At 39.0% G+C, this 72,089-nt stretch overlaps 2 protein-coding genes and 1 long non-coding RNA gene across 4 annotated transcripts; all 3 read left to right on the plus strand.

The window, feature by feature from the left end:
- The first annotated feature begins 1,662 nt into the window (after positions 1-1,662).
- Positions 1,663-22,497, plus strand: LOC117294477 (phosphatidylinositol 4-kinase type 2-alpha-like). Its single transcript, XM_033776901.1, has 10 exons — positions 1,663-1,721; positions 2,049-2,086; positions 3,546-3,969; positions 4,611-4,811; positions 5,496-5,627; positions 7,804-7,957; positions 14,608-14,778; positions 19,168-19,301; positions 20,896-20,955; positions 21,478-22,497. The coding sequence occupies exons 3-10, from the start codon at positions 3,562-3,564 to the stop codon at positions 21,652-21,654; spliced, it is 1,437 nt and encodes a 478-aa protein (XP_033632792.1). The 5' UTR covers positions 1,663-1,721; positions 2,049-2,086; positions 3,546-3,561; the 3' UTR covers positions 21,655-22,497.
- A 5,005-nt stretch (positions 22,498-27,502) lies between these two features.
- On the plus strand, positions 27,503-34,143 carry LOC117294308 (ventral anterior homeobox 2-like). Its single transcript, XM_033776668.1, has 3 exons — positions 27,503-27,926; positions 33,205-33,392; positions 33,919-34,143. The coding sequence occupies exons 1-3, from the start codon at positions 27,503-27,505 to the stop codon at positions 34,141-34,143; spliced, it is 837 nt and encodes a 278-aa protein (XP_033632559.1).
- Positions 34,144-35,672: 1,529 nt separating this feature from the next.
- LOC117295005 lies at positions 35,673-46,881 on the plus strand. Of its 2 annotated transcripts, none has more exons than XR_004519611.1 (11): positions 35,673-35,766; positions 37,439-37,542; positions 38,662-38,761; positions 39,343-39,437; positions 40,114-40,184; positions 41,082-41,187; positions 42,076-42,175; positions 43,570-43,672; positions 45,128-45,251; positions 45,905-46,008; positions 46,712-46,881. It is a non-coding gene; the product is annotated as an uncharacterized LOC117295005 (long non-coding RNA). The 2 variants fall into 2 exon arrangements; XR_004519610.1 differs by having other exon boundaries at positions 37,439-37,536.
- The last annotated feature ends 25,208 nt before the right edge of the window (positions 46,882-72,089 follow it).

The raw sequence follows: 72,089 nt of genomic DNA on the forward strand, positions 1-72,089 counted from the left end.
GTATTAAACGTTATTGAATAAGGCTAAAGACAGACCCAAGGGGTCGGGACACATTTTTTTGTGCCGAGTAAACACAGCATAGGCACATACATGATATAGGGCCTAGTTTAAAAAATAATACATTACCACTAGGCATACATACCCCCAATTTCTTCCAGTTCTCTTGGGCATTTTTGTAATTCACTCGCAGTTTACAACGCTTTGAAAACTCACCGAAACTGTCCGCTGTTGTTCATAAATTATTATAAGCCTGCACGCCCAACACTTCACGGTAAGCTTGGTCCAAAGAGAAATGACTGCAAAGGAAGTTTTCTTGAAAATATTGTCCTCCGTAAAGATGAAAAAGAAACCAGCTCCACTTGCAAACGTTTCCCGGTCAATGACTTCATTGGAAAATTTCCCGGAAATATTGTCCTCCGCTGAGATGAAAAAGACAGCAGCTCCACCTGGACACTTTTCCCGGTCAATGTATAAGAATAAAAACGGAAACATGATCTGACAAAAGGAATTTCATGAGAATTTCTTTTACATAAGTTTAGCTTTAGTCAGTTCTGCGTTAAAATTTCACTGCTACTGAAAAAGCGGAGTCACTTTTGCTTTTTTTTTCTTCCAAGGGGCGGTTCACTTGATTTATATCCTTGCGCGGTCACTGAAAATGTCTTCAAAATTCACCTTTTGTTCAATAAAACTTATATAATGCTTGTAAAGTATTCTCAATATGGATTAAGAAAGATACATTTTATGTTTGTTTTAATTTTTATTTTGAAATTAAAAAAAAATAAACCCATTTCCTTTGGTGCGAAGGGATACGAGTAAAGTGGTGAATGTCGTCTTCCAAAATTTAAGGGGAACCGTTTTAGGGCTTGCCATTGGTCAACAGTTGTGAAAAACCTTCTACTGATTGGCTAATTCAGAATGCGTTATGCAAATATCCTCCCGATCGTCACATGCTGAACTATTAATAACTACATCAAAACCATTAGATGTTCTTGGCTGGTTTACTGGTTTCCTGCTAAATTTAAAGTAAGTAGCATGCAAGTCGTTTGGTAACCAGTGCTGGTACAAATAATTGAGCATACAGCTCAGTTTGAGCACACAGTGTGCACTTTCGTTTGTTTGCTTGAAGAATTCTTAGTGTTTTTATTGTTTAATATAGGCCATACTTTGGGGGGGGGGGGCAAACTGATAGCCGCCTAATAATAATGCTTTGAAAATACTAATAGGGTTCATTATACAGCATGTTGGGAAAAGAGTAATCGTTCAAAATTTAATATCTATTCACATAAAAACACCTGTTTTTCAAAGAGTGTCAACTATCACCAGTAGCTTGCCGATCTCTCGGAGATTGTGTACCCCTCCCCCCCCCCCACTCCCGAGAATTGATAATTGTTTTAATGTTTTCAAAAAAAAATAAAGTATTTCATGGAATAATATTTCAAGGGAAGTCTTTCATCATTATCTTTTGTAAACCCTGTCAGTTAATGTAAACCTGTGAACTTTTAATTTTTGTTCTGTTCAGAGTGTCCAATGGCTTTAAATAGCGCCACCATTTGCCATAAAAAAAAAATTGCGGCGTTTCTGTCACAAACCAAGACTTCACGCAGTAATTCGACATCAATTTTGTATCTGCCACCTTTGAGAACCAGTCTAAAGATAAAACATCCTCAATCATCATCACGGGTCGAGATTCTGCGGGTGGGCTTTCGTTTTCTGATTGAGAGGTTTGTCAATAAAGTACACCATAATTAGCTCTAGTTTGCCAATAGCTAGCAAGGTGAATGTAACTTGTTGTAAGTTAGTCATTCATTCGACTGTTAGGATAAAACTTTAAAAGTCCACGTCGAAGATTGCTTGTGTTGTGGAATTTGTGTTCTTTTCGACAGCCCTGCTGCCTGCACATTTTTTTCCATATATTTTTATTATTATAAAATAACAAAAACAAATTCCGAATTTGTTTCTAAGTCAACCATACTACTTCTGACTGAACGGAACAGTAGTACTACCTAATTAACACTCACTCAGTAGCACTACGCTCTCTCTGTACACAGTGGTGAATGGAATCGGCAATTTCGTCTGCATAAAAAAGGTAAGCAGGAAATTAAAAATATTTCACAAGTTGACAACTTGAGTCTTGACAGATGACACGTCAGTGAGTGACTGGTGACTCACACCAGTGGTCATTGGCTTGTGTCATTTTTAGAAAAGAAAATTGCCATACTGGTAACTAATGGTATTCCCTACTTCTAGAAATAGAAACTATAATAAGGCTCCTCCGTCATGACCGTGAGGCGCGAGCCTTTCTTAAAGTTATAGTTATAGTATTCCCTACCTTGGCTTCCAGTTACGTATGCCAACTGATCAAGATTTATTGGATGAATAATTATTGACCAACCAATATTGTCAGCATTTAACATGGGCCATGGGGATGTGGATAAGTTACTTCTAGAAACTATAAGGCTCCTCTAGTATTTTGGGCCTCCGTAACGCTATACGTTTTTCAAATCGGCATTGACAGGTGAAAGTTTTACGACCGTTAGCCAGCCAATATGCTCAACGCTTTATCTTTTGGTCACTCGACCACCAAGCGCCGGAGCCACGACCGAGTTGGACTAAACCAGTTTGTAGAAGGGGTGTTACAAACCCGTGTGGCAGTGCGTGCGCTGTTTGTTCACAATAATACCCGCCGTTCACGCATATAGCCCCCACGCACTGCCGCACAGGTTTGTAACACCCCTCTCACAGAATGGTTTAGTCGGACTCGACCGCTGCTCAGCATTTTGTCGATCTACATGTAGTAGGCTGCATATTGAGAAGTAAAAAACGTGCGATGCGGCAGAAAAACAACAGTGAGTACCGAGCAGGAAATTGCATTTTTTGACCATGTTTTTTATTTTCACTCAACAAAAAGGAAATACAAGCATTATGAATGTATATTGAGTATGTGGGGTAAGTTTTGGTAGTGAAGTACAAAAGAAACTTTAGTTATGGCTGGCTAACAGTCGTAAAGCTTTCACCTATCAACACCGATTTGAAAAAACGTATAGCGTTACGGAGGCCCAAAATACTAGACCCCTATAAGGCTCACAGGGGAGCCTTTTAGTTTCTAGAAGTATGGATAAGTGTAATAAGTCAGTTGCGTTCATTTTTTTTTACAACTTGACTCACCCGCACCGCAGAAACTGGAAGAAGAAGAAAAAGTACTCTTCAATTATATAATGTGCTTTGTTGGACATGTCATGCAATTTTAAAACTTAATTTTCACAATTTTTAGGATTTTCCAGTTGATGTGGCTTATAGTCAACACATACAATGTGGGTTCAAATCTCAATCTCGGCTCCTGTTTCCTGAAGACACAACTATAAAAATTGCTTCTTGGCATTCGCGCCTGATTTATTCATCCTGCCGAGTAACTATATGTAGAAGTAATTCAAGTAAAACTTATCAATAAAATGAATATGTCTTTGTCTTTTAAAAAGGTTTAGTTTTCAAAATTCCTTTTTTAATATAAAACATTGATGAGATATCACTTTCAAATTCTTTTTCAGTGATCAATGCACCCTGATGAGTACCAACACTGTGTCCAACGACAGACCTCATGAGCTACGTCTTCTATGTGAAGCCGGCCATCAAGATCCATCCCAAGAGTCCGCAGCTTCACCAACGTCCCTAGGCCTGGCTTACCGGGCGGAGAACAGCCCCTCTGGTCTTCCGGATGTGATCTTTGCCCCTCATCTTAACCTGGAGACCACTCATTTAAACTCTCCGTCCCAGGAGAGGCAACCACTCCTCAGACCGTCTTCAGGAGGACCCCTGAGGAGTACGGATCAAGATGACTTCAATGTCTTCAATGAGGATGCGGAATATACAGACTTTGTTAAGAGAGCAGAGGATGCTATCTTTCAGGGGATTTACCCGGAAAGAATATCGCAGGGATCGAGCGGAAGCTATTTTGTCAGAGACATGGAGAAGGTGAGAATTAAGTAATGTAATGACCATAGAGTTATATATAAGGACTGAGGCACACTGATAAAACTGCTTGCACAAACGCGACGGGACCGCAAGGAGATACACGCGCCATACTGTACTCGCGTTGAATATGAAGTACACGTTGGAGTGTGTGTTTATTGAACGCTACGCAATGCTGTATTGTCAACTTACAAAATGGCCGCACAAACACAAGCTGTGCGATGCTGTTTTGTCAATTTAAAAAATGGTCAGTGCACCTTCTAGTTCTTATATACCTCTATTCTTATATAACTCTATGCTAATGACAGACAGTAATATAAAATTAATATTTCTGCAAGATGGTACGTGCTTATGATTCTCCGGAGGTACCTAATTAAAGGGGGAGTTTACCTGTGGTAAATTACTCAAAAATTCATGTCAATAAAAAACTTACTTGGTAAGAAGCACTCTTTGCTGTTGAAAAAGTATTTGAGAAACGCTTCACTTTAAAGGAATGTGGTTTTAGAGAAAGGGATTTAACAACATTTCTATCTTCCTAGGACAACATTTCTCAGATTTTGTATTCCAATTATGGAACAATATTATTTGTAACTTAAACTCTTCTGTACTTATTGGTGCTTATAAATTGTTCTTGTTTCCTTCAGAAAACTATTTCCGTATTCAAACCAAAGAGTGAGGAGCCGTACGGACACCTCAACCCCAAATGGATCAAGTGGTTTCAGAAAACCTGTTTTCCCTGCTGTTTTGGGCGAAGTTGTTTGGTTCCAAACCAGGGCTACCTCTCAGAAGCAGGTGCATACCTCGTTGACAAGAAGTTGAACTTGAATATTGTTCCTAAGACTAGAGTGAGTACAATTTTAGTATTTTGTTTCCCCTGGTTTTTGTTTTTAACTGGGATTATTATGTACAATGTTAAAATCAGCAGTGGCTAACATGACTTCAATTATTTCATTGTTGAGAGGGCAAGGCCATTTCCGTTTTGCAGGAGCATTTCCATTGGGAAACCTTAAGTCTATGGGAAACTTTTGATGGGGCACTCAGGCCAAGACTGGGACAACGGAGGACATGGCATTTGTGACCTCCAGTTATTTCCCTTTTAATAATGCAGATCTTTCCTGGTAATAGCAGAAGAATTAGAAGAGTATTGCTTAGCAGAAATAGGCTACCCGCTAAAGTTCCATAAAGTTTGTGTTGTTGTGGCTGGTGCCTGACCAAAGTTTTGCTTAGCAATAACAAAATTTCAAGCAGTATTTTCTGCTTAACAGCTTTATGAAATTGGGGCCAGGGCTTAATTTTCATGGCTCTGCCGTACCGTCAGAATCTGCACTGATGTCTGCACTAGACTCTCTGCTTACTGTGCAAGCGCCAAACACCCATGCAATCAGGTAGAGATTGAAAACCCAATCCAGGTATGCAAGGATTGAGTCCCGAGGTAGGATTCAAACCAAGTCCACAGGTTGACAGGGTTGAAAGGCAGGGGAGGAAACCAGTAATTTAACCCTTTCTTTGACTTGTTTCCAATTATCCAGGTTGTACGCCTTGCTAGTGAGACATTCAATTATTCACCCATTGACAGAGCAAAGGCCAGGACCAAGAAGTTTACATTAGAGAAATTTGAATCAATCGGGAGAAGATTTCACAGAATTGGACTGCCTCCAAAGGTAAAGTTCCTTTTTAAATTTATTCTTGTCTATCAATCATCGAGGGAAAGTGGGCTTGCTCTTGAAATTAGCACATCCCTGGTTACAAAACTACTTGCTCTTACGTGTACAACCGGGACCATTTTCTTCGTAAGCAGGATCATACAGCTGCTTAAAGGAACACGTTGCCTTGGATCGGTAGAGTTGGTTGCTGAAAAGCATTTGAAATACATATGGTTAGAAGGATATTTTGGAAGTATACTATAAAGATCCACATAAACATGCCTCGAAATTGCACGGTTTTACTTAAATGTCGCGACGAAACACGGTTGGCCATTTTGACTCCATCGAATGGCCAACCGTGTTGGCTCGCGACGTATAAAGAAAACCGTGCAGTTTCGAGTGGTACTTGTGTGGATCATTATATTCTACTTTTAAAATATCTTTCTAACCATATGTATTTTCATAACAAACGGTTTCAAATGCTTTTCAAAGACCAACTCGTCCGATCCAAGGCAACGTTTTCTTTCAACAAACGCTTTTGAGCTTACTGCGAGATTAAATAATAAAACTTTTTAAAGCCTGTCAGGTCTTCCACTGTGTTTAGCACCATATATGAAGTTCTTATGAACTACATGCATGACCTGTGGCCTTGTAATTTTGCTTGCAGTAAACCCTGGACATTTTGTGTATAAAATATGTTTAGTGCGTACATACCAGCAGATTTACAACAAGGTTTTAATAAGGCAGCCTTGCTGGGAAAATCCAGGGGTATTTATGTAGAGACCTTTTTTGCAGACTGGTGTCACATCCATTCAGCTACACAAAATACTGGTAAAACAGTCCAAAATTTGGGCTTATTAAGGGCAACCACCTTTGGTGTTCTTAACATGATTTTCCCTACCACTTGCCAGTACACATGAAAACAAGTTTTTTTTTGTAAGGAGCAGGTTTTTTGTCTTGCTTCAGTCTCCACTGTAAAACCTTTTTCTGCTGCTTGAATTTTTTCTATGAACATGGGTCAAATTTGGGAGAAAAATATTCAAGACCACAGGGCTCATACATGTAGCTAAAAATGTATACTGGACAAGAAATTATTTTAGAAGACCAGAAACAACATGAGAAAAAACTGCATGGGTCCTGACACAGGGATGCATGGAACAGATTTCATTTGAAAAGTTAAGCACTAAGACATTTAAGAGAAGATTACCGGCAATATATCTTCTGTCTTTAAGTGTACTTAATTTTATTACCCAACTGAATTAAATGTCATTTTCCGAGCTGAAAGTCAACACTTAAACATTGTTTGTTTCTGTGCATTTTCATTCTCTGTATACAGCTGATTTGAGACCTGTTCTTTTTGCCTGTAGTAGCGTACATGTATCTTTGTTAATTTAGCGCATCTAGGGATCTTTGGTCCATAATGTGCGATACATAATTGCTTTTTTATTATTTCTATTACTATTATTATTATATTGAGAAATAATTTGAAAATATGTGAGGTATTGTTATTCATTTTTTTTAAAGACCGCTGGACTTGTCCAGTCATACATGTATGATTACTGGCCAGACACTAAACTGTTGCCCAGTGTAAAATGTAGCCCTGGTAGGCCTATATGAGGATAAATTGATGTCAAATGATAATAATAATAATAATAATAATAATAATAATAATAATAATAATAATAATAATAATAATAATAATAATAATAATAATAATAATAATAATAATAATAATAATAATAATAATCTAAGCATTTATATAGCGTTCTTACACAAAAAAGGTACCACAACGCTTTACAACAGAATAACAAGCAATTAAATATTTACAATACCATGTACAACGCAATGAGAAATAAATAAATAGACTAAGAAGCGAAATAAGTTTGGAAAAGGTGTGTTTTGAGTGGTATTTTGAAATCCGAAATTGATGTGTGGAGGGATTGATCTTTTAGGCCTATGTTATTTCTGTTTGTTTCTAATGTTTTTTAAATGTCCGTATTATATTTAATACAATGTATGTGTATTTTGTCATCTTTTCTGAAGGATATTTGATGACATAGTATTGTAGGCGTATATTTTAATTTGTTCATGTTTGAGCTTTTGTTTCTGTTGTTATGCGCACTGAGGAATCTGTGATTTATAATGCGCTTTATGAATGCTGTGTATTGTTACTATTTTTATTATTTTCCTTTAGGTCGGTTCGTTTCAACTCTTTGTCAGTGGGTACAAAGATGCAGATTTCTGGCTGAGAAGGTTCGACACAGAAGCTTTGCCAGAGTCCACGTCCAACCAATTCCAGAAGAACTTTGAGCAGCTTGTAGTGCTTGACTACATCATTAGGAACACAGGTCAGTGTATTAATAATATCAAAGTCTTATATAGCGCATGTATCTACCAAACAAGGAACTCAAGGTGATGAGTAATATACAAACTTTCAGAAAGATACGTTGTTTCAGCATTGAATTCTGAGACCCTATAATTTAGTACCTTATAAGGCAAGGGGGTTTACAAGGTGCTACGGCGCATACAGCAGCCACAGCCATTGTTTAGACTACGTCATATTTGTTCACAAGAGATCTGTGTACATTCCATGTCATTTACTGGCAGGCAAAATACTGCATAAGGCATTATATTATGATCAAAAATGAAAAACATGTTTTATTGTAGATTATGCAGACATGATACTCTTTCTACTTTAGTCTGTTCCGATTTCTTTGCCAGTGGAAAAATCATATTTCTGTGACTCAGCGCGAGTAAATGAGACGGATTGCGGCATTGGCGATTTCTCGTTAGGCTCCCCTGAGTGCAAAAAAATGCACATGGGGCAACAAAAATCCTTTTTTTTTTTTTGCAAAAAAACGTACCTTTATTATGTCGATTGTCCTTTCCCACAAAAAAATGGGGGAATTAAACGTTAAATTTCCTATAATAATGATATTTCCTGGGGCATATCATCTTCAGAAACACCCGAAACTTGTCAATTTAAACCATAATATTAGTCGTTTTCTAACGATTCACAGCGAGTCGTAAACACCGTCGAATGACGCCATCTTTGTGTCAGGAATCGGAGAAAAAAAGTAACACTCTGTAAAAGGTCAAAGGGCATTTCTAATCCAATGAAAACAATCGTTATAGCTCCCATAAAAATGTTATCTAGAAACGAGAGTTGACTCCTTCCGTGTTTCAGTAAACCGTACGTGATTGGTTGTTTGTGATCATCTGATAGGGGCTACGTCATTCTGCGATTGCGCAGTCGTAAAAAATTAGACTACGCGTGCGTAATCACATGCACAGTGGGCTTTAAATGACCCATTCCTGCGGGAATGATTACAACTGTCAGATCATGGATCCCCAGGAGAAGTTGATATCTGAGCTTCTAAACAATATTAGGGGTTGCAATTTAATTAATCGCGACGAAATCAGGGAAGATGGGGGGAAGTGGGAAAGTTATATACACGATTACTTTGCAAACGACAAAGATAGCGACAGCGATGATTGGGGGTACCGATGATGGTGATGATGCCGACAGCGAAGGGGAGCTCGACGAGCTAGAGGAAGCGGACGTTCACCATCACGGTGCAGCTCTCGTTCCATTTGACGACGGAAATGGTTTCCACGGAATCGATGCCTTGCACGTCGGGGAGGCAATTGCCGCCGAACAGGCCAGGGACTTAGTGTCTGATCATTATGAGACAGAGAAGGTCAAAGTGGAGGGGTTTAAATGTGCCTGCAAAAACGAGGACTGTCATAAGGCCTTCAACAAACAGGAAATGTTGGACTCGAGGCTTGAACTTCGGGCATTCAATGAAGGTGAGCTTTATTTAATGTTGGTGTCATTTTTTAAAGGTTTATGTTTTGTTTTACAAACCCAACTTTTAAAATCTATCTTGACTTGTTGATGTAAACCCTCTAACCAGATTATTGTGCTGATGATCACCGGTAACGATTTAGTTTTTTTTAATTTTACGTTTGTACTCCAAGAGTCTAATATTTCTTTTTAAGAATTAGAATAACATCTAGTATTAAGAATACATTCACTTCAAAATGAATGAAGATTTTCATGAGATTTCCATGAACAGAAAAGGCAATACTATTTGTTTTCTCTTGTTTTGTTTTCAGCTGAAAAGGATCTTCTTGTGCTTGGGGCAGTCCAGTGCCACACGAACATGTCCAAGATGACGACAGCAAAGAAGCATAAGACCACAGAGCGGAAGCATGCCCACACCGAGTTTTTCTTCAGGGGGAAGAAGGTTTGCAGAGATCGCTTCAGGTTTTTGTTTGCGTAAGTAATTTAAGAACATGAAACAAACTCACTATTAATTGTGACACAAACGGTGGCCTTTTTTTGACAACGTGTGACTTTGACAACGTGTAACTACAAACACTAATTTTTTTTTTAACATAGTAGAGAGGTTTCGCAAGCATGCGGATAAAGATACGGATATGATAACCAAATCCGTTCACGCCAGCAGTGTGTTGGATTTTGTTTCCCAAAATATGTGTACTCGACGCTCGCATTCATCATGAGTGTTTTTCCGACAAGCATGACCGATAGAGACCCAGTGTTTTATGCACTGCATTCTCTCATCGTTTTGCTTGCAAATGACTAACAATTTTCTACTTATATCTACTAGCATGATCCAGTGAAAGCAATTCCTTGGGAAATGTTTTTGATCTGGGACAAAAACACAACTGCAAAGTCTGCAAAACAGTATCCGTTTTTTTACGACGCGTATGAGCTCCTGTATCCATTGCTAATAACATGTGTGCAAAATACGATAGTCGTGGAAACGCGTCACGTCAACACACGAAGTGTCGACGTGTCGGTATCTGTATGTGTATTTGTAGACTTGCGAAACCTCAGTCTCTAATAGCGACGGACAAACAGCCAGTTTTTCACCCTGGTAATAGTATTTTTTATTTATTTCTCCAGTATTAGTCAGAATAAACTATCAGCGGTGCAGACACACTATCAGGCCAATGGAATTGCACCAAGAGAAAAGCAGACAACTAAAGGAAAGAGGAGAAAGACATCATTGTCTTTTGAAGACAACCAACGCATTGTGGTTTTCCTGCAAAATTATGCAACCACGCATGCTGTTATGCTTCCTGGCCGGGTAGCTGGGCACAAGCGGGACGACATTTTGCTGCTCCCCAGCAACAATACCAAGGCTGCTGTACACAGAGTGTACAAGAAAATTGTCAAGACAGCTGGTAAGTACACGTATACATTCTACAAGAAGAGCAATTATTACATTCTCATATGATGTAAATACAAACAAAATCCCAGATTTAAAATAATTTGTTTGACTTTTAGTATCAGACTGAGTAGTTAAAATATAAAAGCTGCTGCTGTATCTGCTAGAATAGTTTTCTATCAAATCATGCTGCTTACCCTTGAAAATAACACTGCGAGAGACTGGAATTTAATCCCCTACTCAACAGACACTAAACAGCAACCCTATTCCAACCAAGTTTCAGGGCACACTCATGGGTGTGCATACAAAATAGAGCTCTTCTCTCCTGACCTGGCATCATATTGAGTGCTGTTCCTAGAAAGGAGCTGATCAACTATTTTATCAAGATCAAGTTTAACTACAACATAATGAAATAACATTTATCTACAGGTTACAGGGTTGTAGGTCTGACTTCTTTCCGAGACATCTGGAGGCAGCTTTGTTCACACATTGTCATCAGCAGGCCCATGACTGACCTGTGCTTCAAATGCCAACAGAACAACAGTGCAATCATCAAGTCTGCCAACCTGGGTGAGGATGAAAAGGGGGAAAATTTGAAGGAGCAGGAACACCATCTGTTGACAGCCAAAAAACAGAGATCCCACTATACAGCACAGGTCAAGGATGCTAAAGATGTTTTGCACAATCAACGCCTGGATGAACCAGCCAAGTCTGCACCTCCTGCTGTTGCACACTATTCCTTTGATTTTGCACAGCAGGTGCACTTTCCCAACAAAGTGTTTCAACCCGGCCCCATCTATTTCATGACTCCTCGCAAGTGTCTCGTGTTTGGAGTGTGTGCTGAAGCTATTCCACAGCAGGTAAGTTACTAACTACATAGATAACTAAGGGCTACATCCAACATTGTCTAGCCCTCATGCCCAAAACTTATTTTTGAACAAATGTATCGTTTTTACACATTGAAAATAAATCTAATACTGGAACCTAATAAAATATTCTTAAGTTCCCTTTTTATTTTTATTTTTATATGAGTTAATTATAGACAAGTGGATGACTGAGGAAATTAATTTTTTTTTTTTTTTTTAATAATTCTTTTCAGATAAACTACTTGGTGGATGAGCACTTCGTCATCGACAAGGGTTCAAATCTGGTGATCAACCTCCTTCACCACTTTTTTGAACAGTACAGTTTGAAGGAACGATCAGTAAATTTACACTGCGATAACTGTACTGGTCAAAACAAGAATAATTACATGTTGTGGTACATGCTGTGGCGAGTGTGCAATGGTCTTCATCATTCCATTACATTGAATTTCCTCTTGACTGGACACACCAAGTTTGCACCGGATTGGTGCTTTGGTCTGTTAAAGAAACAGTACCGTGTTACTGATGTGTCCAGTCTAGAGGAATTGTGTGATGTAGTGCGGGCTAGTTCCGTTACTAAGCTCAATGTACCGCAGTTAGTGGGGAAGGAGGATGGTACCCAGATTGTGCCCCAATACGACTGGCAAAGTTTCCTGAAGCCATTCTTCAAGACCCTTCCACAAATCAAGAAGTACCATCATTTCAGGTAAGACATTGAAAGTTCACAGTGATTCAGTTTTATTGTTGGGTTTTATCAATGAAACCTGTTGAAAACAACCCTAGCATCCTGCAAGCATGATCTAAACGCAAATATGGCAGGCTTCAAGAAAAAGACAACAACACTCATCTGGCCCCTTCCAACACATGCAGCCCCCCCCCCCACACACACGCGAACACACAGCCCCCCTCCATACACACACAGCCCCCCCCCACACACACACAAGTGTGTAACAGCCTGTAATCATGTGGACCTCCTATTGTCCCTCTTTGGTTTATTCTCTTAACTTTTTTCAACAGCTCCGATTGGTTTTGTACACGATTTCCAACCATGGACATTTTGTCCTCTTTTGTTATAGGTCCCCGGTTTGAATGTGTTCACCTACTCACACACATGGAGTCCTTTTATTTCCCCTTTTTCGTTTTGTCTTTGGCCTCCATAAGTGTACCTAAAGAGAGCACACATTCTCTCTCTTTTTGTCTCTCAAAACAACATTTTAATGAACCCACTTTTTTTGTAATTATTACTATAGATTCAGTGCTGATCAGCCTGGTTTGGTGTGGTCTAGAGAGTTCTGCGATTCACAGGAAGTGGAGTTTAGCCTTCTGAAAGGCAAGCACCTGCCCCCACCAGAGCTGCCAACAGAAAGAGAAGTAAATGGGCTGTCGGCAGCACGACAGTGGTATTTACATGATAATATTCGCCAGTTCTGTGACGATGAATCAAAGGATGTAACATGCCCTAGACCAACTATACCGAAACCTGCAAAAACATAGAAAAAGTCAGATTGGGAACAATTAAATGTTCTTAAAGGATATGCAGATGAGGTAAAAATTCAAAAAAAATTAACCAGTAGTGTGACTTAAAATCAGGTTTGATTGCAGGCCATATTTTGTCATGTGTGTGCCTGGTTGCTATGTAAATGCAAGCCAAAAAAAAAAAAAAAAAAAAAATGTCTTTTTTATCTCTTTCCACCCCAAAAATCAATATTTGTTAAGAAAACTGCCAATTTGATTTTATATATGACCTTCCATCAGAATTCAACTCAAAAATATTGATATATGTATTTTTTATTTTTTATTTCTAACAAACAAATCTGCATGTCTAAAAATTCTGACGAATTGGCAAATACTGTCTCTGTTGAGACGAAACATGTATTTCTGTTGATATTTTGCCCAAAAATGTGTTTTTTTAATGTTTATTTTGAGATAAGTTTCTCAAACCAAAGATAATGAATTTCCGTCCAGTAATGTAAATAAAGATCAGTTCTACGTAAACAAAAAATGTTGTGTTAGTATCTTAATTTATATGTCTGGTTGCTATGGTGTTCTGAATTTACATGCAAAATTAGCAATAAAGAAAATGAACCGTTTGTTTAACAGCCTGTTTGTGGTAAACTTGAATTTGAATATTGTCGATGACCTGCGACCTTTGACCGACCATAACTTCACAACCGTAAACACTATAGAGGTCAGTAAGGTGTCATTTTAATCCTGTGACTAAGCTTTACATGATGAAATCAAAATCTCAATTTTCATTTTCACCTCAAAGTGTCTCATTTACTCATGCTGGGTCACAAAGGCCTGAAAAATCTATACCTTTACATTCTACACCATCTGATGTATGTAAAAAGGTCTGCCCTTGTACTGGAAAAAAATGTTTTCCTTTTTTTCCTTGAACCAAATATCATGCCAGATAATGTATTTTGTATCGCTTCACCTCGTCCTAAGTCCAAAGATTGATCCTAAGGTATTAAGACTTTGGTGAAATCGACAGTTGAGTCATTCCTAACGACTGACAACAAACATAATATCTGTCTTTCATGTGTTTGATTGAATCATAAAACAAAGGAGGATTTAAAACAATGATCATCTTGGTCTCCCTCCCCCCATTTATGATTTGGCCAAAAGAAAAGTAAGGGAGCAACAAACTCTGGTCAAGGTTGCATTTTGACCAAAATATTATTGACACACCAGCAAACCTTACAAAATAGTTTATTAATTTAACTTTGTGATTATCTATCCCATACATGATGGAGTGTTGTTTTGCTGGTAATAAAAAACATATTTATGTCTTTGGTTAAAAGCATTGACATATTTATTTTTGTTGTAGTGCCCGTACACATTACATTGTATCTGTTCCAAATTCAAAATGACATCTTGAAACCCCCAGTTAGAAGTTCTCTCAAAATTCTTGTTACTTTTATTCCTTTTTACTAGATCGAGGAAATGACAACTGGCTGATAAAATATGACAAATCAGAGGTGGACGAAAGTGCAGATCTTGAGGAGAGCTCTGATTGGTCACTGGTCAAACCACCTGACGTCAAAATAGCAGCCATTGACAATGGTCTGGCATTCCCCTTTAAGCATCCTGATGAATGGCGAACATGTGAGTATTACAAAAAAAGCATTTTCATTTTCACAGTCAATAAAAGCTGTGTTCCATATGGACTTTTTAGCAGCCCTGATAAGTTAACAGCATGTTAGTTTTACATCACGGTCGCACTTAGTTGACAGAGAGGGCAGTTTACCTTGTGTCCCAATAGACCTTTTCGCAAATACCATTGCGTAAGCACAAACTGTTGAATGAGGTGCATTAGTGTTGGATAGATATGGATCAAATTTGATAAAATTTGATCACCAGCTAAACCACAATGCACCTAATTCCAAGCTTTACACGTGCGCCCCAGTATTTGCGAAAGGGTCTATTGGATTTAATTTTATCATTTTACAAAAAGGTTGCGGTACTTTAAAAAAAAGAGTTCGATGGGAACAAGGCTTTAGTCTACATATCTTTAAAGGGGCTGTATCCTTCATGTCCTTATGATCAAAGCAGGACTGTGGCTGTACAAGGATTTCTGGACTCTCACCCAGTTAAAGACCCTGGACACTGTTGCTAATTGTGAAAGACTAGTCTTCTCACTTGGTGTATCTTAACAAATATGCATAAAATAACAAGCCTGTGAAAATTTTAGCTCAATTGGTCGTCAATGTTGCGAGATATTATAATAATGAAAGAAAAAACACTCTTGTCACACAAAGTTGTGTGCTTTCAGATGCTTTATTTTGAGACCTCAAATTCTAAATCTGAGGTCTCGAAATCAAATTAAGGTTTCATGCTAATAATTATTTCAAGTTATTACCAATAGTGTCCACTGCCTTTAAAGCATGCATGTACCATCCTCCCATATCATATCTATGGAAATCGACGTGCTTCAACTGGGTGAGAGTTCAGAATTCCAAGTACAGCCACAGGCCTGCTTTGATCATGATGACCCAGGCCCTTTAATTACAACTGGACTCTGGACATATTGCACTTTGACAAGATATGTAATAAAGACCCTACAGTCAATATAGAATGGAGATAACAATAGCAACACAACATTTCCATTGCATCAGTGATAAAGAATATCAATTTTTCGTTTTACCCTTTCATCGGGTTCATGCACACACATGTTGCCTACCCTGTAAACCAAGAACTCTTTGTTCTCCAAACTGTTTGGACTTTTTTAGCATTGTCCCTATTGGTTATGTCCTTGGAAATAAAAAAAGCGAGGACATTCTCGCTGTCTGTATTTCAGTACACGTATCCCTATTGTTAAAGCCCTCGTTTTCAACAGGGGACTTTTGGGACGCTTGGTGGCAGCAGTCTTAGTAGGTAAATCTATTGTTCTCCGTAATGTGGGCATGATCAGAACTATGTCAATGATGAAAAATAGTAAAAAGAAATACTTATATAGTGCAATTCAGTACTGCAAGTACTCTCAATGCACTCTACAAAACAAATAAACAAATTTATACAAGAGAAAGCAACAAATAAACTAAACAATATGAGATTACATAAAAGATTGAGTGAACTGTTGGGTGTTGAGATGTAAATTGAAGAGGTCCTGGTAACTTTGCTACCACCTACGTGTGTAGCTTTCCAAAGTCTCCCATTGGTAACCAGCCCTCCCCCCATGTGCACTAAGCTTGGGCGATATCGATTTATTTTATTCACGATATATCGCTGACAATATATCGCGATATTCGATATAATCGCGATTAATGAAATTTGACATCATCAAGCTTCAAACTCCAAGTGCAAGTTGTAGAAGAGACAGTCCTAGCATAAGAGAGGTGTTCTAATGACCTATTCTTCTGGTTTTACTCCAAACCTATGGGGTGCAAGATGTCTCAGCTAGCAAATACATCGCGATATTTAATCGATATATCGATATGTCGCGATTATCCAAATCCATCCGATATCAAAATCGTGTCCAAATTAATATCGCGATATTCGATAATATCGTGATATCGCCCAAGCTTAATGTGCACCAGGGTGTGCTGAGTGACATGTACTACATGTCCATTGTAAGTGCTTTAAGTTTCCTTTGAAAACTAAAACCTAAGTTTAAAGACGATGTGACCTATGTGTGACAAAACATCGTACACGCCATGTTTCGCCGGGCAAAAAGACACGTAGTCATGGTAAGACTACATGTACTTTCTAGCTGGTTGCCAAAACACAAAAGTTTTGCCCAGCAGTATGCGCGCGAATCATGTTATGGTTTTCGAGTGACGTCAGAGGTCACATCGTCTATACATGTACTACACAAGCCATGTGTTGCCAGGTACCAGCTGTACCCAGAGAGCAAGTGGTACCTAAGTGTTAGCTAGAGGGTTTTTGTGTGTCTTTGGACACCCTGTTTAAAATTATGACACTCTTTTTTGTCATTAACCTGTAAATGTGTAAACAACTTGGACACCCAATTTTTTTACCAAATCCTGGCTTCAACCTTGTGTGGTACCTGCGTATTGGAGGTTTTTTATTTTCAAAAATATCTGCATATACTATATGAACATATAGTGTATGGCACTGGGTGTTTCGGGAGAGAGTGCAACTTTCCAAGAAAAAAGTTGCACACAGATCTGCCTGGTTCAGAACAAAGTTGCTCAAACAGCTATGCTCCTTTTCAGATGATGTTCTTATATATTCTTTGTGAATGGTTCGACACTTATGCTAAGTTAATGTATTTTTTATTAAGTGGTGTGGTCTTTTCTGCTTTACTGAACACTACTCACTGTTGTTAGTAGTAAAAAATCTCCCTGTCGAAAAAAAAAAATTAACTGTAACTTTTCGGATGATGTTCATTTATATTCTTTGTGATTGGTTTGACACTAATGCTTAGTTAATATATTTTTTATTATAAATGGTGTGGTCTGCTTTACTGCTTTACTGAACACTACTCACTGTTGTTAGTAGTAAAACAATCTCCCTGTCGAAAAAAGAATTAACTGTAACTTTTCAGGTGATGTTCATTTATATTCTTTGTGACTGTTTCGACACTAATGCTTAGTAAGATATATTCTATTAAGTGGTATTGTCTGCCTTGCTCATTTACTTGCTCATGTCCTAGCACGTAGCGCTAACACTTCTCACTGTTTTAAGTAATTACACACAGAAAAAAAAATGCACTGTAACTTCTGTCCCTCTTTCAGTCTTTCTTTCTCATTCAATGTCCAAGCAGTCATGAGATATCAATTAATTAAATGTAATTCAGCCGCCACCTGCGACCCAGCAGATCCTAGCCTCTCATAAACAACAACTGCTAGCAAAAAAATAAACCGTTATCCCAACAGTTAGGTCAGGAGATTTATAAAAAAACTCTCTTAATCAAATATAATTGACGGAGACAGGGAACAGAAAGGATTAGCGCCCATTTGTGGACACTGCTCATTTGACAGTTCTTGTCAATGCAGATCAATAGAGGCATCTTAAGTCTGAGAAATAGTTATCGACTGTTTTGTTGTGGCCCTGTCCATCAGGACTGGGCGGTTAGACGCTCAAGGACGCACACTCTGCCCAGACTTCACTCCCCCACAAAAGAATATGCCCCACTTGGAGATCACACACCCTTTGAAAATAAGACATTTTAAAGATTTATTGACACGTAAATGAACGTTGCTGTCTCTGTTTGGAAGATGTTTTAGGATGTTTTTTGTAACAAGTTTTTCACCTGCTAATGGTGAGAGGATGTAACTCATTTAAGAAAGTGGAGACTTTTGGTAAATTGTCAAAGACCAGTCTTCCCACTCGCTGTATCTCAACATATGAATGCATAAAATAACAAACCTGTGAACATTTCAGCTCAATCATTTATCGAAGTTGCGAGATAATAATGAAAGAAAAAACACAAAGTTGTGTGCTTTCTAATGCTTGATTTCGTGACCTCAAGTTCTAAATCTGAAGTCTCAAATTCAAATTCATTGAAAATTACTTATGTCTCAAAAACTACATTACTTCAGAGGGAGCCGTTTCTCACAATGTTTTATACTATCAACCTCTCCCCATTACTTGGTACCAAAAAAGTTGTTACGCTAAAACCTATTTTAAGTAATTACCAATAGTATCCACTGCCTTTAAATACAAAACTGATTTCAGTTGCGGTATAAAGATAATTATGGACTCAAACAAATCTGTTGATTTATTTGTCATTTTAGGTTACTCACAAAAAAAGTCAGTGGAATAAAGTTGCTAGGGTATAAAGTCGTTTTAATGCTGTCTGTTTCGAGAAAACTATGATTAAAAACAAACATAATTTCCTGCATGGCATTTTTTGTCAGGTACCATGTGCTATTTATTATTAATATTAAATGTGAGTCATAACTAGCTCTGTTTCCTCATGAATAAGCAAGCCCTGAGAATTTCAAAAGGTGTTTTCATATTACGTTTAATAAGAGATGTTAAATGTTACGTTTATTAAAACTTTATGATTTTTCTGTTTGTTTGTCGTAGACCCGTACCACTGGGCCTGGTTGGGACAGGCCAAGATTCCCTTCTCAGATGAAATCAAAGACGCAGTCTTGCCTAAACTCACAGACATGAATTTTGTGGAGGACCTTTGCCAGGAACTCCGTGATCTCTTCTCAGTAAGTACCTTCAAGAAAATCTGTTCACTCTCAGGCCTGTATGCTTCGTTTTTGAAAGGGCACCAAGGCATTTTCTCTTTTATAAAGGGCACCCTGTGAGGAAACTTAAAATTTCTACTGGAGCATTTCAAGGGCACTAAGGCTTGGAGGCAATCCCCTTTGTTGCCTCCAGGAAGTAAGGGGCCTGCTCTTGTGATGTGTCTTGGCTCAGCACTTTAAGTTCTTACATGGAGGACTTCCTCCATAGTTCTGACAACTTTGTTGTCAGAACTACCTTTTGTAGTGTCATATTTTCAGTCGTTGTGTGATTTCTATACCAATACCTGCGTGCTTTAGCTATACCATCTCACTTAAAATAATGTCATTTTGATGTACACTTACTTTGTGATTGCCATTATAGTTTGTAGTTAGTTAATATTATGTTTCAGCACTTAGAAACCCTGTAACAAGCACTATACAAATGCATGCTACATGTATTATTGTTATTATTATTATTATTACTATAATGGAGAATTACAATGCAAGGCCCTGGTCTTTACTGCGTGGTAATGACCGGGTTGTTGGCTGGCGCAACGGCTAAAAATTTCCAAATTTTGTGACTTTTCTATCGACGATACTTCAAGACATGTTCAGGGGCCATATTTTATGTTAACTGCCCTCAAATGACTGGATGATATGTGTTCTTTGTGCATTTAAACGCAAGCATGAGCTCAGTGTCCATGTAGCATGTCGCGGTAAACAAGACCATATGGACAAATGAGTTTATATGCGCGCACCTGTTACATAAAAATGTATACATTTTCAGCATGTATGCGCATGTGCGCAAAGTTGCAATTAAACTAAGATGAATAAGCATGCGATACAGTGCAAAGCGCCAACTAGTTGTACACAGTGTATGCTGGGTTTTGATCGGGTTTTGACCAATCAGAGACTGGAAACTGTCAAAGGTATTTATTAATAAATGTTAATTCCTTTTATATTTTTACCTGGAATAGCCAGGTCTTTAGAGTGATTACTTTTGTCCGTTTCTTTTATTTAATTACTTAACTACTCCTTTAAATTAAATATTATACTTAACATTATCTTCTACATTCTTGAAGTGTTTTACTGTGAGGTTAACAGTTTCTTCACTCCTTCTTGGGACTTCTATAAGTGATTTGAAGTTTCATGGGGTTTTGTTTAGGGGTTCATGGAAATCTGTTGATGCTTACAGTTTTGTTATATTCGGTATGTTTATTTGCTGCTTGTTTTACTTCTGTTAATCTGAACAGCGCCTAGAGCGTCTTTTCAGGCAGATTTTGTCTTTTCAGGCGGATATTATGTTGGTTTGAGTCCTAGTCATGACGGTTCTGTTCTCAAGCAAGACAGTTAACTATAATGGTTTCTCTTTGCTCAGGGGTACAAATGGTTCTAGCTTGGTGCACTTAATATTTGGCAAGAACATTATTAAATAAGAAGAAAATACTCAAAGCTCACCCAGTTTTCGTCATCGGTTAAACAATAAATCAACTACACTTAGAAATGTCAAACTTTTATTATACTTTTATTATGTGTATTTCATTATTATTATTTTATTATTCTTTATCCTATACAGATTGATAAAGGATTTGATCGCCAGATGTTTGAAAAACAGATGTCAGTTATGAGAGGGCAGGTAAAGTACTGGCTATGTTGTTTCCCTTTGTGTATATGTGAAACTGAAAACAAAACTTTTATTTATTTACTTTCATGGCAAGGGACTTCATCATTTGATACTTGTGAATGTGGGCATGTTTATTGAGAACGGGGTAAACGTTGACAAGTTTTTAAAAGAGCAGATCGTGCTCTATGTCAAGGTTTCTTTGTAAAGTCTCAAATGAAGTAAGTCAGCCTACTGATTATAAATTCATACTAGAATCATTTTTATTTTTTCTGTGTAAGATTTCACTCTGAAATGTACATGTTTTCTCCCCTTCATGTACAATGTTTATGGTTGATCACACCAAACATAAACATGATCCCTACCCAAAATGCATGTAAACCTAGTAAGCATAGATATAACTTGCTTATCAGAAAAAGGTCCTCATAATGCAAGATACCCATTGGCAGCAACAGGTCCCCAACAGATTGTGTATGTGTTCATAAATTTGTATTAAGCACCAACTTCTACTGGATCCTGCTTGTTTTTAACCTTCAGATCTTGAACTTGTGCCAAGCCATGAGGGACAACAAGAGCCCAGTCCAGCTCGTCCAGATGCCGGTGGTCACCGTGGAGAAGACGACCAAGGACGGTCATCCAGGCCGAGTCCGTCAACACAGCGACTCCTTCACCCAGAGCTTTCATCATCGTCATCCCTTTTTCTCGTGGTGTTGATGACGACATTGTCAATGGTTAGAGAATACCATTAGGGGATTCAGACCTAGAAGCGCACGCAGGCCACGGAGGCATGGCCTCTGTTGCCCCTGGTCTTGGCCTTGGTGCCCTTCAAATTATTCACCACATAGACCGTCTGACCTAGTCACACAGGCCTCGATAACGATAAAAATGCACGCTCTCGATGGTTTGAATGAGCATGGGCGTATTCTGCTTGAGCATTTCAACCATTCGAGGGTGTGCATTTTTATTGTTGTCGTTTATGTTCTCGTTATCGGGGCATGTGTGACTTGGCCTTAACTGTTGAATGCTGCTCGAGCTAGCGATCAAACTTAATCACTAGCTAGACCAGCATGCACCTCCACTCCTAACTCGCGCCTACTGAGTATTTGAGATAAGGTCTATGGAAGAACTATTGCAAAATGAAAATGGCCTTGCCCTCATAAAGATGAACTTCCAGGCCTGTGGGTTGGCCCATGATCTGTCTTTCATTTATAATCGCAAAAGCGTCCTAAATATCTCACTTTATAATTCAAACCTACATACTTGACTGATCATCTAAAAGCATGGTTTTACATGTATATGATAATAACACTACTGTGATGAGTAATATGCCTGTGATTTTTTTTTCACAGAGCTCAGGAAAGTACTGAGTATAACAGACATTGGTGTGTATGAGTTAAACCAAAATTAATCCCCTTTATCCCCGATACAAATTTAACATCTACATGTATTATTGTTGGGGTACCCGCTGACAAAACATAGGATTTTAACTGCCTCTAGCTACCGGGCAATCTCAGTCGTCTAGTTGGTAAGACACTGCTCTAGAATTGCAAGGGTCGTGGGTTCAATCCTACCTGAGTAATATGCCTGTGATTTTTTCACAGAGCTCGGGAAAGTACTGAGTATACAGTGCTAACACAGAGTGTATATATGAGTAAAAACCAAAATTAATAACACTACTGCAGCTAGTTCATTTCCATTCATTGTGCTTTATATTATTAAGGCTCTAGAGTTGGATTGCGCATAACGTCATTGACCGCAATCTTTGATGAAGAATAATGGAAAGGTGCTTGTGTGTATATGCTGTCTACGACTCCCAGCAAATGATAGCCTTTCACCTTTGCACATTCCATCAATGATGGCCACTAATGTAAGGGCTCTATTGCCAACCTGCATTTATGCAATGACTGAGGTACTTGCAGAAAGTTCCCTCAAAAATAAATCAATCTTTTTAAGTTCTTTATGAGTGTTATAAAAAGCTGTTGCTGGTTGCAGCTATGACTGATTTTGTCTTTGTGGATTTCAGGTGCTTCGTATTCTTTAAGCCAATTCTTTACACTCTGAGATTAAAAGTTTCTTTTTTTCTTGTTTTTGAAGACAAAAATCATACTGAAATTCTGATGTCCAAGTATTTATATGTTTTATTTGACCATTTAGCAAATAATTATTTGGGTTGTGTGGTTTTAATTTTAAGTATTACCTTTCACTTTTATTTTGATTTAAATTAGCACATAAGTTAGTTAACAGTCACTGGAACCATTTTTATGTCAAACTGCCAAAAATTGACAAAAAGGTCTTAACAAATACAGGCATATAGTTTCAAATTTAAGAAAGAGGCTTAAATATGACCGCTTATGTATTTGTGTGCAAACTTTGCCACACATGTGGATTGTGTTTTCAGTCCCTATGTGATTAAGGCGGGTTTTCTCCCACATCTAAATCTGAACACTTCATTGCCATTGCTACAAATTTAGCTGTTGAGGGTCCCTTTGTTTTAGTACCATAACATTTTAAATAAATAGAACTCAGTTTAAAAGGTGATTTGGTTCTGCAAATAAAAGGACACTTGGCTGGGAGCCAGTCAAGAACCAATGACAATTGTAGAATTCCAAACCAATTTAAGTTTTATTCATGTTTAACCATAGTCACTGTGAGCACATCAGATAATAATGGGGATCCCAAACCATAAAAATGTGCAATAATGATCAAATTTATGTGTAGACATCGGAAGTGGTTTGTTCTAAGTTTGATGTTAGTAGTTACATTGTGTGTAACTACTGATGTCACTTATTAATTATTTAGTTCTGTAATGTTTTACCACCCAGTGGTATAGATTTCGTAGAATACTTGAAAATGACCAAAGTATTGTAAGCAGAAGTGCGATCTAATCTAGTTAGCATCTTTTAGTTGCCTAAGGGGCAAGCTGTGTACATATAGCCAGTGCCCAATTTCATAGAGCTCCACAAGCAGAAAATATTGCTTTCAAAAGTTTCTGCTAAGCAAAAATGAGCAGGATACCAGTCACAGACTGCACATGACAACTGGTTTGTTGGCTGATAACCATAGTCTGGTAAGCATTATTGTGTTGGTTTTAAGCAGCTCCATGAAATCTGGCCCAAGGAGTGACCGCCCAGTGATGGTGCTACTATTGCTCTTTTGCAGTTGTGAATCAAGGTTATTTATTTGTGTGGAGAATTTACCTGCAATTTTTGTGTTTTTCTTTCTTTCTTTTATTTCTTGCAACACGCACCACTAACCAGATTGTGCCTGAAGTCTAATTATTTGCTTAAGTTGTCTTCCTATTCATTTACTTACTGTATTGCTAATAATTTCTGTAAAGGTGTGAACCAGGGTCCACTTTCGTTAAGCAGCCGAAAATGTTGCTTAGCAAATTTAATTCGCTAAGCATAAATTGACAGGGAACCCATTCACAAGCGATGTGCAGTACATGGTAGTTTTGGTTGGTAACCTATGTTTAACAACTTGTCTGCTTAACAATTTCATGAAATGGAGTCCCAGACTTAAGTTGTAGAGAACTTTAATCATATAATTTTGCATTAGGTTTTTTTCGAAACCATGAGTCAATTTGGGCTCACTGGCTCGGGCTACGTTGGTTATTTTAAAGATGTGCGTCTTTGGCACGGCACTTTAAAGCTTTGAAACGAAGCCTTAAAGCTCCAGTACAAGCCGTTAGCCCAGGCCGTGATTTCGAAAACGCTCTTTAGAAAGGGAAAAATAGATTTAGTTACAGGCCACGGATGCAAACTAACTCATTTAGAAGTAGGGCACTTAAATCATGGTGAAATTGCTCTGCGAAATTGGCCCTCAATTAGACTTTTACCCTACTGTTACGTTCTGCTATAATCATTATTGGAATATTTAAGACATTATAAACATTTACTGACATTGGACGACTTTTCTCAAGAAATTGCTTTGTATATATTTATGAGAGAATACAACTCGTTGAAAAATACTCCACAGATTTAGTCTAGTCTCTTTTGTGTGACTATTGCGCCTGTCTACCCCCCCCCCCCCCATTCCTTACAAACAAATATAATATGCAAAACAACATGCTATGGTTCGTAAAGATGACACTTAATTAGAAGTAAACCAATCGAACGTAACCAAAAACCAAAGGTAAACTTTTCCTTTAAGAATAAGAATCTTTCATCGCCAACTCTTTGATTATTTTAAGATACGAAAGAAGAGTGAAGACGACGGTAAATATTGTCCTGAATTAGAGCAATGCGTCCGACACCCTTTCTTGCATTTGTCACAACATTTCCAGGCAAAACCACGACTTTACTTACAATTAATGTCTTGAGAGCTTTCGAACCTCGTCAATCAATAGCCCCAAGGCAGCCTCCTAATTTTGTTGATTTGTTCTCTTCAAAAGACGATCAAAAAGATGTTCCTCGTTTATCTCCAATAATGAGTCAGATCGCTGCGACCTATGACCTCACCTGTAGCAAAACTAATTGCTCCAGATTACAATTGAATTATAGAAGGCAGTCTGTCCCTTTGAATTACACCTAGCCCCCCCTGTTCAGCCCCCAAAACAGCGGGACTCTGACGGGGGATGAAAGTTTCAAAACACGGCAGGGCACCCCGACCGTGCTAGCCCTCGCCTCCCGAACTCACCGGCGCCCGACCAAACGTCTCAGGGACCCCGGTACAATCGGGGTTGAGGGTCGCGTTTGAAAGAATACTCTCGGGACTTTCGCACGGACCATTGTGTTTTCTAAAGAGGGGAATTTCTCTTTCATGCTCATCACTAATGAACACAGTTAAAAGAAAAAAAAGTGTTTTGTACACAAAAAAAGGTATTCCAATTCCAATTATTTTGTGGGTGGATAACAAGGGAGTGTCTGTATTGAGTTCAACCTTGTGCGTCTCATCATTTTTGTTTTCTTCGCGTCATCCCATTTTGGTCTCTTACATCACGAGAAATTGTTAGGTTTTGTGCAAGTTTGTATGTCTGAGTATGTCTTCTTGAATCATTCTTTACGAGAATGCCTTTCATTTGATTTTTTTATAACACAAGAAGAAGTTATTAACAAATTGAAGGAGTGACAAATAAATAAAAATCAACAGCTCAGATGCTGCATTAAAAGATTGAAGGTTGAATGATCACTGTAGAACCAATGAGGTTCTTAGGTTCTTGATTCATATGAAGATAATTGAGGCTATATAAGACTAAGCATCTGAAGCACAAACATTTTGTGCAACAAGTGTGATTTTTCTTCCATCACTCTCTTGTAACTTTGATGACCAAATTGAGTCAAATTTTTAGTCCCAGATTTGTTAGCTTATGCATGTGTTGGGATACACCATACTGGTCTTGGACACCAAATGTCTAGTGCCTTCATTAATGTTGCCCTGACTTAGGTTTTATTTTTCTGCGAATCTGGATTGCTTTCAAATTGAAGCAACCAAAGAAAATTATCACACCCCATACATGCTGCCCATCCATCGTACACAATGTCACACCATGACGTCATCTATGTTGTCATTGGACTGAGGGGGCGCTGTTCGTCTAGTCTTCCCCAATTAGCGGATGACATGGTTGAAGCCGTAATCAAACATGACAATTGATGGTCATTAGGAAGCGGACAAGAAGTGTCCTTTCTTAGTTCGCTTATTAGGAGAAGGAGGGGCAGCCAAGGCAATTGAAACGGATTGAGAACTATAAGTGACAGTTATGGCTTGACCAGTGGTATATTTTTGTGGAGCGAAATTAAAGTTAAGTTATTGTGTGCGGTCTTTGCTTCAACCTGGAGAATGTTTGTGACGTCACGAATACGCGAGATGGACCTGTGTTAATCTCACACAAACATTAAAAATATAGAAACTTCAGGGAAAGTTAGCTAAATGAACAATAATGAATTCGTGTTACACCCGGTGGCTTCCAGTGCCTATTTTAAACAGAGTGAAGCAACAGAAAGTTCAGGTGCCAGCAATAAATTTTCAGATGACTGTTTTGAAGAATTGTGGATACCCAACTTTTTCTACCTCTGTGGCCAGTGACACTTGTCAAATGAGCTGCGAATCTAAGCCTTGAATCGTCCCTATTTGCAACAGTGGCATTTATTGCTAATAAGCCTACAGACAGTTATACTATGACCCTGCGTGTACCTGGGGTTCGAACCAGCATGGTCACTCCCCATGAAAGGAGACCGTTGAAAGGCCAGCGAGCTAATAAGTCCTTAGCATTGCCCACAACCAAATAATAATGACCCAAATAATTGACAAGATGTCAATCATCGACACGGGGCTCTGACGCGAGTTGAAAGACGTCCCGCAGTGAAGCCCGCCCTCTCAGGGCGAAACTCGTCAAGATGTCTTGTTTTCCGGTGTAGGAGGAAAATCTTACTATTATTACCACGATCCCTCCTCCAGTAAATAGCTATCCCCAAGTCGTCAGGAGGAGACAGAAACTCCCAAGTCGTGGGTCACTGTCGATCTAGCAAGTCAAGCGGCAACTCATCTTCGTCAACTTTTCGTCAAAGTTTTATTTAAACATTATGAAATAGACTTTTATTTCCCGAAAAACACAAAATAAAAAATGTGGACACCAAGCTTCTGGCCTTCATACGATTACCCATACGGGGCGTATGACTCCAAACCTACATACTACGGGCAGCCGTATCCCATGTACCGAGTTCCCCCCGTGTTTCATCCGTCAGACGCGGCGGCAGTACCCGAGCGGCTCGGCGAGAAGTACGGTGCCGCCGTCGGAATTCCAGCACAGCAGAGCGGTCGGCAATTACTCCCATTGAACGGGGGTTGTAGCCAGAGGCGGTGTCATGTATTTCCGGGAGAAGTGGTCGAGAAGACCGGGGAGATTCTTCCAGACTGTACGGTACGAGGGTGCGACGAGGAGGACGGTGAAGAGGGTGGGTGTACGAGGCGTGCGTCTACCCCGGACAGTACATGCAGTGACGCGCCTCACGACGTTCGCTCGCACTGTAGGGTGCTCACGTTTAAAGGTGCGTATTTTGTTTGAAGCGATGGACTTTTCAAGTGCTCTACAAGTTTGCTTGTACATTTGTTGTCATGAGGCAGGTCATTTATAAAACTGGTATACCTTAAATTTACTTTATATGGTTTTATAATACGAAGGTTTTAACACAGTTGACACTCATGCCCAACAAAAACAAAGACAACCCGAAATAAACACGTAGGCCTACTCTTTTCAATTCCTCTACTAGTTGTTTATGAGGCAAGCCTTTATAAAAGTGGTACACCTTTTAAAGAGTCAATTGATAGGGTTTTCTCTACGAAGGTTTGAACACTTACTTTTTTTGCTACATGTTGGCTGTAAAAGAATTGCATGCTGTATTGATATTTTTTATATTTTTTATTATTTTATTTTTTTGCGTTGTTTATTATGTAGCATTCGTACTAGCAATCTGTACTTGTCTTTGTAACTGCCATCATAAAATGTTCAACTCTAAAATAAAAAATCAAACCAAAACCATAATTATCAATTTGCACGAAAAACTTTTTAACCTGAAAGTTTATACTTGATTCCTTTCGTTTCATTATGCCTTGTATTGTGTTTGACAAAAGTGACACAATTTCATTTTTTCTAATAGTTTTGTATCCACCACATGGATTATGCTTCCTGTTATAACTATATTACCCATTGCACGGTTTACATTAAGTTTAGAAGAAAAAAAAACATCGTGGTCTGAAAAAAGGGACAAATTTTCGCAACAAGGTTTTCTGTCATTACTCTCAATTGCAACTTTGAAGACCAATTGAGCAATTTTTTCACAGATTTGTTATTTTATGGGATACACCAAGTGTAGTACTGGTCTTTGACAATAACTAAACGTGACGAGTAACCTTTTTACGTACACTCAGTATCTCTTTTAATCCAAACAACACCAATACGGTGCACACAAGGTTTGCCATGCTTGGTTATGAACCGAATTATAGTGTCCTTTACAGGTGTGAACTTTCATATCAAACATTATTTGAAAGGTGGAGGAAAGTAGTAACAATTAATGTCATTAGAGGCAATAGATTAGATTTCTCAAGACGATCAGGACACACTGATCAAAACGTCGAGTTTTCAAACCACTGGCTCTTCTTAGTAACTACTCAAATGATTTTTAAGGCACCTGCGGTTTGCCGCTTAACTTGACTTGACTGTTACATACATAGTTTAAAATCATACTTATACTTTAGCATTCACTGGTCTTATAGCATTCAAATTCATTTTAGGTCTCGAGAAAAGATGCCTGAATTTTATTTCGAGTTAAAGTCACTGAACACCTTTGGTATATAAACACCAGATTTCTCAATTAGTGCCGTGTTGCACATGATTTGTGTGCTTTCAGATGCCTAACAATGTCTTTTAATATTTGAGCGAGACATTACCTCTTTCTCAAAAACTATACTTCAGAGGGAGCCGGTTCTCACAATGTTTTTCACTATCAACCTCTCTCCATTACTCGTTGCCAAGTAAGTTTTTATGCTAACAATTATTTTTAGTAATAACCAATAGGGTAGTGTCCAGTGCCCGTAATTAAAGTGATAGTTGCTGGCAAGTATATAAACTTAGATGTATGTAAACAAGCTTTGAATGTCGTGCCTGACGACACCGCCGTGTAAACTACGAAGTGCATAATCGTTTATACCGTTAATATAAAAGGTAATAAATCTCAATTCTCCCCGATTATAAATTTCACCAATCGATCATTAATGTCCACAGACAGGTTTACGAGAATGCTCTTTTAAAACAATGAAAAATTCACAATATTGATGCATTAATCACGTTTTCAATCCTTATAGACTTTCATCAAACGGTTTGAAGATTAAAGCAAGCTAAATGGTGGTTAAAAGCTTTGCATGGTGTGTTTCGAACAGTATATACTCTACTCCTGAAGACGAGCAAAGTATACTGTTCGAAATGTCGAGACCAAACCTGTGAAAATTTGAGCTTCTGCTTTCTCAAATGCTGCTTTCTCGATCTACGTGGCCGATTTTAGACGCATACTAAACTTATAATAATAATAATAAGCTATGTTAAAGGCAGTGGACACTATTGGTTGTTGTCAAAGACTAGCCTTCACAGTTGATATATCCCAACATATACGTTCAATTACAAACCTGTGAAAATTTGAGCTTAATCGGTCATCGAACTTGCGAGATAATAATGAAAGAACAAAACCCCCTTATCACACGAAGTTGCGTACGTTCAGATGGTTGATTTCGAGACCTCAAGTTCTAAATCTGAGGTCTCGAAATCAAATTCTTGGAAAATTCCTTCTTTCTTGAAAACTATGGCACTTCAGAGGGAGCCGTTTCCCACAATTGTTTACACCATCAACCTCTCCCCATTACTCGTCACCAAGAAAGGTTTTATGCTAATAACTATTTTGAGTAATTACCAATAGTGTCCACTGCTTTTAAAAAAATATATAAAAATAGTCTTATAATTAGTCTTAGTAACTCAAAGCGCTTGAACAGAGAACCGTTTTCGTTTAGGCACTCAAACAACATATCGACAATGACCGCGTTCATTACCAAATCAAGTAAAGCTAATCACCTGGCGTATTATATGATGAAATACAATATTGCTCTCCAATATAGCGCAAGTATATTGCACTATTTTATTACATAGGCCAACGAATATTTCTATTCAGTTTTAATCGCAGAGAGATGTCATAATTACTCGCAAATTTGCTTCAATAATTAAGGAAAATATGAACCCTAATTAGGTGTGTCTATCAGATATCGTACACGTCTTGATAAGTAATGTCGCTCTTTGCGTCCCTAAAGGTCCAATTACAGAACAAAGGGTCTAGTGTTTCTTTTAGTTCATCTTAATCAGATATGGTGTAATTAAAACATAAACAAAGCAAAACCAAAACGTTTTCGCGTGTATTAAGATTCTTTGGTATAATCAGGGCGCCGTTTTCACCACAACGCGTGGTAAACACTGTTTTGTAATGTCCAAGTCTTGCGGGGGAAATGCTCTTTTATTTAGCAGGATCATGGGTTCGAATCCCAGCCGTGTAGGGTGTCGAGTAAAAGAGTGAAAAGCACTTCGAGTTGTCCCTCTTTTAAAAAGAGTAGTGGTTATTTCACTCTTGTAGAGGGGTTTCACTACAGGAAAAGTGAAAACATTACTCAAAATGATGCAAACTTCAATCTAAAAGAGGGGAAGACCACAAGGAAAAGAGTTGTCCCTCATACAGCTCTTCAAAGAGTGCCTTTTCACTCCTTTGCATTTATAGAGAATATACGGTCCCGAGTTTGTTCTACAGGACCATACAAAACATGCCGACAGCGCCATAAACAAGGATGGATAGGGCACATGATTGTGTGTTCAACATTTTATTTATGGCAGAGGCAATTCGATAGCCAAGTTTCCGTTTCGATTTGCTACGCAAGTGTGTTGCCAGTGTTTAGGCGTCCCCTTTAGGCCCCATATTATACGTCAGTTGTTTTTGGAAGAGTAAAATCATCTTTAAAGGCAGTGGACACTGGTAATTACTCAGGTAGCATAAAACTTACTTGGTAACGAGCAATACTGAGCTGTTGAGAAACAGCTCCCTCTGAAGTAACGTAGTTTTCAAGAAAGAATTATATTTCCACGAATTTGATTTCGAGACCCCAAAATTAGATTTTGAGGTCCCGAAATTAAGCAGGGTGTTTTTCTGCCATTATTGTCTCGCAACATAGACAACCAATTGAGCTCAAATTTTCACGGGTTTGTTATTTTATGCGTATGATGTTGAGATACACCGACTGAAACAAATAGTCTTTGACAATTACCAATACTGTAAAACTCGGATTCGCGAGTCGTTTTTCAATAGAGTCCTCATTTGAAAATGGCGTGATAACTATTTTATTATTTGTATAGTCATTCAGAGCGAATGTCGCCGTTGGATATCAGCAATTGGTTAATTAAACATTTCGAAGACATATTTACAAACATCAGTATGCCAACCAATATCTAAATAAACGTTTGTTTCGCGTACTCTTTCCAATTTGTCCTCTTCTTGCTGCTTGCCAAATGTCCCTACCGTTTTGCCCGAAGTTTGGAGGGCAGTTGCCCCCTATGTCGCCTAGGTTGTACGCATCCAAGTCTCCACTGATATAGTATTAGTAGAGACGTTATCTTTAATGCAATTTTGACGAGGGACACCCCGATGCTTCGCTGTTCTCTTCAACAGAGTGATGTACACTTATCATTCAAAACACATCATGATAATAATCCCAATCCCGCCATCACCCTCCCTTTGTCTAATTAATCTAGATTGCTAACAAGACATCCTCTTCACTTTATAATAAAACAAACTTCCTATAACCACAATAACACGCCACTCTTCCAGGCTCTCCCCGGGTAACACATCATCATTAGGATGATTTTTATGTAAGAGTCTGGACACAGTCTTTAAAGAGGGACACCCCATGGCTGCCCTGGCCGGGGCGTGCTGCAACCTCACGCTGGTTATACTCCCTCTATCGACGAGACTTCATTGATTCCCAGGGCTAATTGGAAGAGAACGGGCTGCTAATTGCCGGATTTCAATAGGGATCTTGACTTGATCATTTTGGTGGACGTCTGGTCAGGAAGATTGGCATACGAGGAGGGGATAGATTGTATACAAAGGAGGAAATGACGGGCTGGGGAAGCCTCTTTTATGATAGGGTATTAAAAGGGCGATGACTTCACTGGGCTACAACGTAGAGAAAGGAATCAAAAATTGCAAACTGTCCGAGAGCAGGAAAGACCCGAGAGCTAGAAATACATATATTTGTTACCTAAAGTATTGCTGATTGCATTAAATTACTTGTTTTCATCGTGTATGTTAAAGGCAGGGTCGGTTTACCTCTGAATTGATTTGAATTGAATTGCTTTTGTTGATTGCCAAAGACCATCATCATTTGGCTTACCCCGCCACGTGGGCATTTCTCCTTCTTCTTGTCTTGTTTAGTTTACACCTGTTCATTGTACGTGTTTTTTTCTGTAATCATTTGTTTAGTTGTTTGGTTTCTCATAATTATTATGATAGAACTGAGAACACGGTTTCTCTGTTCTGATAGGCCGCCGCCAACATGAATAATCATCAGGCTATTACTAATGTTCATTTTACTGCCTGTAATGGGGGCAGAGAGAAAGTCTGGTTTTGTATCCATGTCAGGATTGTCAGCACTAAACAGTAAAGTTCTTTCTTGCGTAAATGCCTCAAGTCGCATGGTGAAAAACAAAACACGACTTAACCATTATTTTGCAATCTTTCACAGATCAAAATGGCCGCCGCCGTGAGATGGTCTTCCCTAAGGCGTTGGATCTGGATCGACCCAAGAGGGCCCGCACAAGTTTCACGACATACCAGCTCCAACGACTTGAGAGGGAGTTTAAGTGTAACCAGTACATGGTGGGCAGAGACCGATCTCGACTGGCAAGCAACCTCGATCTCACAGAGACACAGGTGGGTGAAAGCTTAAACTAATTTTCAATAATAAAAGAAGTGATTTTTGTCTGAGCCACCAATGTACATAATATTGGAAGCGTCCACTGAACTAAAACATATGCTTAGCACAACATGTTTACCAGAATGAGGTTACCTGACACATGTCAGCTGGACCCTTGTTTATTGTTGCTTAGCAGAAAGTTTGTGAGACATCTGCTACGAAATGGTGTCACGGACATCATCTGATGCACATTTCATTTTATTCTCATAGTTAACTGCATTTATTTGGAGCACCAAAAGTTATTTTTTATACCAAGACACCGTATTCTCAGCCTGGCCCTCACCAACATACATAACTTTACGTGCAAGTCTATACGTCTGAATTTTTGCCGATCTGACCTATAACTTTTAAATATTTTATAGATCTAAAAATTATTTGTGAGGGGTCATTATCAAAGTATGACCCTACCTTTAACTAGTTGACAAGACAAATTGGCAAAAATATGATCTTTACAATTTCTCCTTTCTCACCATTCCTCTTCAGGTGAAAGTCTGGTTTCAAAATCGTCGCACCAAACTGAAGAGAGATCAGTGTCGAGTGGCCGAGTTTAAAGAGAAGAACGCCGAGAGCATTGCCGCATGTAACATTCTTAGACTACTCCAAGACCAACATCCTTCATCTGGAAGTACGGCAACAGCACCTTCTGTTGTTCGAGCAATCACTCGGAAGCCAAGTGCCCCTGGCCCCGCCCCATCGCCGTGGCGTTGATTCAGAAATGTTTTAAACAATACCCCCCATCAATTGCCGATGTTTAACATCTACAACTTTATTTTGCAAAAGAAAAGTTCTGAAACAGCTGCCTATTTTAACCCCCATTTTGTAAGTGACATAGTGATAGTTGTTGCACGACAAAGTTGTATGGTTGGTTGATAAACTTTATAGGCGTCTCTTGGAGCAATCACAGGTTTGCAATGCTTCAAGAATTTTAGAAAGTACCAAAGTTCTTAAGAGAACTTCTTGTAAAATACATGGGGCCAAGAAATAAAACTGCTGTCGAAGGTGACATCACACAGAGTTTTAAAAATGTTGTGTGAAACTTGTGTGAAATTTCATTAATCTGATAGATGGACTGCACATAGCGTCATCGACCGCCATTTTGATGATGAAATGGGGAAAGGTGCATGCGCTACTCACAACTCTCAGCCAATGATTGCCTCTGACGCGTGCGTGTATCATCAAAGATGGTCAATGACGTCATGTGCAATCCATCTATGATTAATCTCTTATATTATTTTTTATAGTTTCCAATAAGGAACAGCCGAGTTCGTTAACTTATGAAAAAAAATAAAGAAAAGAGACTAACACTGCATGTTATCCCCGAATAGGGCCTAATTTATTTGTTGTTATAATGTTCACTTACTGTAAGTAAAATGTTCTGATTTAGCTCGCACAAACAGATTATCAAACAAATAATGCATCATAGGGGGGGGGGGGGCTCCTCCTCACCAATTGGAAGTCGGTATGTTTTGGGTTGCAATTAATTAACCATTGATTAAAAAAGTACTCTAAGTGGCTATGATCAAGATAATTCACCAAATCAATGTATTGTTGAAGGTTTTGAATATGAATAAATGTTGGTATTACGTTGGTAGAAGAGAAGATTGACTTGTATGTTATTTTTATTTTGTCAATTTGGGTATTTTGTGTTTACAGTCAAAGTTTGCTAGTTTTTTTTCCAAAGCAACCTATAGAGCAAGTTTGTCGAGTGCGCACGATTCGACTACTGACCAGCAACGTACTCACTTAACGACTCGTATGGAAGCCTAAACCCCCTTTCACGCGAGAGCAATTTAGCAAGGGTCCCTTGCTAAATTGTAGCAAGGTTGTAACATTTTACAAAATGCACCTCGTGTGAAAGGACAATATTTTTTGGAGTGTCAAGGGTCTCTTGTCAAAACTTGTCCAACAACATCACTGGTTCCCTTATGCACTTTACAGGTAAGCAATGAACAGGCTGTTGTGACAAACGAAGAAACTATGGTCCTCATTCACGCGGGGCGATTATCTCTTAATTAACGGCGCCAGATCTTTCTCAAATTTTCAATATGGTACTTTGTATGTATTCTAAAATGGATGTTATAATTCAAGACCTTAGTTTAACGCACAATTAATTTCTGCTTTAGGTTTTGCCGTGGCGCTTTTGCTTTTGAAGTGACATTTGTGGGCCACCGTACTTTTTTGTGTTAAAAAACGTGCGTGTTCACACGTGACACATGTGCCGCCATTTTTAAAGACAGAATAGACCGAGTCGACACGTCTCTCAGTGGATTTCTCCAGCAATTTCAAGATTTTACCGAGTTCCTGAGACACAACTACCACAAAAGTGCAAATGTGAGTAACTAATTTGTTTGTGACGATGTTCGTGTGTTATTCGGGATTTTCACCCGAATATTTTAACGAATAACTTGGAATATTTTGCCCTCAATCAGCCGCGAATTGGCCCATTTTTTCCAATACACACCGTATGCATATCCATGGAGCCGTATGTGAATGCATGCACAGCCAAACGATTTCAGAGACACAGTTCTATGATTTATTTGACTGCCAATTTATCTAATGAATTTAGGAGCTCTTTTCTCTTTTAGAAACGTTTGCTCTGAATGTTTTCCATTGCCATTGGCAAACTTGTGTTAAAGTTTAACTTTTGTTTCCAGTAAAATGTTGCCTGTTTTGTATTTAATTTATAAATATAAAGTATTTATATAAATATAATATATCTTATCAATGTCATTTTCTCATCATGCCCCTCAGCATGCAGTCATGCTTTTATTATTTTGGTTGGTTAATTTTTCGGAATTGCCAAATTGGATGTTCAATTGGAATTTACATTTAAATGATAGGCCTATAGCACTGCTGGGCTTTTCTAAATTATGTTTAAATAAGTTTACTTAATGGTGAAATGTTTAAGATGAAATTATATTTAATTAACAACATTTTTAAATATTGAAGTTGAACTTTGTGTCTACTTCTGGCAATCCATCCAACCCAAAATGTTTTCAGGAATGACCACAAATTTGGGACATAACATTGTTGTTATTAAAAATAAAAATTGGGGTAAACAACGAGGCCTTGGATTGGATGATTTTCCAATTTGGCCTTACAAAGATTGGTTTTTTTTGTTACTTGAGGATTTTTTAAATGAAATTCTTCCACTCTCAATTTCTCCTCCCCCCGGCACTAACAAAAGCTGACAACTGATGTCGCCTTACAAGAACTGCCAAAAGCATTTTTTAGCTGCACTTTAAAACAGCGCTAGCATTTAATTATTGAATAAAAAAATAAAAAAATATTCTAAAAATTAATTATATTATTTGATGACATGTCTTCTGTATAGAAGTTTGCTGTTTGTTACCTGCAGTATAGTGGTATCGTCCAAACACAGTCTAAAGACAACATGACAAACACTTTGTTACATACTCAGGACTGAAAGCCTCCATTTCATTTTTAGGTCAAATATTAAATAAAAATTCCGCCATTTGATTTCCCAGCTCCCTCAAACTTTTTTAAATTTATTTTTCTATTACTTTTTTATTTTACATTTTGTTTTCAAAAATAAAAATCTTCTGTGGGATATTGTTCTTGTTAAACTCACTATAATCTTTTTAAGAACTTTAAACACGGAAGTGGTGGGATTACCTTTTACATACTGTAGCACTATGTTATAATGTTTTTACAAGGTGCTGTGGCGCAAAAGTATGCAGCCAATCAAACCAGGAACACCAAGGTGAATCCCATCTCTTTACCATATAAATGGTTATTTTAAGGACCAATGACATTTTTGTCCCATCCCAAGGCTACTACAAGTGAAGTTGAGTCAAAAACCTTTATTTAAATAAACCACAAAAGTATTTAAAAAGAAAAACAAGTGTTTTGAAATCACCTACATGGACATGACACCCTCTTATATTGTCAACAAGCAGTATCAAATTGTTGCTGCTATTTGCACAAGTTACAACATGCCCCTTTTTACAAAATAGTTTTGATATGTTTTTATTTTATTTAGGGTAGCTCCAGACAAGCCATTCTTAGAAGTCTACCTCTTCAAAATACTTGATGCACATGCTGCTCTGTGTCAGATACAACTATGTTTTCCAGCAACAGGTACATGTAAGCACCAGTTTCAGCTTGTGGGTTCAACTACTAACGACCCCAAATGTTCCTTATTTTTTCTCTTTTCATTCAACTAAGTCTTGTAAGTCAACAGTCACTACATTAGGTAATCAGTACTAGAGTAGATTTTAATTTTCATGAAGAGAGCATGCGTGTGTGTGTGTGTGTCAATCATGCATGTGTCGAAAAGCATAACAAGTTTGTTAGGAATACTTACTGAGTGTAAAATCAATTTGTCCATGTTTTGATGACCAAGTTTGAAAGTCTTTGCAAGGAAAAATTTTCCCCTACTATTTTGAATAGTGTTCTAAATATCTCCATGCCAGCATGCGTACCTGACAACAAATTTTTGTGAAAAATTATAAGGGGTAGGTTGTAGGTTCAGTATTTTTTATCTACTTTTGGGCCGAATTGAAGAAGAAAAAAAAGGGGTAAGCCAAGCATGTTTTTCAAAAAAATACCTTTTTAGTAAATTTTTGTAAAAAATTGAAAAATCACAAGAGGTAAGTCCAGTATTTTTATCAAATTTGGGTCAAGTATTGAAAAAATTACTAGGGGTTAGTCCAGAGCCTTGTTATCAATTTTGGTTGAGAAAATATGATTCGTCACTTAAGGCTATTTAATTGACCCTCAGTTCTGCAGTGCTGGCATAACCATGATTCCAAACAACTATTGACCCACATATCACTAAATTTTCCATTTTGCATTTCCATGAACCAATATTGAACAAATCACGAGGGGTAAGCCGAGCATTATTATCAGATTTGGGTCAAATATTGAAAACATCACAAGGGGTAGGTCCAGCATTTTTATCAAATTTGGGTCAAATATTGAACAAATCACAAGGGGTAAGCCCAGCATTTTTATCAAATTTTGGTCAAAAATTGAACAAATCATTAGGGGTAAGCCCAGCTATTTTATCAAACTTGGGTCAAATATTGAACAAATCACAAGGGGTAAGTCCAGCAATTTTTATCAACTTTGGTTGAGATTATTTGATTCGTCACTTAAGGCTATTAAATTGACCCCCAGTTCCGCAGTGCAAACAGGTGTTTGAATTTTTCATTTCAATAATAACTCATTTCGCAGATACTGTTTTGTTTTTATTTCATGTAGGCTAGCTGCAGACACACTAACGTCAAATGAAATCTACCTCCCCAAAAGAAGATACGCATGCTGGCTATCATCAAGTTTCAAGGATGTTTTCATCAATCAGGTACAGTGAATCGTTTCTCTGGTATAGCAGAGCAGAATGCTACTCAAAATGAATCAGTGGCTGCTCAACAATCATGGTTTGCTTCTCAATATTGGCATTCAGTGTGCTTAAAATAAACTCAGTCTAATTGTTTTGCTTAGTAAAACTGCTAGGAGAAATTGTTCCCTGACAGTGTTGTGAACTAATTGAGCAACCATTTAGTTGAGATGCATCGTTACTGGACAGTGTGTTGATGCTTCATGTATGCTCTTAAAACAAAATTTGTAAACCCTTTTAAATATTTTTTTTCTGTGTTCTTGCTTTTTCTTCAATTTTTTTCAAATAAGTTAAAACCCGTTTAAGTAAAAAGATTCACCAAAAACTGAAAGAGAGGAAGGTGTCACTGAATCCCCACAACAAAAAACACCCCCAAAGTGTCAAGCCAAAAAACAACAAAAACATGGGCCATCTTCTTACGAGCTTATTGTTAAAAGGAAGTGTTTTGAGTTTATTTGAATGTCGCCCTCTTTTGGTCAAATCGTGATCAAATTGTTGCTGCAGTTGAATAATAGTATTTGTGTTTGTACACTGTCTGCATTTAGGCAACCTGCATACATGAAATTGTCAGTGGAAGTCTACCTCTCCAAAACTGTCCAAAACTGGATGCTTGATGCATGCTGCCCAGTGTAAGCACCAGGTAAGCACCAGTTTCAGCTCGTTGGTTCAACAACTATTGACCCAAATATCACTATATTTTTCATTTTGCACCTCCATGAGCCAATGTTGAAAGAATCACAAGGGGTAAGCCCAGCATTTTTATCAAGTTTGGGTCAAATATTGAACAAATCACAGAGTGTAAGTCCAGCTTTTTTATCTTTTTTTTGTCAAATATTGAGCAAATCACAAGGGGTAAGTCCAGCTTTTTTATCAAATTTTGGTCAAATATTGAATGAGTCACATGGGGTAAGCCCAGCATTTTGATCAAATTTAAGTGAAATGTTATTGAAAATAATCACAAGGTTAAGCCCAGCATTTTTTACAAAATTTGGGCCAAATAATAATATTGAAAAAAATCACTTCTCGTTTTTATCAATTTCAGTGAGGTAATAAATGATTTGCCACTTTAGGCTGCACCTTTGCAGTGCTGGCATAACCATGATGCCAAACACAAGTGGTTTGAATTTGTCATTTCCATAATAACTCATAAAAGTATTTACAATCAGCGTTCTTTTGGTAGTAACACAAACCTTTATAGAATAATGGGGCTGTTCAGCACCATATTTGTTTTGAATTACCCAGATAGTTTTCTTTGTTGTTTATAACTTGATACATGTATTTTAAATCACTTTGTTTTGTTTGTGTTTTACCCAAAGATCCAAGGAAAGGAAGATTCTATGCATGCTGGCCACCATCAGGATTGAATGAAGGATGTTTTCATCAACAGGTAAGTTGATGAACAACCATTAATTTGTTAGGCATCTAGGGGTAGCTGACAGTTTGACGATATGCAAGTCTTTAAAAATCATTGAAACACTTTTATTAAATTTTATTTAAGACACTTGCAACCTTTTGATAGTTGTTGAAGACCAGTCTTCTCACTTCGTGTATCTCACCGATGCACAAAACAACAGTTTCAGCTTGTTGGTTCAACAACTATTGACCAACATATCACTATGTTTTCCATTTTGCACTTCCATGAACCAAAATTGAAAAGTCATGAGGGGTAAAATCCAGCATTTTTATTTGTTTTTTAGTGAACATTTTTTTTTAATCACAAGGGGTAAGCCTACCATTTTTATCAAATTTGGGTCAGATATTGAACAAATCACAAGGGGTAAGTCCTACACTTTTATCATGTTTTGGGTAATATATTGTGTTAAAAATCACAAGGAGTAAGCCCAGTGTTTTCATCAAATTTATTTAAAATACTGAACCAATCATAAGGGGTCAAATGTTGAAAAAAAATCACAAGGGGTAAGTCCAGCCTTTTTATCAAATTATGACCAAACATTGAACAAATCTCAAGGGGTAAGCCTGGCATTGTTATCAAATTGGGTCAAACACTGAAACAAAAAATCACAAGGGGTAAGTCCAGTGTTTTCATCTAATTTGGGTCAAACATCGGAAAATTGCAAAGGGATGAGACCAGCATTTTTATCTATTTTTTAGTAAACATTTTTTTTTATCACAAAGGGAGAGCCTTCCTTTTTTATCAAATTTTTGTCAAATATTGAATAAATCACAAGGGGTAAGCCTGGCATTGTTGTTGCTGCAGTTGAGTAATTAACCACAACACACCCCTTTCAGAAACTATTTTTGTTTGTATTTTGTATGCATTTAGGCAAGCTGCAGACATTGAATTGTCAGTTGAAGTCTACCTCTCCAAACATAGATGCTTGATGCACATGCTGTCCAGTGTCAGATACAACAATATCCTCCAGCAACAGGTAAGCACCAGTTTCAGCTTGTCATGGGGTTCAACAACTAGTGACCCAAAATGCTTCTTATTTGCACCCTTAACTTTACAATCTTGGCCCAGCAGAAGCCACCAAAAAAGGCTTTATGGTTTGCCACTTTAGGCCATCAAGTGATGGACCCAGTGCTGGCACAGCCAAACACATGTGGTTTGAATTTTTCGTGTCCACAAATGTAAGAAAACAACTCATCAAAACATTTAGAGTACTCTTATGTATAAATCACCTTTGTTTTTATAGTTAGGCAGTCTTCAAAACAGCAGTTTGACAAAAATTGTGTGGAAACATTGATGTGTCTTTAGCACTGTACTGCATGTACTATGTGCTTTCCAGTGTGCTTTCCAGTGTGCTTTGCAAAGAAAAATAATCCACAAGCACTGGGTTGGGAATGAACCCACAACATTATTGTCATTCTAAAGTAAGCCTCTAACCATTAGGGCCAGGTCACACGAGGCACAATTTCAAGCAACCAGTTCCAGGCAATCTCCAAGATGAAAAGGCATTCCCATTTGAATGTTAAAATGTTTCTTTTGTGGATTGTAAGACAATGTTTTAAAATTGACTCGTGTGCTACGAAAGTGATCGTGTAGATGTGCTGCAGTTGGTTGCTTTGAAGTTGCCTGCAAAAGTTGCCTCGTGTGACAAGGCCCTTAGAGCACAGAGCTTGAGAAAGTAACTTTGATGTTTTTGTTTTTCTCAAAACAAAGTTTTGGCTGAGGAGTAGATTGCAAAAGAAAAAAGCCAAGGTCCACATTTTGTATTATTACTCTAGTATTGGGCTACAATTGGAGAAGCAACAACACAAAAGACAGTTCATCAAATTGTTCACAAAATATTGTTATTTATTTTGTTTAAATTTAGGCCAGCTGCAGACACACCATCAGTAGATGAAGTCTACCTCTCCATCAGAAGTAGATGCATGAAGCCCACCTTCAAGATTCAAGGATGTCTTCATCAACAGGTAAATTAAACTTTATGAACAACACTAATTTAAGTCGCATCAAGGGAGTTTGAACAATTTGAAGATGCTAGGCTTTAAAGGCAGTGGACACTATTGGTAACTAATCAAAATAATTTTTAGCTTAAAAACTTTCTTGGTAACTAGTAACGGAGAGCTGTTAGTATAAAAAAAAAACATTGTGTAAAACGGCTCCCCCTGAAGTGGAGTAGTTTTCGAGAAAGAAGTAATTATCCACTAATTTGATTTTGAGACCTCACACTTACAATTTGAGGTCTCCAAATCAGGCATCTGAACGCACTAAACTTTGTGTGACAAGGGTGTTTTTTCTTTCATTGTTATCTTCGACGACCGATTGAACAGGTTTGTTATTTTATGCATATGTTGAGATACACTGTACACTAAGTGAGAAGACTGGTCTTTGACAATTACCAATAGTGTCCATAGCTTTCAAACAAAATCTTAAATACTTTTTTTCTGATTTATTTTCTGTGCTCTAGTTTTCTTTCAATATTGTTTGCCCTTTAGACACCATTCATTTCTTTATAATCATCACCATACCAGTGTTCTCCTTGGTACAAGTCCGCTGATCAAATGCCAGTTCAAACAACTGAGCATAAGTCAAAATTCACTCAAAGGAGTCTGGCTGGCTTAGTTCATACTATGTTCATGTTGCGTCTGGACAATTAAATTGAAATTTACCCTTGAAATGAACAAATTAGGGGTCATAAGTTTATTTCACTAGCCAACATGTACACAACTTTTTAAACATGAAAAATTGGGTTTTACCCTTGCACTGATGTGTGTTAGCACTGTGTACTTAGTACTTTCCAGGGTTCTGTGAAACTAAATCACAGGAGTAATGATAATAATCGGTGTTGATATCACCCTTCCAACCTTTAACCCTGGTCACTGGCCCATTTAATTCTTTCCTTAAACCATCTTAGCTCTCTGGGGATTATACAGCCTGTGCAACAAAAATTTGCTACTTGGCTAAATCAATCACAAGAACCATCTCTGCTTAACATGTACCCATCTACCCCTGGGTAGAGAGAAGCATGTAGTTAAGTGTCTTGCTCAGGAACACAATTCTTAGACCGAGCCTTCAACCCACACTCTGCTGATTAGAAACACCAGAGGTAAAGTTCGGTGCTCTTATCTGCTCCGCCACAACACCCCGAGTGCAGGCTTTCGAACCCACAACCTTTGCATTTCTTACCAACAGTGTCTTACCAACTAGAACGCCGATACCACACATCAGTGCAAGCGTAAATCCAAAACTAACATTCTTTACGCATGGGTCATCTTTTTATGGTCAAAGCATTATCAAATTGTTGCTGCAATTGAAGAAAAAAAAAACCCACACTCATTTCACATAATGTTTTTTTTTTTTGCAGTAAGACTTGCTACAGACATGACGTCAGATGAAGTATACCTCTCCAAAAGTACATGCATGATGCAAATGCTGTGCCCTGTGCGCTATGTCTACCTCATCAATCGGTAAGCACTAGTTGCAACGTTTGGGTTCAGCAACTAATGGCCCCAAATGCTTCTTATGTGGACTCTTTACAATCTTGGCCGAACAAAAGTTACCTAAACAGTTAAATTGAACTATGTGAACAACCCTTACATGTGAGGTTTTTAACAGATTGATGATGATAGAAGTTTTCCTCCCTTTAATTTTGTTGAAAATTGATTGGAAAAACTAGTCCCCCTAGTGTTTAATCTTCTGTTTATCTTCCGTTGCTATCTAGTTGCTTTCAATTTAAGCTTGGGCGGTTCCTTCGGTTACCCGGTTCTACCCGGTTCCAAATTGAAAACCGGACCGGCGGTTCCACTCTTCTGTGGAGCCGGGCGGTGGTTCCACTCTTCTGTGGAACCGGGTACCCACTTTTGTCGGTTCCGATTTCAAAAGACCGAGTCCCAACTATAAAAGACTCTGTGGAGCCGATCCTGGGACGAACCGGCTCCAGAAATTGAGGCTTGATGTTGAAAACTGTGACCGCAGATACACTGCGCAAAGGCTTCAAGCCAACATGAGCATCAACTATCACATGTGGCTGCATTATTATACAACACACAGTGCACAGATATATGCATAGGCATATGCTGAGATATACAGAGTCCAAAGTCCAACCAGACAGCATGTTGTGATTGGCTGCCGATATATCCATATTCATAAAAGCTTGTCCCATGCACAAAACACACAGTACTGTATGCATGTACAGGCATGTACACTTCTATGTACAGAGACGGCACACTGCATGCACTACGAACGTACTGCACTACGGACGTACTGCACTATGGACATACTGCACTACGGACGTACTGCTGCTGGCCAAATCAAAGACTTGTATAAATGCATGGAGAATAGGTGCTCGGTGGCACAATGTCTGATTGACTTTGTGGGTATTCTGTATTAATTTTTTGGTTAAAAATAGATCGGCTCCAATTGTATGTGTGTGTGTGTGAGAGCTCCGGACCAATGTCTGATTAAGTTGGTTATTTTCAGTTAAAATAGATCGGCTCAATTGTGTGTGTGTGAGCTCAGGGCGGCTTATGTTTTATATAGAGTGGAACCGGGTATGTTTCAGAACCGAGCTTTTTTTTTTAACCGGAACCGAGCCCCAAATTTCTGGAACCGCCCAAGCTTATTTCAATTGTCTTGTCCGTAAGCGCTTATGGACTTTTTGTGTGAAACTCAGCTGGACACTGATTGAAATGTTTTGTTTTGTCAAGTTATGAAAGTATTAGTACTGAGTTTTACTCAATTATATCTAATCATCACACACTCTTTTACCTTTATACATGTATAACAACAGAACAATAATGATAATTTTTTTCAAGTTGGTTCTTGATGGTAAATATTCAAACTACCCTTGTGCTCCATGACACGGTATTATTTGAAAGCTAAAAAAACATGCCATTATTTTGTTTTTTGTTTGCATGACACAGCGAGGGTCACATCTCCAGAGAGGTCTACTCATCAACCAAGTAGATGTCTGAGACCTGCAGCTGATACGCATCCTAACAATGTGCAATGAGTCTCGTAAATGAACTGCTCTCTCTTTAATAAAAGGTAAGGGAAACTCCTGAACATTAAAACATTTGTCAGTTCATAAAGATGTCTTAGTTTCCTTTTTTATCAAAATTCAGCACCACCTTCTCTGGGTAGTTCCAACTGTTACTTATTGATTCTGTTTGGGACGGGGAGGAGGGGCTAGTGGGATGCAAAGAAATTGGAAATTTATTCGGGCAGGAGCATGTGAAACTCGGACAGAGAGAGCAAAAAATAGACTTGGTACCCATTGTAAGAAATTGGCTCTGATATTTGTTTCTGTGTAAAATCATCTGCCCCTTGTAGGGTCATAGAAAGGTTTTGGGCAATTTAATGGTGGTATATAGGGATACTTATTTGAAAAAGAAGGTACAACAAAAGTCACCTTTGAAAGTGTCATCTGAGTTACTTGTTTATGTTTCAAAAATACAAGTTTTTATACTACAAGCTATTGCGGGTTAAGCCAGCATTTTTGAGAAGTCATCAAAAGTCATTCCATTTTGCTGAAATAGTAATTAGTTTACAAAAACACTACATGAAGAGCTGTGTTAACATTTCATGGTTCTACTTCAATCATCTTTTAGCGTTTCCTAACTTTTGATACTTGAGAAGCTCAAGTGAAAATTGTTAAGGTCACATTAAAACTATTGTCTGTATTTTGATTTTATCTGCAGATATTTCTGTCTGATTCAAAAGGTATTTTCATGAGATCTGTCGGTGCCTAACATTGGCCCAATGTCTACACATTAACAACGTAGATGTGTGAAGCTAAAAACAGGTATGTGATTTTCCCAAACGTTGTGTTATACTAACATCAAAGTGGGCTGTTTTAGCAGCACAAAACAGACTTCACCCTCATACCACATGCCATAACATTCTTGGGAGATCATGCTGGCACCACGCCTAACCAAGATGAATGGCCCTCCCTACAGATTGATTACAGATTATAGATTAAAAAAATAAATACATGTTTATACTAACGAAACCCCTTAGATAAACAGATTGAATCATTCACACTAAAAACTAACAAAATCAGTCATCTTTCTAGTAGAAATCCATAATCTTTTCTCATCCAAAGTTATTTTCACAAACCTGGGGTAAAATGATTCTGCATCTTCAAATTAAGTGAAAGAGTGAAAGAACCAGAGAGCAGTGGTTTAATCAGACATTTTTATTTGTGGGATGTTAATACATCAAACCAACCAAAATGTGCGTTTTTAATCTGAGGGGGGGGGGGGGGAATAAACCATTGCCAAAAAGTTTTTTGAATTTCATGAGTGTCTCAACTTAAAACACTCATAAATTTTGGTTTTGACATTGCCACAGGTTTGATGAAAATTGAGGTAGATGCTCTTAGTGAAATTTGAACCGTCAGATTTCATTGACAAACTCAAATCGGAGGGGCTGTTCATTTGACCTTTCCATTTGTCATATACCAAAATGGGTTAGCTTTATACAATTGTTTTCTTAACTTTTCACAGCATGAGAACGCTGATATGCTTCAACCAAGTGTGTTGCAAATAACCTTTACTACGATCATGAAAGGTTAAAAGATTGAGGAGAGCAACGCTTCAAGGCAATCTACGCATCAAGTCATTATGGATGAACAACCGACCAACTTGTTGATTACATTTGTAAACGCGTAGACTTTTTAACTAACGATAATTAGTACATTCCCTTACTTCTACATGAATGTTATTGTAAAAAGTAAGTGCACCATTTGCAAGCAAGCACACAATGTTTATTTTAAACTCATTAAGTCAGAGATCTTTGTAGCAATGTTTGGAGTGGAAGTGAAAAGTACTAATTGTGCAATGTTAGGATTATTGGCTATGTGATGGTTCAATGAATAGTGGAATGAGTGGTTTGATAAAATAGTGGTGTGGTGGCCCAGCTCTGGACTGACCTTACCAGGATAAAATTGCCCAGATAACACTGCTTGCAAGGTGCACCTATTTTATTCAAAAAATTACTTTAAAACCATTGTGAAGTATAACTGACATGGTATTTTTTCCAACTTAAATCTCAACAAAAGTCTGTGCAAAAGCCCCAAAGCACACACCACATGTACTTGAAGGTCAATAAAATGTTCCTTCCTCATTCTCAATGGCCAAAAGCCTTTAATATAGGTACTTCTATTTGCATTTTATGACTTTGTATTCATGAGCTACGTTGGACAAATCCATGAAAGAAATGGAATACAATTTATAAATCAAAAGCTTACATTTTGTAAGAATGTCCTTCACAAATTAGGTCTTATTTGTGACTGCTCAAGTAAAACCCTTTACTTTTGACCCAATTTGGGGGTAAGCAGTGAGATTTTGGTATTCAATTTCATGGTTGTCCAACAATTATGGTTATTGCCAAAGGTTTGGGGTTTTTAAAATCAAACTGATGAATGTGCACAGAATGTCTGCAAAACAGACATCTTTGCTATTGATAATGATAGCTTAACATCAAAACCTAACTTGGTTACAAGTTTGCAGGTTGAGCTGAATGATACTTTTGAATTCAGTTTATCCACTTGGTATTGAGCAGCGGAGAGCTGTTGATAGTTTAAAGCATTATGAGATATGACTCGCTCTGAAGTAACATAGTATGTTTTTTTAAACTACCTCAAAATCAGTAGGCCTTAAAGGCATTGTAAACGTCTGGTAATTACTCAAAATATTTATTAGCATAAAACCTTACTTGGTATTTTCAGAAAGAGGTAATTTCTCACTAAAATAATAAAAGACTTCTGGCAAGAAGCCTTTTATTCCTATCTGAAAACACTTTTTTGTTTAACAAAGGTTTTTTTTTTCTTTCATCATTTTCTTGCAACTTCAATGACCAAGTGAGTCAAAATTTTCACAGGTTTGTTCGTAATGTTGAGATACACCTAGTGAAAAGACTGGTCTTTTAGACAATTACATATACCTCCCCTTTAAAAACAATTTCTGTCTAAAAGATTGGACTTTTGAACTGGGAAAAAAAAACATATATGCACAAATTGTATGCCCTAAAACGTTACTCAAGATTTGGGGTTTACTTAAAAACATGGCCACACAAATAATGAAGTTCTACAACTTAGAGGTGTCAGTTAATGTTTTTTTTATAAATAAGACAACTGAAATAAGTCTAATATAAAACTGAGCAAATAAGTGTAGAAATTATCACTCTGTAACAAGATTAAAAAATTGTTTTTTGCTACCGTGAAAGTAATAGTCTTAAGTGGATAATTAAAATGTTTGTATCTTATTATATGGAGTTGTCAAATAAAATAATTCTATAAATGTAGCAAAACATCTCTCTCCTTCCATTATTTTAGGTTCATTGTTGTAAAAGTAATGTATTATGGTTACAATCATTAAAGTTTTTCGATCCTAGACTAAACAAAACTTGTGTTAAAAAAATCCGTCCCCTTTTAAAAATGAACTGGTCCTATTCAGTGATATTATCCAACAAAAATGACACCAGAAAAATAGGTCTAAATATCCTCTCAATTCTTTTCCAGCAAAGTGGAATAAGATCACTTTAATCAATTTAATGGAAATTGAAAGTGCCATAACTTATTCAAACATAAACACCAAGTAACACCTTTAAGCCACCTAAAAGGCTGACCTTTAAATCGTACCTTAAAATAAACCATTTCAATATTTAAAAAAAGTTCCACCCCTTTAAACTCAATTTGAAAGAAATTATTACTAAACCTTTGTTACACCTTTAAGCCACAAAAAGACCCTCCCTTTAAATGTAATCTAAAGAAACATTTTTATATTTAAAAAAGGTTCCTCCCCTTTAAAAATTAATTTAAAAGAAATTATTATTAAACCTTTGTCACACCTTTAAGCCACCCCAAAAGACCATACGTTTAAATCATACCTTAAAATAAATCATTTTGATATTTAAAAAAAAGTTCCACCCCTTTAAACTCAATTTGAAAGAAATTATTACTAAACCTTTGTTACACTTTTAAGCCACCAAAAAGACCCTTCCTTTAAATGTTATCTAAAAAGTAACCATTTCAATATAATTATCAAAAACCTTTAAAAATACTGTTACTGTCACTTTAATCAAGTCCATTCAACAATGACGTCCCATAAACCTCTACCTACTTAAACCGACTACAGTCTACCAAGCACTCGCCCTTCAAACCTTGCCCAATCCGATGTCCGACCCCCCCACCCCCCATCTCAAAGAGTCCAGCCCATCGCCCCAAGCCCTCATCCCAAACCATTCCCCCTAAGCCCCCATCTCAACGAGTCCAGCCCATCACCCCAAGCCCTCATCCCAAACCATCCCCCTAAGCCCCCATCTCAACGAGTCCAGACAAACGCCCATAGCCCTCATCCCGAACCATCCCCCCAAGTCCCCATCTCAACGAGTCCAACCCATCACCCAATCCCCCATCAAAACCATTCCAACACATCACCCAAGTCCTCATCCCAACCCCATCACTCCTACCATCATCCCAAGGCCTCATCCCAGCACCCAAATCCCCCCATTCCAAACCACCCCCTAAGCCGCCCTCTCAACCCAGCCCATCACCCAAACCATCACCCTCAGCCCTCATCCCAACCAGCACAGCCCATCACTCCGAGCCCCCATCATAAGTCCAACCCACCTCCTCCAAGCCCTCATCCAAACTTTCCAAGCCTATCACCCAAGGCCTCATCTCAACCCTTCCAGCCCATCACCCCCATCCCCCATCCAAACAATCCCAACCCAACACCCAAGCCCTCATCCCAACCCCATCACTCCTACCATCATCTCAAGCCCTCATCCCAACCAGCCCAGTTGCCGATTGACTGCTCAGCAACCTCCTGGCCCATCACCCCAACCCCTGATCGCAGCGAGCCCAACCCAGTGGCCGACTTACTATCCAGCAACCTCCTTGGCCCCTCAGCACTTGGAAATTTTACTCCCCAAGCCAAGCTCCAAGGCCCTTGGTCACCCCTTGCTCAGCCCTCAGATCAGCTAAAAATCCAAGGGTCTAGCCTTGGAGAAAATATTTTGAAAAAATTTCTAAGTCAGCCATTTTTAACTTCATCACTCCAAAAACCGTTAGATTTTTATAACAGCTCGGTAGCACAGCAGTGAGAGAGTGGGCTTACAGAGCTGAAGGTCCCCGGTTCAAACCCTACTCATTTTTATCAAAAAATAAATTTTTTCTTATTTAATGGTTAAAAAAGGCTCCCCAGGGGATTTGAACCCACCCTGCTCACAGCTCCAGGATTCCTGGAGCTGTGAGCTAGCCCACTGCGCTACCCGGCTTCTTAAAAAAAATCGCTCGGAACTAATATTTAAACCTTAGAATGGGGGGGTAAATTTTTAAAAAAAATTGGATGCACCCTATGACCTTTGCATGAGCAACAAGAGTAAAAACAAAATGAAAGATGTGTGTTGGATGTCCATTATAAAATAGTTTATTATACCATTTAAAAATAGCATAAAATTACACATAATTACAATACATTTGTTTCGCAAGTTAACGTACAGACTACAGAGCACCGGACTATCTTAACAAGTACTTCAAACATTTACAAACTAAATAGTACATTAAATTAACAGAGTAATACCTTATGCAAATGACATCATTTACCTCTAACGCTAAAGTCTATTGATGTCTTACATGTATGTTAAGTACTAACTAAAGCTGCGTAAAGTTACTTGTCTTCCTTACTAATACTTTTAAAGTAAAGTTAAGTTAATTATTAATTAAGTAAGTAAAAATTAAGCAAAATCCAATTCTTTTATCAAGTTGCCCCCCCCCCCAACTCAGTTAGAGTTGAAAATACAGCGTATTTATTTACATTCACAAAATGAGAACCCTTAAAGACCATGACTACAAAGAGCTTGCAATGCAAGCAGTTTTATACATACTTCAATATCCTTAGTATAACGCATAGTTAATTTGGTTACTGCGTAGAGGGTGCTTAATTATCTCATACATGTAAGTATTTTATTCATTCTTCAAATCAGCACCCTCCTACACATGCCTCATTAAAAGGACACCTTTTAAAATTACTAGTTCTTATAGTCATACACCGTATTTATGTAAATTCGCAAAATGGCGACCCTTAAAGATTACAGAGAGCTTGCAATGCAAGCAGTTTTATACAAAATTCAATATTCTTAGTATAACGCATAGTTTTAAAGGTAATTTGGTTACTGCGTAGTGGGTGCTCAGTTATCTCATAAGTATTTTATTCATTCTTCATAACAGCACCCTCCTACACATGCCTCATTAAAAGAACACCTTTTAAAATTACTAGTTCTTATAGTCATACACCGTATTTATGTAAATTCTTAAAATGGCAACCCTTAAAGATTACAGAGAGCTTGCAATGCAAGCAGTTTTATACATACTTCAATATTCTTAGTATAACGCATAGTTTTAAAGCTAATTTGGTTACTGCCTAGAGGGTGCTCAGTTATCTCGAAAGTATTTTATTCATTCTTCATAACAGCACCCTCCTACATATATGTCTCATTGATATCACATCTTTTTAAGTAAAATTTTCTATCATCTTTAATAAACAATACAGAAGTGAGGCTGCTCTTCGCACGGCTTTATCGATCGATTGCGACTCGTCTAAGTGAACTTATAAATTTACTTTGGTTACTGCATAGAGGGTGCTCTACTATCTCACTGCTATATTTTATTCATTCTTGATAACAGCACCCTCCTACACATGTCTTATTATAAGAACACCTTTGAAAGTACTATTTCTTATAATCAATAATCATACAAACAAGTGATTTTATAATATCAAAGAATAATTAAAAGATTTCTTCATCACCAAGGCAAACATAGGATCATTTTGTCCTTCAAACACACTGATTAAATATTCAAGGAATTCAATTGGATAACCATGTCTTTATTTCCTCTAACAGTTTTTAAATTACACTATACCTTTACAGAGGCGAGGCTGCTTTTCGCACGGCTTAAACGATCGGCACATCAACCCGTAGAAACGCGAATCAACTCGTAACAATGCACGTTAACGGATAAATAGCATGTAAATGTAAAATAAAATGTTTTTAAAAAGTGACAATGATTTGTTTTATCTTAATACTTGAAAATTTACAGCCTATAATTTGTCATTGTTATTTCTTAACATTATGTTAAAAGTTATTGAGAAAAAGAAGTTATTGGTGGTACCAGGCCTATAATACATATATGAGGTATTTAAAAGTGCAAAGGATATGTTAAGTTGTTTTTATTCAAATAACATTCATACATTTGTTAGTTCAAAACGTATTTAATTTATGACATGTTAGTAGATTAATAATAAATTAGAATAAGCTACAGAACATTCATCAAATATTTCAAATATTTTTTCTACTGATTAAAATAAAAATTAATTACTTTATTTTAGTAATTTGAATCAAGCTATAGTTATTTCATTTCTTTTCATACGTTAGTGGTGAGATTTAATATTAAGTAAAAAAATCAATCATCATAATAGAAAGACTTCGTTTGTCAACAAAGCCCAAACTACAAATCCTTTATGAAATGTTTTAGTAAATATGAAAGCTTTGATATTGGTCGCAATATCTTTAACGCGCGATAAATTTATGTCCGACACTCTGACTTTTTTAACATTCAGGAATGCACAAAAATATAATGTTGTTCCTACAACAGATTAAAGATTTAAAATGGGAAACTTTGATCATTTTAACATTATTATGTTTAAGTTAGTTTTTAATTCGTTGAAGTTAGTATTGTACAACATAAAATTTATAGAGTTAGATTATTGTTAGTTGTAACATTTTTTTCATATATTGTAATTGTGTCATATATTCATCAATTGATAAACTTTTAATAATGTCATCATGTGAAACATGCATTAACACACTTATTAGATTTGTTATAAGATTTGAACTTGTATTAGATTGAGCATTTTTAATTTCAAGAATAAAATATTCATCATAAAATCATTTTTAGATGTGTTAAAGGCCAAAAACATTTAATAACATTGATTTATTTTATTTAAGTTATTAATTGTCGGTATTTTTGTTTAAAACTTATATTTTGTGTATATATAAATATATTAAAAACATAATTTTGGGGATAAACGTTTGTGTTACTCTTAGTCAGCTTTTGGTTTTTGTTAAAATCGTTGTAAGATGTGTTAAAGCCCAAATACATTTAATCAAATTGATTAATTTTAATTAATTTTAATATAAATTTGTTTGTGTTGGTCAGTATTTTTGTTAAAAAATTATATTTTGTGTATATAAACATATTAAAAACAAACAATTTGGGGGATAATTTTTTGTAATATCTACATTTGTCCATGAATCATGAAGAAAATACAATGACACGTTCCCGTACATTTAAGTCTTTTAAACAGCAAGACCTATGTTATGAAACAAATATTTTCAACGCACGAAAGTTTTATGTCCGCACCGAGCACGCTCAAACCTATCAGCAGCAACCTCATTTCTATAACAACAAATTTAACCAGTGAATACTTATTTGGGGTCTAATAACAACAAACCAAATGTACTGTAAACACCAATGATAAGGTTTAACATCACAATACACAAATAGTAATGCATATAGTTTTACACAAGTAAACCACCAAAAGCAATTTATTTCAGTTCAAATTTGACCTAACTTTTAGGGGGGGGGGATTTCTTCAACATAGTTAATTAACAGGCTGTCTTTGTCTCAGCCCAAAGGAGTTTGACTGTGAAGAAGCAGCACTACTTCCGCACAAGGCAGAAGCGGCACACACCTCCGCATTAATGCAGAAGCGGCATGCACCTTCGCATGATAAGTGCATTCTCACAATGTCACCATTATAGGAGCTGATACTCCCATGATAAGAGACAGACTATAATGGGATACACTGCAAGACATCATACTGGGGTGACATACCTTCAACACACTGTCGCCTCCTACATTGATGTATTTTGGTTAAAAAGATTAGGTCAAGAGTTATTCCAGTCTATTCTATATTTATTATTTCTTTTTAGGGGTATTTTTTCAACATAGTAAATTAATGAACTGTCTTTGCCTGATCCCTAACGAGTTTGACTGTGAAGAAGCAGTACTACTTCCGCACAAGGCAGAAGCGGCACACACATCTGCATTAATGCAGAAGTGGCATGCACCTTCGCATGATAAGTGCATTCTCGCAATGTCACCATTATAGGAGCTGATACTCCCATGATAAGAGACAGACTATAATGGGATACACTGCAAGACATCATACTGGGGTGACATACCTTCAACACACTGTCGCCTCCTACATTGATGTATTTTGGTTAATAAGATTAGATCAAGAGTTATCCGAGTCTATTTTATATTTATCATTTCTTTTGGGGGGATTTTTTCAACATAGTTAATTAATGAACTGTCTTTGCCTGATCCCTAAGGAATTTGACTGTGAAGAAGCAGTACTACTTCCGCCTGAGGCAGAAGCGGCACACACCTCCGCTCTAATGCAGAAGCAGCATACACCTTCGCATGATAAGTGCAATCTCACAATGTCACCATTATAGGAGCTGACACTCCCATGATAGGAGACAGACTATAATGGGATACATTGCAAGACATCATACTGGGGTGACATACCTTCAACACGCTAATCCAATAATTATAAAACTAAATTATTTATGTATTGAAGTAAACCATTTTACATAAGTACACCATCGCAAGCAGCTTTTTGTCATCAGATTTTGCTGATTGTCATCCTGGTTAGCTTAGTTCAATTAGCAGGGCTACCATCGTGCAGGTTCCAGGATACCGGCCCCACGCGCTTTCTGAGATCGTAAGAGCCAATTGCACCGCCCCTTAAGGGGACGGGTCCGGTCCACTGTCCCAACTTCGGCGCCAGGACAGCCTCCCTACTCTTAGTAACGCGGTCCCTAGTTGAAAGGACTAGGGACTACTTCCGTTGGTCAACCATGATTGTGATAACACCGGCACCATCCTAGCAGATGAGGAGCCCAAATGCACCTTTAAGATCAACCACCCAGTGGCCCGAGCCGGAAGTAGGACCCCACATGCCACGTGCACGTGTCCAGGTCCCTTTTCGACCGCCGCACTCCTCCGTCAATTCCTTTCGACCGCCGCACTCCTCCGTCAATTCCTTTCGACCGCCGCACTCCTCCGTCAATTCCTTTCGACCGCCGCACTCCTCCGTCAGTTCCTTTCGACCGCCGCACTCCTCCGTCAGTTTCTTTCGACCGCCGCACGCCTCCGTCAAATTTCAATCGGACCGCCGCACCACCAAGTCCCTAAGATCGCTCATTGCATAGCATAAAAACGCGTATGTGCTTGCTTGCTTGCAATGGTGTACTCATTTACAAGATAATAACGGTTTACAACAAAAAGAGTAATCAAACTATTAAAACAAACCCACATACCTTAAAGTTGAAAACAAACTGCTTGGTTGTGCATTCATGATTGCTTGATGAACATGTCAGATGTCTTGATACTGATGATTATCCATTGCTCTTCTGTGTACACTGCAGCTTTGAATTTCTCTTAAAGTTGAAGAAAAACTGCTTGGTTGTTCATTTATGACTGCTTGATGCCCATCTAAGATGTCTTGATACTGATGATTTCTCACACAGTAGGGTTGAATCTCTCTACACTTGATTTTTGAACTATCAGATACACCACTGGCTCTGAAAGGTCAAGTTTTAGAAAATTGAAACAATGACAATAAGCAAAATCCTTTGCAAGGATGGTTACAATTCATGGATGGACCCAGTGATGGATGGTATAAGTTTTTCAGTTTGATAAGTCATTATTGTATTTTTACTGTTCAAAACCTTCATTTTTGTTAAAAAGTACAACATTGGACCCTGTCAGAATGTTTAGTTAGTAATTTGTTTTTTAAGCTAGGTCATTTGTTGTCTACTTAATGTTCTCATTTTCCTAAGATATATGGATGTGATTTTGTTAGAGCATGAGGGACATTTTGTTTCCTGATCTGCATCAATATTGCCATAGTAAATAAAACTGAGTTGTGTCCACAAGTCACTAATCACTCTAGAGAGTATTGCATTAGTTCTTGAAAGCTAAACAAGGGGGAAAACCTTACGTTTGAGGAAATCCTAGCAACAGTAGCGTTCAAGTATCAAACAGTTCCATTTGGGAATAAGGGTAAAAATAAAAGAAAAGTTGTTAGGGATCTACCTTTTACATGCGAGTGCAGCTCCTAGATCTTAGGTTGTTTGGACATCTCGATCTTGACAGGTCAGATGTCTTTGGAAAAGCTTCGTCCCACATGAAAACAAACGAAAGCAAAATTTGAAACAAGTTTAGAACATAACCCGTAACGGTATATGGAATCAGCCAAGGTGTTTTTGGTACTACCAGTATTTGGTGTTGAACTACCAAACACTGTAGCGGTTTTGCTTCCTACAAGAGCAACTACATTGCCATGAGTCAGCCTAGCAGCTGTACTGCCTGAAGAAGACACATTAGAAATATAGCAGTGTTGCATGTAACGACAGCCAGTACATTCCCCCAGAGTCCTCCAGCCTGTAAAGAATGCCATGGAGGCTCGCCAGGAGCAAGGGGGTACTGCACGAAGAAGAAACAATAGAAATATAGCAGTGTTGCATCTTACAACAGTCAGTATATTCCCCCAGAGTTCTCCCAGCTGTAAAGAACGCCATGAAGGCTAGCCAGGAGCAAGGGGGTACTGCACGAAGAAGAAACAATAGAAATATAGCAGTGTTGCATCTTACAACAGTCAGTATATTCCTTGAGAGTTCTCCCAGCTGTAAAGAACGCCATGAAGGCTAGCCAGGAGCAAGGGGGTACTGCACGAAGAAGAAACAATAGAAATATAGCAGTGTTGCATCTTACAACAGTCAGTATATTCCCCCAGAGTTCTCCAAGCTGTAATGACCGCCATGACAGTTAGCCAGGAGCAAGGGGGGTACTTCCTGAAGAAGACATATTAGAAATATAGCAGTGTTGCATCTTACAACAGTCAGTATATTTCCCCAGAGTCCTTCTAGCTGTAAAGAATGCCATGTAGGCTAGCCAGGAGCAAGGGGGATACTTCCTGAAGAAGACACATTAGAAATATAGCAGTGTTGCATCTTACAACAGTCAGTATAATCCCCCCAGAGTCCTCCCAGCTGTAAAGAATGCCATGGAGGCTAGCCAGGAGCAAGGGGGGTACTGCCGGAAGAAGACACATTAGAAATATAGCAGTGTTGCATCTTACGACAGCCAGTATAGTCCCCCCAGAATCCTCCCAGCTGTAAAGAATGCCATGGAGGCTAGCCAGGAGCAAAGGGGGTACTGCATGAAGAAGACACATTAGAAATATAGCAGTGTTGCATCTTACAACAGTCAGTATATTCCCCCCAGAGTCCTCCCAGCTGTAAAGAATGCCATGTAGGCTAGCCAGGAGCAAGGGGGTACTGCATGAAGAAGAAACATTAGAAATATAGCAGTGTTGCATCTTACAACAGTCAGTATATTCCCCCCAGAGTCCTCCCAGGCTGTAAAGAATGCCATGAAGGCTAGCCAGGAGCAAGGGGGTACTGCATGAAGAAGAAACAATAGAAATATAGCAGTGTTGCATCTTACAACAGTCAGTATATTCCCCCAGAGTTCTCCAAGCTGTAATGACCGCCATGACAGTTAGCCAGGTGCAAGGGGGGTACTGCCTGAAGAAGACATATTAGAAATATAGCAGTGTTGCATCTTACAACAGTCAGTATATTCCCCCAGAGTCCTTCCAGCTGTAAAGAATGCCATGTAGGCTAGCCAGGAGCAAGGGGGATACTTCCTGAAGAAGACACATTAGAAATATAGCAGCAATGCATCTTACAACAGTCAGTATATTCCCCCCAGAGTCCTCCAAGCTGTAAAGAATGCCATGGAGGCTAGCCAGGAGCAAGGGGGGGGTACTGCCTGAAGAAGACACATTAGAAATATAGCAGCAATGCATCTTACAACAGTCAGTATAATCCCCCCAGAGTCCTCCAAGCTGTAAAGAATGCCATGGAGGCTAGCCAGGAGCAAGGGGGGTACTGCATGAAGAAGACACATTAGAAATATAGCAGTGTTGCATCTTACAACAGTCAGTATATTCCCCCCAGAGTCCTCTTGTTTGTTAAGAATGCCATGGAGGCTAGCCAGGAGCAAAGGGGGTACTGCCTGAAGAAGATACATTAGAAATATAGCATGGTTGCATCTTACAACAGTCAGTATATTCCCCCCAGAGTCCTCCCAGCTGTAAAGAATGCCATGGAGGCTAGCCAGGAGCAAGGGGGTACTGCCTGAAGAAGACACATTAGAAATATAGCAGCAATGCATCTTACAACAGTCAGTATAATCCCCCCAGAGTCCTCCAAGCTGTAAAGAATGCCATGGAGGCTAGCCAGGAGCAAGGGGGGTACTGCATGAAGAAGACACATTAGAAATATAGCAGTGTTGCATCTTACGACAGTCAGTATATTCCCCCCAGAGTCCTCCCAGGCTGTAAAGAATGCCATGAAGGCTAGCCAGGAGCAAGGGGGTACTGCATGAAGTAGACACATTAGAAATATAGCAGTGTTGCATCTTACGACAGTCAGTATATTCCCCCCAGAGTCCTCCCAGGCTGTAAAGAATGCCATGAAGGCTAGCCAGGAGCAAGGGGGTACTGCATGAAGAAGACACATTAGAAATATAGCAGTGTTGCATCTTACGACAGTCAGTATATTCCCCCAGAGTCCTCCCAGGCTGTAAAGAATGCCATGAAGGCTAGCCAGGAGCAAGGGGGTACTGCACGAAGAAGACACATTAGAAATATAGCAGTGTTGCATCTTACGACAGCAAGTATAGTCCCCCCAGAGTCCTCCCAGCTGTAAAGAATGCCATGTAGGCTAGCCAGGAGCAAGGGGGTACTGCATGAAGAAGAAACATTAGAAATATAGCAGTGCTGCATCTTACGACAGTCAGTATAATCCCCCAGAGTCCTCCCAGCTGTAAAGAATGCCATGTAGGCTAGCCAGGAGCAAGGGGGTACTGCATGAAGAAGAAACATTAGAAATATAGCAGTGTTGCATCTTACAACAGTCAGTATATTCCCCCAGAGTTCTCCAAGCTGTAATGACCGCAATGACAGTTAGCCAGGAGCAAGGGGGGTACTGCCTGAAGAAGCCATATTAGAAATATAGCAGTGTTGCATCTTACGACAGTCAGTACAGTCCCCCAGAGTCCTCCAAGCTGTAAAGAATGCCATGTAGGCTAGCCAGGATCAAGGGGGATACTTCCTGAAGAAGACATATTAGAAATATAGCAGTGTTGCATCTTACAACAGTCAGTATATTCCCCCAGAGTCCTTCCAGCTGTAAAGAATGCCATGTAGGCTAGCCAGGAGCAAGGGGGATACTTCCTGAAGAAGACACATTAGAAATATAGCAGTGTTGCATCTTACAACAGTCAGTATAATCCCCCCAGAGTCCTCCCAGCTGTAAAGAATGCCATGGAGGCTAGCCAAGAGCAAGGGGGGTACTGCCGGAAGAAGACACATTAGAAATATAGCAGTGTTGCATCTTACGACAGCCAGTATAGTCCCCCAGAGTCCTCCCAGCTGTAAAGAATGCCATGGAGGCTAGCCAGGAGCAAGGGGGGTACTGCATGAAGAAGACACATTAGAAATATAGCAGTGTTGCATCTTACGACAGCCAGTATAGTCCCCCCAGAGTCCTCCCAGCTGTAAAGAATGCCATGTAGGCTAGCCAGGAGCAAGGGGGATACTTCCTGAAGAAGACATATTAGAAATATAGCAGTGTTGCATCTTACGACAGTCAGTACAGTCCCCCAGAGACCTCCCAGCTGTAAAGAATGCCATGTAGGCTAGCCAGGAGCAAGGGGGATACTTCCTGAAGAAGACACATTAGAAATATAGCATTGTTGCATCTTACGACAGTCAGTATAGTCCCCCCAGAGTCCTCCAAGCTGTAAAGAATGCCATGTAGGCTAGCCAGGAGCAAGGGGGTACTGCATGAAGAAGAAACATTAGAAATATAGCAGTGCTGCATCTTACAACAGTCAGTATAATCCCCCCAGAGTCCTCCCAGCTGTAAAGAATGCCATGTAGGCTAGCCAAGAGCAAGGGGGTACTGCATGAAGAAGAAACATTAGAAATATAGCAGTGTTGCATCTTACAACAGTCAGTATATTCCCCCAGAGTTCTCCAAGCTGTAATGACCGCCATGACAGTTAGCCAGGAGCAAGGGGGGTACTGACTGAAGAAGCCATATTAGAAATATAGCAGTGTTGCATCTTACGACAGTCAGTACAGTCCCCCAGAGTCCTCCAAGCTGTAAAGAATGCCATGTAGGCTAGCCAGGAGCAAGGGGGATACTTCCTGAAGAAGACATATTAGAAATATAGCAGTGTTGCATCTTACCACAGTCAGTACAGTCCCCCAGAGACCTCCCAGCTGTAAAGAATGCCATGTAGGCTAGCCAGGAGCAAGGGGGATACTTCCTGAAGAAGACACATTAGAAATATAGCATTGTTGCATCTTACGACAGTCAGTATATTCCCCCAAGAGTCCTCCCAGGCTGTAAAGAATGCCATGAAGGCTAGCCAGGAGCAAGGGGGTACTGCATGAAGAAGACACATTAGAAATGAAGCAGTGTTGCATCTTACGACAGTCAGTATATTCCCCCAAGAGTCCTCCCAGGCTGTAAAGAATGCCATGAAGGCTAGCCAGGAGCAAGGGGGGTACTGCCTGAAGAAGACATATTAGAAATATAGCAGTGTTGCATCTTACGACAGTCAGTATATTCCCCCCAGAGTCCTCCCAGGCTGTAAAGAATGCCATGAAGGTTAGCCAGGAGCAAGGGGGTACTGCATGAAGAAGACACATTAGAAATATAGCAGTGTTGCATCTTACGACAGTCAGTATATTCCCCCAAGAGTCCTCCCAGGCTGTAAAGAATGCCATGAAGGCTAGCCAGGAGCAAGGGGGTACTGCATGAAGAAGACACATTAGAAATGAAGCAGTGTTGCATCTTACGACAGTCAGTATATTCCCCCCAGAGTCCTCCCAGGCTGTAAAGAATGCCATGAAGGTTAGCCAGGAGCAAGGGGGGTACTGCCTGAAGAAGACATATTAGAAATATAGCAGTGTTGCATCTTACGACAGTCAGTATATTCCCCCCAGAGTCCTCCCAGGCTGTAAAGAATGCCATGAAGGCTAGCCAGGAGCAAGGGGGTACTGCACGAAGAAGAAACAATAGAAATATAGCAGTGTTGCATCTTACAACAGTCAGTATATTCCCCCAGAGTTCTCCAAGCTGTAATGACCGCCATGACAGTTAGCCAGGAGCAAGGGGGGTACTGCCTGAAGAAGACACATTAGAAATATAGCAGCAATGCATCTTACGACAGCCAGTACATTCACCCCAGAGTCCGCCCAGCTGTAAAGAATGCCATGGAGGCTAGCCAGGAGCAAGGGGGTACTGCATGAAGAAGCAACATTAGAAATATAGCAGTGTTGCATCTTACGACAGTCAGTATAGTCCCCCCAGAGTCCCCCCAGAGTCCTCCCAGCTGTAAAGAATGCCATGGAGGCTAGCCAGGAGCAAGGGGGTACTGCATGAAGAAGAAACAATAGAAATATAGCAGTGTTGCATCTTACGACAGTCAGAATATTCCCCCCAGAGTCCTCCCAGCTGTAAAGAATGCCATGGAGGCTAGCCAGGAGCAAGGGGGTACTGCATGAAGAAGAAACAATAGAAATATAGCAGTGTTGCATCTTACGACAGTCAGTATATTCCCCCCAGAGTCCTCCCAGCTGTAAAGAATGCCATGGAGGCTAGCCAGGAGCAAGGGGGTACTGCATGAAGAAGAAACAATAGAAATATAGCAGTGTTGCATCTTACGACAGTCAGTATATTCCCCCCAGAGTCCTCCCAGCTGTAAAGAATGCCATGGAGGCTAGCCAGGAGCAAGGGGGTACTGCATGAAGAAGAAACAATAGAAATATAGCAGTGTTGCATCTTACGACAGTCAGTATATTCCCCCCAGAGTCCTCCAAGCTGTAAAGAATGCCATGTAGGCTAGCCAGGATCAAGGGGGATACTTCCTGAAGAAGACATATTAGAAATATAGCAGTGTTGCATCTTACAACAGTCAGTATATTCCCCCAGAGTCCTTCCAGCTGTAAAGAATGCCATGTAGGCTAGCCAGGAGCAAGGGGGATACTTCCTGAAGAAGACACATTAGAAATATAGCAGTGTTGCATCTTACAACAGTCAGTATAATCCCCCCAGAGTCCTCCCAGCTGTAAAGAATGCCATGGAGGCTAGCCAAGAGCAAGGGGGGTACTGCCGGAAGAAGACACATTAGAAATATAGCAGTGTTGCATCTTACGACAGCCAGTATAGTCCCCCAGAGTCCTCCCAGCTGTAAAGAATGCCATGGAGGCTAGCCAGGAGCAAGGGGGGTACTGCATGAAGAAGACACATTAGAAATATAGCAGTGTTGCATCTTACGACAGCCAGTATAGTCCCCCCAGAGTCCTCCCAGCTGTAAAGAATGCCATGTAGGCTAGCCAGGAGCAAGGGGGATACTTCCTGAAGAAGACATATTAGAAATATAGCAGTGTTGCATCTAACGACAGTCAGTACAGTCCCCCAGAGACCTCCCAGCTGTAAAGAATGCCATGTAGGCTAGCCAGGAGCAAGGGGGATACTTCCTGAAGAAGACACATTAGAAATATAGCATTGTTGCATCTTACGACAGTCAGTATAGTCCCCCCAGAGTCCTCCAAGCTGTAAAGAATGCCATGTAGGCTAGCCAGGAGCAAGGGGGTACTGCATGAAGAAGAAACATTAGAAATATAGCAGTGCTGCATCTTACAACAGTCAGTATAATCCCCCCAGAGTCCTCCCAGCTGTAAAGAATGCCATGTAGGCTAGCCAAGAGCAAGGGGGTACTGCATGAAGAAGAAACATTAGAAATATAGCAGTGTTGCATCTTACAACAGTCAGTATATTCCCCCAGAGTTCTCCAAGCTGTAATGACCGCCATGACAGTTAGCCAGGAGCAAGGGGGGTACTGCCTGAAGAAGCCATATTAGAAATATAGCAGTGTTGCATCTTACGACAGTCAGTACAGTCCCCCAGAGTCCTCCAAGCTGTAAAGAATGCCATGTAGGCTAGCCAGGAGCAAGGGGGATACTTCCTGAAGAAGACATATTAGAAATATAGCAGTGTTGCATCTTACCACAGTCAGTACAGTCCCCCAGAGACCTCCCAGCTGTAAAGAATGCCATGTAGGCTAGCCAGGAGCAAGGGGGATACTTCCTGAAGAAGACACATTAGAAATATAGCATTGTTGCATCTTACGACAGTCAGTATATTCCCCCAAGAGTCCTCCCAGGCTGTAAAGAATGCCATGAAGGCTAGCCAGGAGCAAGGGGGTACTGCATGAAGAAGACACATTAGAAATGAAGCAGTGTTGCATCTTACGACAGTCAGTATATTCCCCCAAGAGTCCTCCCAGGCTGTAAAGAATGCCATGAAGGCTAGCCAGGAGCAAGGGGGGTACTGCCTGAAGAAGACACATTAGAAATATAGCAGTGTTGCATCTTACGACAGTCAGTACATTCCCCCCAGAGTCCTCCCAGCTGTAAAGAATGCCATGAAGGCTAGCCAGCAGCAAGGGGGTACTGCATGAAGAAGACACATTAGAAATATAGCAGTGTTGCATCTTACGACAGTCAGTATATTCCCCCAAGAGTCCTCCCAGGCTGTAAAGAATGCCATGAAGGCTAGCCAGGAGCAAGGGGGTACTGCATGAAGAAGACACATTAGAAATGAAGCAGTGTTGCATCTTACGACAGTCAGTATATTCCCCCCAGAGTCCTCCCAGGCTGTAAAGAATGCCATGAAGGTTAGCCAGGAGCAAGGGGGGTACTGCCTGAAGAAGACATATTAGAAATATAGCAGTGTTGCATCTTACGACAGTCAGTATATTCCCCCCAGAGTCCTCCCAGGCTGTAAAGAATGCCATGAAGGCTAGCCAGGAGCAAGGGGGTACTGCACGAAGAAGAAACAATAGAAATATAGCAGTGTTGCATCTTACAACAGTCAGTATATTCCCCCAGAGTTCTCCAAGCTGTAATGACCGCCATGACAGTTAGCCAGGAGCAAGGGGGGTACTGCCTGAAGAAGACACATTAGAAATATAGCAGCAATGCATCTTACGACAGCCAGTACATTCACCCCAGAGTCCGCCCAGCTGTAAAGAATGCCATGGAGGCTAGCCAGGAGCAAGGGGGTACTGCATGAAGAAGCAACATTAGAAATATAGCAGTGTTGCATCTTACGACAGTCAGTATAGTCCCCCCAGAGTCCTCCCAGCTGTAAAGAATGCCATGGAGGCTAGCCAGGAGCAAGGGGGTACTGCATGAAGAAGAAACAATAGAAATATAGCAGTGTTGCATCTTACGACAGTCAGAATATTCCCCCCAGAGTCCTCCCAGCTGTAAAGAATGCCATGGAGGCTAGCCAGGAGCAAGGGGGTACTGCATGAAGAAGAAACAATAGAAATATAGCAGTGTTGCATCTTACGACAGTCAGTATATTCCCCCCAGAGTCCTCCCAGCTGTAAAGAATGCCATGGAGGCTAGCCAGGAGCAAGGGGGTACTGCATGAAGAAGAAACAATAGAAATATAGCAGTGTTGCATCTTACGACAGTCAGTATATTCCCCCCAGAGTCCTCCCAGCTGTAAAGAATGCCATGGAGGCTAGCCAGGAGCAAGGGGGTACTGCATGAAGAAGAAACAATAGAAATATAGCAGTGTTGCATCTTACGACAGTCAGTATATTCCCCCCAGAGTCCTCCCAGCTGTAAAGAATGCCATGGAGGCTAGCCAGGAGCAAGGGGGTACTGCATGAAGAAGAAACAATAGAAATATAGCAGTGTTGCATCTTACGACAGTATATTCCCCCCAGCTCTATTCTCCAAGCTGTAATGACCGCCATGGCAGTTAGCCAGGAGCAATGAGGGTACTGCACGAAGAAGACACGTTAGAAATATAGCAGCGTTGCATCTTACGACAGCCAGTACATTCACCCCAGAGTCCGCCCAGCTGTAAAGAATGCAATGGAGGCTAGCCAGGAGCATGGGGTAATGCCGGAAAAGAACACATTACAACTTTATCGGTTTTGTATTGCCTGTTACGAGAGCCACATTACCCCAGAGTCCACACAGCCCAAAAAAATAAATAAAAACTAAAGCCAAACAACATTCCTATTTCTTTACATGATGAAATAAATGACTGATATTAACTTATGTTTAAACAAGAGCAAAAACATGAACTCTACACAATCATTAAATCTCCATTTGATAAATACAAGTACAAAGCTAGATTGATACTTCCTACGAATTCGAACGCAATGCGAATTTGATGTGAATTTGATGTCATAACTTTGTTTCGCTGCGATATTTGCAAGAGGGTTGAGCACATTTCAACCCCTGCGAATTATTTGTTTTGAATTTGTGACGTACACATTCGTATTGCACTCGCAGGAAGTATGAACCAGGCTTAACTTTAGGGGACTCGCCTTTCACTGAAATGTGCAGCCAATCTGGACCATCATTATCATCCTTCAGCTTCGGAGCAGGCGACCAGAAGTTTCTTCATACTACAACGATGCTGATGATGGGAAGATCTCTTTGGATATAGCAAACTCTTCTGCAATGCAAACAAATTATAGAATTTGCACCATCAGTGATCAACAACATTACCCACAGCAGAACAAGTTATGATTGGTTTTACCTTAATATAGGGTGTTTGAATTTGGGTCCGAATCCCACCCTAGCAATATCAGGCCTTGAACTACACGGAGGTTACCCCTGGTCTTTGCCTTGGTGACCTTCAAAAGCGTCCCAAAGACTTTAAGATTTTCCTCAAGGAAATGAAAATGGCCTTGCACCTTCAACATGTGCGGTATACAGTGATATATGGGAAAAAAACAAAATTAATCCTGCTGCAAATTTAACGTATATTATTATGTGTTTTCTTTTAAATAATGAAAAAAATAAATAAAAATAAGAGCGCCTGAAGTTTGATGTCAGGACTCTACTAATCGTTAAAAACAAAAAAACACAAGGAATTTTAGGGATAACATCAAGTGCCGAAACAAATCTCTTGAATGTAATTATCAGTGATCACTCAAGATTAAACTGGCATGCACAAGCATGCAAATTATAATAACCAAAAATTAAAAAATTCAATGTGTATTGAACAACAACAAAAATGACACTCAAACTGCAACAGTAAGTGTTTAAAAACGTTATCTATCTGCAAAATAATTACTATTGTCTCACAAATGTTAATCATTTAAAAATAAAATTAAAACTAAGACAACAGATTGAAAACAGCAACTGTAAATGGTTGCAGAAACTCATGTACATGATAAACATTTCGATTGACACAATAAAAATAAGCAAAATAAATGAGGGGACTTTAAAGAATGAACTTCAGTTAACAGGTAGCTCTCATAAAGAAACAAATCTGACAATACAACAAATACAAAATTTAACGACCTAAAACCCAAAGATTGTATCAAAATTTGAAACATCCTTTCCCATCACCACAGAAAATAAAACACAACAAAATTATTGCCAAACGTTCCAGCAACTTTATGAATTGCCACAAGAAACTGTTATTAACTTATCTCTAACTAAACCAGAACAGCAAGAAATATTCTGCAAAATTATTACAGAGCTCCACTTTGGACCAGTACACTTTTTGGATATTTTACCTTTGACTGGATAGGGCAGCTCAAGAATGATGTTAGTCAGGGTGTCTACTTGTTGACGGGAAGACCTCTTTGCCTTTCTGTAAAACAAATCAGACAATTCACAACAATATTTCAAGTATTGTAAAAAAAAAATGTCCATCAATAAAAGTTACACATTTGGTAATTACTCAAAACAAATATTAACTTAAAAACTGACTTTGTAACGAGCATTGGAGAGCTGTTGATAGTATAAAACATTGTGAGAAACGGCTCCCTCTGAAGTAGCATAGATTTTGAGAAAGAGATAATTTCTCACTTAAATAATAAAAGACTTCTAGCCAGAACTCTTTTATTCCTATCTGAAAGCACACAAACTCGTCCAACAAGGGTGTTTTTTTCTCTCATCATTTTCTTGCAACTTCGATGACCAATTTGGCTCAAAATTTCACAGGTTTGTTATTTTATGCTTACGTTGGGATACACCAAGTGAGAAGACTGGTCTTTGACAATAACCAAACCTGTACCTTCCCTTTAAACGGTGTGAGTTTAATGTAAATCTGTGAACATTGTGTTTTGTGTTTACAAAAAGTACCAACATTTAGTAGACTGCCTTACCTATTTAGATTGATCCTCCAAATTATGTCTCAGCCAAACAAAAGTGAAGGGTGGTCATCATGGCAGAATGGGGAAGTCGAGATCCCTTTCCATCTGGGGATCATTTCCATCCTAGTAGGTGGACATCTCAACTGTACAGTATGGACGGTTCGTCTACTTTCACTTTGCCAGACCCAGACACGATAGATATCCTGGGCAGCCATCTGAAAAACAAAAATTACTACATGTATAAAGCAAGAGTTGAAAAGGTACACTGAACTGTTTGATGGATGTCACACTTGCATCTATCTGGGGGCATGCTGATTTGAACCCTGGAAAAGAACAATCAGGCGTTTAGACTTACATGTATGTTGTGGACATATATGTACATGTAGTATGCCAATATAACCACACTGGTGCATGGTGTTACAGTCCCAGACTGTACTGCTTAAATTGCGTATAGTAAACTGATTTTGGCTGCTATTAAACTTTTCCAACACGGTGTAAACTCTGAAAGGTTCACTAAAGCTACAGAACTAAAACAAATGCTGTATGATGGGTTAGCACACTCAGTCCACACAAAAAGAAAATTCCTAAATCCAACTTGCGGCTAAGATCTAAGAACGTGGGCTGTATTCGATGTCAATGTGTTCAATTTCTATGGGCTTCAAAGTTAATGGTGACTGTATAGGTCTAACACTCAGCCCAAGCTAATAGTGTTATCCGGCTATGTTCCATAAGAGATCTTAAAACATTTTGTGATTTTTACCACACCCTTAACGAGTAGTCGAATTTGTTTACCATGGTACAGTCGCTGACTGCACCATGATTCAGTGTAAAGTTAAGTGGATGGTTCCTTTTTGGGGTTATTGAAAGAAAGCATTAAAGCCAGTAGACACAACTAGTAAATGTCAAAGAATGGCCTTCACAGTTGGTGTATCTCAACATATGCATAAAATAACAAACCTCTGAAAATTTGAGCTCAATCGGTCATCAAACTTGCGAGATAATAATGAAAGAAAAATACACCCTTGTATCACGAAGTTGTGTGCGTTTAGATGGTTGATTTCGAGACCTCAAGTTCTAAATCTGAGGTCTCGAAATCAAATTCGTGGAAAATTACTCCTTTCTCGTAAACTATGGTACTTCAGAGGGAGCCGTTTCTCTCAATGTTTTATACCATCAACCTCTCCCCATTACTCGTCACCAAGAGATGTTTTATGCTAATAAGTATTTTGAGTAATTACCAATAGTGTCCACTGCCAGTAACTCAAACCTTTATAAAACTTCTCTGTCATGTGATTGAAGGATCAGGGGAGGCTGGATCTTTTGCTGAGACGACAGCTCCATCATTGCATTCACTACACCATGACTACACTGTGGGATGGAGGCCTGCAAGGTAACTAACAAAACAATGTCTTTTAAAAGTAAGTGTAAATATATCAGTTTTTTACTGCACAACACTTGGTATAGAATTACAAAACAATAGCACTAGGCAAGCTTGTTGGTCTAGTGGTTAAGAAACTTGGAGCCAATTGTATGGCTTTGTTTCCTGCATTAAGTGGTATTCATTATCCTTCTGTATAGGGTAAAAGCTAAATTTCTGTTCTAGCTAAATACAGGTGACAATTTGAAGATAAAAAGTGTTACTGCAGTAATGCTTTTCAAATTGTGTATTCCTAGAGAGATTATTCTTCCTGCGTGGACTCCTCCAGAGAACCTTAATGGTTTGGTTTGTCTGTAGGGCTAACAGACTGATCCATTAAGCTCAACCCCATTGCATATTTAAATAAGGTGCGACATGCGTGCGCGCATGCTTGGCGCGCACGGCAGACTGTGCAGAAAGGCATTGGAGACCCCCCACGTGTTCTTGCTCACACGTGCGTTGTGGGCGGAGCCTACTGGATCGGTCTTCTAAGAAGCAGGTGTGACTTGTCCTCAGCACCCTTGATGAAACCCCACAAATGTTTTAAAAACCTGTTGGGTTTATACCATTAGAATAGAGGGACAATCCCATTATTCACTCACTGACGTAATTCAGTAAACTGCCTTACCTGTAAAGATTGTTCCTCAAAAATATGTCCCAGCCAAACAAAAGTGGAAGGCATTCATGGATGAATTGGGAAGTCGTGATCCATGTCCAATGCATCTGGAGGTCAATTCCATCGTAGGAGGTGATGGACATCTCAACTGTATTGATGGTTCGTCTACTTCACCTTGCTGAAACTAGACACGGTAGATATCCTGGGCAGCCATCTGAAAGAGAAAAATTACTATAGAGCAAGAGTTCAGAAGGTAAACTGAACTGTTTGATTGATGTCACACTTGCATCTATCTGGGGCACACTGATTTCTACCCCGGCAAAGAACAATCCTGTAATTAGACTTTAACCCGTGGATGTCCATGTACTTGCCAATATATTCACACCAGTGCATGGTGTTACAGCCCCAGACTGTACTGCTTAAATTTCACATCAAACTGATTTGGGCTGCTCTTAAACTTTTCCAACACGGTATAAACTCTGAAAGGTGCGCTGAAGCCACAGAACCAAAACAAATGCTGTATGTATATGGGTTAGCACACTCAGTCCCACCAAAAAGAAAATTCCCAAAATCTAACTTGCGGCTAAGATCCAAGAACGTGGTCGATGTCAATGTGTTCAATTTCCATGAGGCTTCAACGCTAATGGTGACTGTATGGATGTTGGTTTGAAGAATCGGCCCAAGCTAATCCTGCTGGTAATAGTGTTATCTGGCCATGTTCCATGTGAGATCTTAAAACATTTTATGATTTATAACCGTACCCCTAATGAGTAGACACAAATTGCTTACCATGGTACAGTCGCTGACTCCGCGATGGCTCAGTGTAAAGTTAAGTGGATGGTACTCTTTGGGTTATTGAAAAATGCATTAATTCAAAACTTCTCTGTCATGGGATGGTAGGATCAGGGGAGGGGTACATGTTTTGCTGAGATGACAGCACCAGCATTGCATCCACTACACCATGACTACACTGAGGGATGACAGCCTGCAAGGTAACTAACAAAACAATTTCTTTTAAAGGACACTATTGGTATTACTAAAAATAAGTATTAGCATAAAACCTTACTTAATAATAATAATAAGACTTGTAATGCGCACATATCCACCCTGCCCTGGGTGTTCAAGGCGCAGAAAAACCAAAAACAAAACAAAAACAAAACACCCCACAAAGAAAAACAGACATAACAAAATTACTTGGTAACGATTTATGAGGAGAGGTTGATAGTATAAAACATTGTGAGAAACGGCTCCCTCTGAAGTAACATAGTTTTCAAGAAAGAAGTTATTTTTCACAAATTTGATTTTGAGACCTCAGATTTATAATTTGAGGTCTCGGAATCAAGCATCTGAAAGCACACAACTTTGTGTGACAAGGGCGTTTTTTATTTCATTATTATCTTGCAACGTCGACAACCAAATGAGCTCAAATTTTCACAGGTTTGTTATTTTATGCATATGTTAAGATACACCTAATTCGAAGACTGGTCTTTGACAATTACCAATAGTGTCTAGTGTCTTTAAAAGTAAGTGTAAATACAGTCGACTCCCGTTATTACGAGCTCGCATGTTACGAGGTTCCGGTTGATACGAGGTTTTTTGCCGGTCCCGAACGGCCCCATGCGTGTTTCAATGCATTAAAATACTGATTATACGAGCACGGTAGTAGCGAGAACACGGTTATAACGAGGTAATTTGGGAGACCCATTACGAGCAAAACATTGTTTAAAACCCTTCTATAACGCGAACAATTCAAAAACCAACTAAGGAAATACCTGTACAGCTGTTAAAGTCGATATTTGTGGCTTTTAAGACATACAATAGAGGTGTTAAGTGAACGCTACCGCTAGCAACACTAATCCGAAATCGGGAGTCACGAGTCAGCAAGCAAGGTTGTTAATTCCAAACTCCGGACAATGGTGGGATTAGGAGGTTTGCGTGGTTCAAACATTGGAGAAATCTTAAGAAAAGATACTGATCCACTGAGTTTATAAGCGCGTTATAAATTTTCAGAAGGAAAAAAACACCCGCAACTTACAATCAAAACTAGTTGCGTGATCAATATTATTGAATGCAAAAGCAAGATTTTACCTGGTATCCCACATTGGCAATGAACATCTAACATGACACAGTGTTTACCAATGAAAATCAAGATTCTATTTTTTGTTGCTGCGACGAGTGTATTGCACATGCACACACACATGCACAGAATAGCACGATCTTCCCTGGTATCTCGCGTTAGCAATGAACCTTCTATTATTACACTAGTGGTTACCAATGAAAATCCAGCTTTTATTTTATTGACTGAAAATTTTCACAGCGTGTGCAATATGCATTGCAGCAGTAAGATTTCCCCGGTATCTCGCAGCAGCAATGAACCATCCAGCGTTAAACAGGTGGTTACCAATGAAAACCAAGACTATTTATTGCATTGGCAATAAACTGCCGGCGACCAAAGTTTTGTAAGAGAAACTTCCCAAAACATGAACGCAAGTTAAA

This window comes from Asterias rubens, chromosome 9 (genome assembly GCF_902459465.1).
Source record: "Asterias rubens chromosome 9, eAstRub1.3, whole genome shotgun sequence".
NCBI lineage: Eukaryota > Metazoa > Echinodermata > Asteroidea > Forcipulatida > Asteriidae > Asterias > Asterias rubens.

Coding starts and splice junctions, on each gene's coding strand:
- LOC117294477 (XM_033776901.1), top strand. CDS start 3,562: ATGAGTACCAACACTGTGTCCAACGACAGACCTCATGAGCTACGTCTT. Junction 4,812..5,495: donor ATATTGTTCCTAAGACTAGA/GTGAGTACAATT, acceptor CCAATTATCCAG/GTTGTACGCCTTGCTAGTGA. Junction 19,302..20,895: donor AACTCCGTGATCTCTTCTCA/GTAAGTACCTTC, acceptor TATCCTATACAG/ATTGATAAAGGATTTGATCG.
- LOC117294308 (XM_033776668.1), top strand. CDS start 27,503: ATGTGGACACCAAGCTTCTGGCCTTCATACGATTACCCATACGGGGCG. Junction 27,927..33,204: donor TAGGGTGCTCACGTTTAAAG/GTGCGTATTTTG, acceptor AATCTTTCACAG/ATCAAAATGGCCGCCGCCGT. Junction 33,393..33,918: donor TCGATCTCACAGAGACACAG/GTGGGTGAAAGC, acceptor ATTCCTCTTCAG/GTGAAAGTCTGGTTTCAAAA.